General features: G+C 37.5%; 3 protein-coding genes and 3 non-coding genes across 7 annotated transcripts in view; all 6 read left to right on the top strand.

Annotated features, from left to right (window-relative positions):
- Nucleotides 1–34,025: 34,025 nt before the first annotated feature.
- LOC143610872 (protein CHUP1, chloroplastic-like) lies at nucleotides 34,026–37,464 on the top strand. Its single transcript, XM_077085231.1, has 4 exons — nucleotides 34,026–34,564; nucleotides 34,643–34,722; nucleotides 35,470–36,138; nucleotides 36,739–37,464. The coding sequence occupies exons 1-4, from the start codon at nucleotides 34,420–34,422 to the stop codon at nucleotides 37,462–37,464; spliced, it is 1,620 nt and encodes a 539-aa protein (XP_076941346.1). The 5' UTR covers nucleotides 34,026–34,419.
- Nucleotides 37,465–38,952: 1,488 nt separating this feature from the next.
- Nucleotides 38,953–41,973, top strand: LOC143610873 (polyadenylate-binding protein 2-like). The gene is made up of 7 exons (XM_077085232.1): nucleotides 38,953–39,248; nucleotides 39,843–40,155; nucleotides 40,253–40,500; nucleotides 40,580–40,858; nucleotides 40,941–41,176; nucleotides 41,258–41,353; nucleotides 41,769–41,973. Exons 1-7 carry the CDS (start codon nucleotides 39,032–39,034, stop codon nucleotides 41,913–41,915), a joined length of 1,536 nt encoding a protein of 511 aa, XP_076941347.1. The 5' UTR covers nucleotides 38,953–39,031; the 3' UTR covers nucleotides 41,916–41,973.
- A 2,526-nt stretch (nucleotides 41,974–44,499) lies between these two features.
- Nucleotides 44,500–44,592, top strand: LOC143610880 (small nucleolar RNA snoR27). Its single transcript, XR_013149667.1, has one exon. It is a non-coding gene; the product is annotated as a small nucleolar RNA snoR27 (small nucleolar RNA).
- An 8-nt stretch (nucleotides 44,593–44,600) lies between these two features.
- LOC143610877 (small nucleolar RNA snoR27) lies at nucleotides 44,601–44,689 on the top strand. The gene has a single exon (XR_013149665.1). It is a non-coding gene; the product is annotated as a small nucleolar RNA snoR27 (small nucleolar RNA).
- Nucleotides 44,690–44,719: 30 nt separating this feature from the next.
- Nucleotides 44,720–44,808, top strand: LOC143610879 (small nucleolar RNA snoR26). The gene has a single exon (XR_013149666.1). It is a non-coding gene; the product is annotated as a small nucleolar RNA snoR26 (small nucleolar RNA).
- Nucleotides 44,809–65,574: 20,766 nt separating this feature from the next.
- LOC143610875 (protein PAF1 homolog) overlaps nucleotides 65,575–72,089 on the top strand; it is a 7,063-nt gene continuing 548 nt past the window's right edge. The window contains exons 1-12 of one of the 2 annotated variants that reach the window (XM_077085235.1): nucleotides 65,575–65,803; nucleotides 66,144–66,994; nucleotides 67,123–67,191; nucleotides 68,370–68,477; nucleotides 68,599–68,782; nucleotides 69,384–69,457; nucleotides 69,554–69,673; nucleotides 70,243–70,348; nucleotides 70,563–70,649; nucleotides 71,030–71,098; nucleotides 71,175–71,246; nucleotides 71,367–71,507. In XM_077085235.1, the coding sequence (XP_076941350.1) occupies nucleotides 66,147–66,994; nucleotides 67,123–67,191; nucleotides 68,370–68,477; nucleotides 68,599–68,782; nucleotides 69,384–69,457; nucleotides 69,554–69,673; nucleotides 70,243–70,348; nucleotides 70,563–70,649; nucleotides 71,030–71,098; nucleotides 71,175–71,246; nucleotides 71,367–71,507 (1,878 nt within the window). In that variant the 5' untranslated portion in view covers nucleotides 65,575–65,803; nucleotides 66,144–66,146. Of the gene's footprint in view, nucleotides 66,995–67,122; nucleotides 67,192–68,369; nucleotides 68,478–68,598; nucleotides 68,783–69,383; nucleotides 69,458–69,553; nucleotides 69,674–70,242; nucleotides 70,349–70,562; nucleotides 70,650–71,029; nucleotides 71,099–71,174; nucleotides 71,247–71,366; nucleotides 71,508–72,089 lie in introns of both variants that reach the window. The other variant, XM_077085234.1, reaches the window with a different exon arrangement.

A 72,089-nucleotide genomic window follows, 5' to 3' on the forward strand; every position in this document is an offset into this window, starting at 1 on the left:
TATAGGGGAGGGTTATTCTAAAAATAAGTATTTTTCTAGGAAGACTAGGAATAAATCACAACCATTAGATCATGTTAATCAATGGTTGAAATTTAAAATTGCCAATAACCGGCATAGTTTCCTAGAATTACTCTTTCACCACTATAACCGACATAGAATCCTAAAATTGTTCTTTCACCATAGGTTGTAGTGTCACATGTCAAAAATCTATTGATTCTTATCATTCTTAAGAAACTTTTTATTTTTATTTGAACTCTTTTCTCTCTCTCTCTCTCTCTCTCTCTCTCTCTATATATATATATATATATATATATATATATAGAGAGAGAGAGAGAGAGAGATAACGAGTATCATTATAGAACTTTTCAAGTATTTAAAAACTTGAATAAACTCCAAGTAACTAGCATTTTTTATTAAAAATTTTGTATGTTAATATTATTTGTGTATAGTTTTATCACTTTTTATATCTATATTTATGACTACAGTTATAAAAATTAGTTTTTACACATATCTAATTTTTTTTACATATATGTAAATTTGTTATTACATAAGTTTGACACATATGTAAACTTGTGAGTTATATATATAATCAAAACTTTTATATATAGAATATGATAAAACTATTCTCAAATGATGTTAATATATGAAAAAATATTTAAAAAGTGTTTGGTTGTTAGGAGTCATAGAAGTTATTAACATTTTTGGATTTATGAAAGGATTACGGGTTGTGAACATATCCAACAAGAAGTTACAAAATATTCTAGAAATATTTACAACATATTGCAATACGAGATTGTTGAAACAGAAATACAAAATACGTACTTATGATTTTTATAACTTTAATTTTTATATATAAGTTGAAATTTGTATATCCGTGAACATATATTCGTCGACGACAATTTTTTATATTTTTATACTTACATGCGTGTATACTATATACACTAATATATTGAGATGACAATTAAACCCAAGTTTGATGGGAACACCATAAATTTTAAGCATTTGGGACTGATGATACGCATCTCATTAGGGTATGAGATGGTTTGGATAATTGGGACTGATGATACGCATCTCATTAGGGTATGAGATGGTTTGGAGTTTGCGATTCAAAAGGGGATAGCGGCGCAGCTTGTTGCTCGATTACCCATTATCCAGATGTAGTTCGGTTTGTGTTATATATAAAAGGATCAACATTATCTCATTAAAAAAATTGTAATATACCTGATTACCCCCACCCCATTACCGATAACATAGTATACTTTAAAAATTATTATTAAACTTTTTGGTGTAGTTGTTTTATTTATCTTATTTTATTATTATTACTATTATTATTATTATTATTATTATTATTGTTTATCTTTTTGAAAAATTGAATGTATCAAACTTAAACATTACTTATTTATCAAAACTTATTTATAGCAGTTATTGTTTTTTTAGTTGATTAGTTATTAGAGACATTTATGATAATAATATTTTGTAATTGATTAATTGTTACCTAGCTAATATAATTCATTAGTTATATTTTGTCAAATCTGATAAATACTCAATAGATTTTAGGTTGGGTGTACCAACATATATTTTTAATAAACTAACGGGTATACCTGAAACCCATGAGTTTGCTCAATACCGAACGGATAATTAGCTTACAAATACCCAACATATTTAGGACGAGTTTGGATGGACTATGATAAGTGAGTATGGGCTTGAGAATACCTAAACATGTCCCAAAATCAACCCATTACCGTCCCTACTAGCACATACAAAAAAACCAATAAATAAAAATAAATGATTTAGTGGCTTGGGCTATATTAAAATTGGGTAAAAAAAACCCATCACCTTAATGGCTAGTGTGTGCAAATATAAGTTGTATCTTTATTATAATTTTCTCATCTATAAGAGATTCCTATTTAATAGAAGTACTAAACTCTTCAACATATTATCGCACAATGGTGAGGCTTGTGGCTCATTTATTGGTGTTTTGTTTAATCTTTCTTGTTTTGTTGGTTCCTCATCGGTGTAAGTTCGCTAATCTATTTCTAGTTTCCGAGTAAAAATAAAATTTTGGATATTTCTTTAGTCTTATACTCATTCGAGTTACAAATAATCATCATCATCATCATCGTACTCAGTATATCCCACCAATAGCAATGCTATGGTAGGGTCTGAGGAGGGTAAGATGTAGACAGCCTTACCACTATCCCATAGGGATAGAGAGGCTGCTTCCGGTGAGACCCCCAACTCGATAGTAGTTTTGAATCAAGCCTTGGACATAAGACACATAACACTAAATCATCGGGACACCGGCTGATTGGTGCATGTGCCCTTGTCTTTCGGCTATCAACGCCACCACATGAGAGTTACAAATAATTTATAGTTGACGAAGTTAAACATATATATTTATTTTTATATGCATGCATATATCTTTAGGTTTCCTCTATTTATTTTCTCTGTACGATTTAATTGTTTTATATACTTTTTGTAATCAATTGGCTTCTAATAAATCAACAAAATATCATGTCATACTGGGAAATAAAATTTTTAAAAATCTCATCCTATTTGAATGAGAGAAGAGAGTAGTACAAAAAAATATTGTTGCACCTCCAAATTTTATAGAGAAGATAGTGCTATCAACAAATATGTATTTTATGAAATATTACTTTTCAAAATATTTATCAACTAATTCATCAATTTGCACCTTATAAATATATTCAAATTTAGTGGAGCAATATTTGTTTTCTTTTTCATATATTACCTAATACTCTATATATTTAAAGTCATGTTTTTAATAACAACCTTAATCAGCATCTACATTTTTGGATTTATAGGTGAAAATGATGAAGTTAGGAACATCATATCTTTTGACGCACCACCACCATAAAAATGTTCACCTGTACGTTGTGTTAAATCAAATAATGGATATGACTATTGTTGTTGTAATGATCACAGTGATGACGGGAAGTGGTGCATGAAGGATGACAAAATGTGTGAAAAGAGATGTAATAAATATTATAAACCTAATTGATAGTATTGTGGTATAATTATATTATCAAGAAAGTTATATACAAAATATATATATATATATAAAATGCAGTTTAGTTCATCTTACGTTGTAATTAAAAAGGACATATATGTTTTTATAATATTTAATACATTATAATACTGTGCACAGTTATTCATTTTTTTTCCTAAATGAAATCCTTTATTAACCACATACTGCAATATTGCATCTGTGCATCACATGGGCTAAATTGTATTACATTCAGGAAAGTAACATTTCTGATAGAACTAGAATAGTTAATGAAACTTGCATTACTTTAAAACCAGTAAAAAACTTGCTTTTCATTTCATAAAGTTCTTATTTTATACTTAAAGTTCTTATTTTACACACTCTTACTCCTGCATCGATTCGCCATTCCGTGTTTTCCGATTTCAATTCTCTTCTAAATCAATTATCATTCATAATAATAATAATAATTTACTACTACTTTATTATTCCGATCCTATTTCCTCATTTTAGGTGTTATTAATTAACAATTGCACTCAGTTTTCAATTCTAGTACTTCTCTACACATATAAATTGAAGATTCAAAGGCCGATTATTGATTGATTGATTTGAGTAGTTTCGGATCTGTTAATTCTCGTGGCTGATTGAATTATTGTTATCATAAACTTGGCTGCAAAAAATTATCTTTTTTGGTGGTTAATACGTGTTGCACGCCAGGTGTTAGACGAAATTACGACTTACGTTCGGATAAGTTAAAGATTGTTTACTTGCATTTGGGTGCTTAAGGGGGTATTTTGAGTTGGAGTTCTACCCAATTTGCTTTATTTTGGAGTTATACCTTCCTCCTCTTATGCCTTAGCGGTTGTTGTGGGGTGCTAGATGGGAGTGAGCAACCCGTAGTTGCTCCCCTCCTTCGAGTGTGAGGGGTTTGGTGTTTGATTCTTGCTCTAACTCATCTCGAGTCGGGGTCTTTAGGGGTCCGTTGTCTTTTGTGATTTGTTTATTTTCTGTTCTCGTGTGTACATGGCTACCATAAAAAGAATTCGGAACGTAAATACAGGAGGGCTTGGTCCTAGCTCCACTAACGGTTTAAGGCCATGCCCCTTTAAGCATTTCCACGAGTGTAAGGATGGTAGACCTGGGTCCTCGGGGTTTTTCCGCCTACTTGAGCACATGCAAAGTACCCATTTCAAAACGGATACTCGGAAGAACCTTTTAAAAGATGCTATCTCCAAGGATTTGACCCTTTTTATAGATGTTGGGGAAGCCCTTCGGGCGGGGGATAAATGGTTATGTGGGAGGTGCATGACGTTGCATGCCCTTAGCAGGGGGTGCAAGCATGCTGATGGTGTCTATTCTTTTTCTGTGGATTCTGGAGATGCTGGAGAATTCATCGTTGGGATCCAGAAACCTATATCGTGTGTCTGTGGATAGGGACCCTGGTCCATCTGTAGGAGTGGTTGGGGATGTATCCCTTTTGGAACGGGTTTTCTCCTTTCCCATTCAAACGGTTAAGAGCATCCCCCAAGTTGTCGTTTGGCGTTTACTCAGACTTTGGCATGCGCTTTACGCAAGGTAGTGGATTCACTAGGCTCGATTGAGAATTGGGTCAAATTACTGTTGTTGCCGCGCTATACTTTAAGGGTGGTGAAACCTTCCACTAGGCAGGAACGCAGGTCAGGGAATCGAAAGTCTTTGCAATGTAGTAGCATTTAGCAAGCACTTGCGGTGTGGAAAGATGGATCTGGTTTTGCTGACTTGGTTCTTTCTCTCTTTGATAACGTGGGGGGAAGCACTTTTTCTAAAGGGGAGGTGGGAGGGGATGAGGGTTCTGAAAACAGCCTCAATATTAAACAATGTCTCAGGAAAGTCAGGGATGGTCATTTCACAGCTGTAGTCAAGGTATTATGCTCAAGTGGGGTTGCCCCTCTCGGAGATTCAACCATGAAAGCCCTCATTGATAAACACCCAGTGGTGCTGCCTCCGTCCTTGCCTTCTAGCTCTATCGCCCTGCCTACTCTCTCTGTGGATGGGGACTGTGTGCTTAGATGTATCCGATCATTTCCTAAAGGGACCTCGTGCGGGAGAGACAGGATGCGGGCGCAACACTTGTTGGACGCTCTTAGTGGTGAGGGATCAGTGACTTCCACGGGTCTGCTCTCAGCCATCATTGAAGTCGTCAACTTATGGCTAGGGGGTCTGTGACCCAAGGTGCTCGCTGAGTTTATTGCTTCGGCCCCCCTTACCCCTTTATTAAAGCCGGATAATAGAATTCGGCCCATTGCTGTGGGGGCTATCTGGCGTAGGTTGGTTTCTAAAGTGGCTATGAAGATGGTTGGGAAGGAAATGACTCAGTATTTAGGGGACTTTCAGTTTGGGGTAGGGACCCCTAATGGGGCAGAGGCGGTGCTTCACAGCGCGAACCGGTTTCTTAACTCCTTTAACGCGGACGGTTCTTTAGCTATGCTTACCGTGGACTTCTCCAACGCCTTCAATATGGTCGACCGCACAACCCTTCTCCGGGAGGTTCATCATCATTGCCCGTCTATCTATCTATGGGCCCAGTTCCTTTATGCCCAGCCGGCTAGGTTGTACGTTGGTGATGACTGTATAGGGGCTACTGCTGGGGTTCAGCAGGGAGACCCCCTTGGGCCCCTCCTCTTTGCCTTAGCATTACACCCTCTTGTTCTCCTGGTACAAAATGACTGTAATCTCCCATTTCATGCTTGGTACTTGGATGATGGGACTATTATTGGTGGTGCCAACGAAGTCGCTAAAGCCCTAGACATTATCAGCTCGGAATGGCCATCATTGGGGTTCAACTTAATATTAAGAAAACCGAGGTTTTTTGGCCAGCGTGTAATGGAGTGAAAGTTAAAGATGGGCTTTTCCCTAGTGGGATTGGTAGACAAGAGAGAGGGGTAAAGCTCCTTGGAGGGGCTGTTAGTCAAGATCCCTACTTTATTAAGGAGTTGGCGAGGCGGAGAGCATCTCGTGCGGTTGATCTTATGAAACTCTTACCTTGCCTTAGGGATCCCCAGATCGAACTCCTCCTGCTTAGGTCTTGCATGGGGGTTGCTAAGTTGCTTTTTGGGTTACGAACATGCCACCCCCATATGATGGATGATGCGGTATCCTGTTTTGATAAGGGGCTTCGAGAAGCCATCGAAGACATAGTTGTATGTGGAGGCTCGTTCTTTGGTGATCTTCAGTGGCGACTTGCATCTTTACCGATGCGCTTGGGGGGGTTTAGGCCTTCTTTCGGCTCATGATGTTGGGGTTTACGCTTTTGTAGCGTCAAGGGCTCAGTCTTGGAAGCTACAGAATCACATCTTAAGGAATAGCGGAGTTGTCGACCTGGACTCAGACAACGTGCAGGCCATGGAATGCCTAAATGGCGCTCTCCCAGACTTTGACATTGGCGGTTTATCTAATAAGGACACCGCCCCAACAAAGCCTCAAAAAATTTTGGCGAATGCCCTTTTTGGCAAAATCGCTCAGAGCCTGGAAGAAGTTTTTGGATTGTCCCCCCGACAGAAGGCGGTTATTGAATGCTTACAAGATCCTCATGCCCAAGATTTTCTGACCGTTATCCCGATTGATGGCTTGGGCCAAAGCATGTCTGCGATCGAGTATATGTCCATTCTTAAGTACCGTTTGATGGTCCCAATGTACCCAGAAGACGAAACATGTCCGATCTGCCGTAAGGCTTGCATGGATAAATTCGGAGAGCATGCGGTTCATTGCAAGGAGATGCCTGGGTCCAAATACCGATATGATTGGGTGTGGGACGTTCTTTGGGACATCTTAGGGCGAGCTGGGATATCAGCTAAAAAGGAAGCCCCCGTAAACTTCCTTACAGACCCCACGGAAGGGAGATCCACTCTACGACCGGCAGATTTGCTCGTCTTTGGTTGGGCCGGGGGAAAACACGCTTGTGTTGACCTCACAGGGGTATCTCCTTTAGCTGGTTTGAGGGATAATGGGTTTGTAGCTGGGCAAGCAATGAAAAGGGCTGAAACGAAGAAGGTGGAGAAACATGCTAAAGCCTGCGAAGAGAACCAACATGTTTTTGTCCCTTTGGCTTTTGATACCTTTGGCTCCTTGGCACCGGAAGCTATCCGTTTCCTAACCTGGGTCCAACGGGTTGTGCATAGCAATGTGTCGACTCCAAAGGGGCAGGGGTATATCTTTAGCATGTTAGGTTTTGCAATTCAGAAAGGGGTGGCAGCGCAGCTTGTTGTCCGCCTACCTGCTATGTTGATGTAATATCTATGTTTCTTAATAAAATTCACTTGAATTTCATAAAAAAAATTGAAATATCATTTATATCACTTTTTGATTGCATGAATATACACACACGTCACACGACACAAACACAATTTTTTCAAGACTTTACCTAAGTTACTTATGTATTAATAAGTAAGCTAAACCACCATCGGGACATCCAATGTATTTATCAATACACCTTACATTTATACTAGTGGTTGGCTAGCTCTCAGTGACGAGTTCAGGGTTCATAAGAGTTAAATCTAACAACAACGTCTAACTCAACTCGCCTTAAACACCGATTATATTTGGGTATTATTAATACTATTATTTAAATAATGATAATTATTAGAGGTTGCATTAGATAATGTAGTGAATTAGATATGTATATGCATTATTTCATAATGTATGCTAATTATTAGTGGTTACATAAAACAATGTTACCCTTAAAAATTATTATTAAATAGGTGTTGTACTATATGAATAGAACGTTATAAAACTCTTAAAAATAAAAAAAAATTCTTAACATGTCCCTTCCAAATGTAGTGTTGGATCAAATGTGAATACTTCAACACTTTCAAACTAACAAACTGTTCTAACCATGTAAGGATTAGATACACATTGATTGAATTTATTCTTTTATGAATTAATCGATATAGTTTACGATATAGTTTATGTGACATAATTAAACTAAAAACAAGCTAAGAACTCATATGGGAAAACATCCTTCTTATTGAATCAAAAGATTACCATTAGTGTTGTAAAAGTTGGATTCCAAGGTCTTGGAATCGGTGATTACTCGGTCCTCGGACCTTCACCTTGGTGACCTTTCCAACTCGCCACAGTCAAACTCGGTCAAGACTTGTCATACTCGGTGCTACTCAGCCCTACTCGGCCAACATCAATTTTGACTTTTTTTTGTAAAAACTGTTAAAAACAAGCTAAAAACCCATATTCTATCGCAAACATGACGAATTGTTTTCTTTTAAGCATGTATCATTTTGAGTTATGTTTATTTTTAACAAGAATTATGTTTATTTTAACGTGAATTATGCTTGTTTAGACGTATATATAATATCCAACAATTAATTTTTGTTATACTTATCATGTTCGAGTACTCCCCTATGAGAACTCCCTCCAAGGGGGTCGGTCGCCTAACGACTTTTGCAACATTGATTACAATACACATTTCTCCCCCTCAACCTTAGCACATCAATTCTTCCTATTGTACAAATTTGTACTTTTATCATAGAGAATTATGTGTCTAAGTGTTGATGAACAAGATACTCTCTAGTTCATCTTATATATGTGATGATGAGCTAATGACTGAAAGAGACATGTAATATATTATAATAAGAAACTGATAAATTACAAATAAGATAACTAAACTATTGATATCTTTAGAACAACTGATGATGTCCATCGGTTGTTTGTCTTTAGTCTTTTGATCTCTGAGCATATCAGTTCATTTTCTTAGTAGTTGTTTCTTTACTTCTTTTAAGTTGTTTGCATATATGTTATTTCATATCAGTTCTTTGAGGGCAATTCTTTATTCCTTATAGTTTACAGTGGAAAACAACTTATTTTCATGATAAGTTGTTTGGTCTAACAATCTCCCTAGACTGATGATGCCAAAACCATTTATGTTAAGTTCCACTGATTAATGTCTTGACAATCTTTTATCAGACATATCTCTGAATTGCTTCTCAAAGTTGATTCATAGGGTGTCATCTTCTTCCATTTGCAAAGGAAGGCCTATCAACATTTTAAAATATTCAACTAAAGCATTATAACTTTGGTCCACCATTTTCCTACTCTAGAATAATAGATAACTAATATTTCTGATGACTCCATCTAATTATTCTTGGTTTTGGTAGATATGGTTGAAGTTGTGCTGAAGGAGGTGTTGTTTGAATATTTTGAGTTGCAACATGTTTGATATCATAACCAAAGTTTCGTTTTTTGCTTCTCAAGCTAATAGTTCTTCAGCATGAAGATGTTATTCTTCAGTCATCTTCCTTGTCAAACATGAACTTATATCACTGCCCTAGAACTTGCACTTGTAGTGACCAAAGTAGTACTTTGTGTCTTTTATCCTTGTTTCTTTGGCAGTTTTATTTGAGACAAAGGAGTTGATCAATATACTTTCTAGGATTAGATTTTGTGAGCTTTACTATCCCTAAGCTTGTTAACGGTTCATTGAGCAATCACTTTTCTTGTGTAGAGCCCTTCATTGCTTAAGTCTATCTTTGTCACACCTCGCAAAGTCAAAAATGCAGGCGCACGATATTATGGATGATCTTAGCTATGGATTAAAGCACCAGTTTTAAATGATACACTTCATATTGATTAGTTCCCTGAAAACATACTTTCAAATTGTTTTTCTTTCGACCTAGTAGCTCCTTTATGTGGCCTTTGCTGAGAAGATAACTGATTTATTTTCTGAAGGACATACAGTCCTCTGTTATGTGCAATGTTCTCAAGACCGGACGAGATGGTCGAACCAGAGTTTGGCGAGGCTAACGGTCCGGTTAAGCATAGTTAGCTTGCTTTTGTAAAACCGATCGTTCAAGATCGGTTTGTAATATTTTGGGGTTTTCGTATATTTATTCGTTTTTTTTACCCGATTCGGAAATGTAATTCGGATATTTTGTATTAATAAAATCTTGTATTTATTAGTATTTAACCTTGTTTAATTCATTTGTATCATTGTAACTGTTGTGCTACACTTGATGGTTTATGCTTAATCTATTTGGGCTAACTTGTAATACTGAAATCAAATAGATTTCGGTGGGCTTTTGTATGGTTTTGGGCTTTAGGGCGTTTGGCATTATAAATACCCTGTAACTAGGTTATTATGTGTTGGTTGTTCGGAGAATAGTGTGAGACGAGAGAATTGTTTATCATTCAAATTGTAATCATTGTTAAGGGCTTAAGCACCCGTCGTTGAATATAATGTGTGTTTTGAAGTCATCTTGTGTGTTTATTGTGCTTTTTCGTATTTGTATTGAATCAATTCGTTGTTAGATTCCGCCTAACATCGGGTTTAAGTTATATCACACTGAATGATCCCTCATTGGGACTTACAATTGGTATAAGAGCCTATAGACCTATTCTAGGCTCAGTGTTGGTGATATCATTGATTCAGAATTTTGTTCTTGGTTAATGCTATTTGGAAATTTTCTGGGATTCAAGACCAGTGTGTTCTTCGTGTTCATCAGACGTAGTTGAGCCATTTTTGGGATATATTTGACTTGATCTTTGGTTTAAATTCAAATCCCTGAATTCTCGGGATTTGATTTGTTTACCAAGTTTATGAAGTCAAAGGTTTTATTGTTCTCGGCAACTTTTGAGTGTTCTCGGCATCTCTTGATCGTTATCAGGTGTCAACCAAGGATCTCGGCCATATTCCATAGTTCTCGCAGCCTTTGATCGTTCTCGGGCAACATAACAAGGGTTCTCGGCAATTATTATACGTTTTTGGCTAAGATGCATCATTCTCAGGTTTATTGGTGTGTTCTCGGCTACTGTGTTTTCTGTTCAGGTGTTCTCGGTCAAAATACAGGGTTACCGGCTCAGCTTCAGGGTTCTCGGGTCCATATGTTGGGTTTTCTATTATTGGGTTCTCGGGTCATAGATGAAATTGGGCCTTGTCTTCTTGGGCCTTAGTTATTAGACTGTTTACTTGGACTATAGTTTAGAATGGACCAATTAAGTAACACATCATCAAATGTTGATTTCCATCAAGAGTTGGATTCCATCATGGGAACTGCTACTTGTGTACCACTCCTACTGTCTCATGAGGGTTTGCTGAGTGGAAGTTCAGGTTCGAGAAGTATGTGAAGATGAAGGACGCAAAGATTTGGAGAAGCATTGTAAGGGTCCTCAACCTATCACTTATCAGAGAGAAAACAGTGATGCTTTGGAGATCCCGAGAAAGAGAAATTTTTAAGTATTTATTTCAATGATGAAGGGATTACAAGAATGTCCATTGTCATATGCCATCTCCGATGATCCTGAAGTTCATTATTCATGGATAGAGCTATTCTGGATCAAGTCAAGATCTAAGAAGGGTGGTACCAAGATCACTTTAGAGATTGATGGGCTGAAGGTGATAGTTACTGAGGAAGTTATTAGACAGGCCGTGGAGATAGAAGATAATGCAAATGACCCATGCACCACTTTTACAAAGGAACAGATTGCTGACTACTTGGAGGAAATAGGATATGATGTTAAGTGGTCAACTTCTAAAAAGAAGCATCTGCTTGTTCATTGGAAGCTTCTGTTTCCCATAGTAGCAAACTATTTGTCCTCTCAGAAAGGTGGATTTGACAAGCTCAACGCAGATTGGGTCGGGGTGATGTTATGTCTGACTAGGAAGATGAAGTACAATTACTCTCAACTGTTCTTCAAGTATATACAACAAAACGTACTTGACAAGAATCAAAGAATGATGCATCCCAGATTTATCCAGCTGATATTGGATCACCTGCTTCCCGACCACCCAAGCCTATGCATACTTATGTAGTTGATGAAGAGAAAAATGCAGTTGAATATGTTGAACTTTTCATGTTAAGGTGATCAGGCAATATGCTATGAATGTTATTCTTAAACCCTCTGGGAGGAGTTCTTACAAATACAAGGGTAAACAGCCTGGTGAGAAGTTTGGTCAATTTGAGGAGACTGAAACAGATAGTGAGGAGACAGAGATAGAAGAGGAAGGTGATGATGATGATGATGAAGGTCAGAATGAGGGTAATGATGAAGAAAAGGAAGAACATGATGAGCCTGTTGATGAGCCGGCTGATGGTTTGAGACAGAGCCGGAAGTAGATTGATAATGGAGGGCAAATCGAAAAAGAAATACGACAAGAAGAAGAGGAAAGCTTGTGAATCCTTAAAGAGATCTGCTGCTTCAATTGAGGAGGAGGAAGATGTAGAAGAGCCAGAGCGTCCAACTAAACGCTTGAAGAAGGTCAAGATTCCGCGAAGTCTTCTCCTTCAAAAGTACCTCATCTTAAGGTACGTTTTCCCTCGGTTTCAGCTATGATAAGTGAATCCTAATCCAAACAAACCACCACACCACAAACCACGACCATTCCCGACACACACATAGGATCACCAACCACATTAGCCAAAACCATAGAAGCCCTTAAGGCAAAACAAATAAAATTCACCAAAACCCAAACCCCAATCTCACCTAAAACCAAACTCACTTCACCACCCAAAGCCCCAACCAAAACCAAGCCTAGGACTGTCCTTAGGACTAAACCCAAACCCAAGAAACCATCACTTGTAGATGAACCCATCACCTTACCTGAATCCTCACCAACCCGCTTAGATGAACTTATGTCGTCAATGTTTGATGACATTACCTTAACCACCAAAGCCGAAACCTTAACCTCCCCTAGGACCACTGCACTCGTTACCTCACCAACTTACTTATTCACTTCACCAATTAGAGGCACATCAGTTTGGACCTCTACCTTCGCATCTTCAATCCAAACCCAAACCACCACATCCACCATAGAAACCACAACCACACCAACCAGCCTACCCTTAACCATAACCACATCATTCCCAACCTTAACCCTAACCCTACACATACCAACCACACCACACTCAACCATATCAACCACACCTCCTTTAACCCTTAGAAACCCTGTCATAGCTGCCACTCCCATCTCAAGTGGAAAATCGAAGAAGTTGCCAATATTCTGAGATCCTGTCCTCGATAGGATGAAGGCATTGGAGGAAGCGAATGAGAATCGTGCCAAGAGAGCGATCATGTTGATCAAGTTCCTCAAGGATCATCAAGCTATAAATCAAGAAGCCACTCGACAACGTGACACTCTGCTGATCAGTTGGCTATTTTACAAGAAAGACGTGATTTGGATCAAGCTCAAATTGCAAGTTAGAAAGATTGGATTGATCTGTTGTAGCAAAGAATCAACAACCAGAAAGAGTTGATTAACAAAAAAATCTTTGCAAAATGCTGATCAACCATTTGGGTTAGAAAAGCTTGAATCAAGAGTCACCAAGCTGGAGACTGATCTTCCCTCTTCCTCCACTTTTGCAAGCAACTTTATAAGGGAACTTGATTCAACCCTTGATGAAGTTTGGATTGACTTTGAGCGTCCGGTCTCAAGAATCAGTGGGTTGGAAGATGTGAGCAGGTTGTTGGGTGAAAGCGTGAAGTTGCGTGGGTTGATTCAGATGCTCGAACAGTAGATGGAGGAACAACGTGCTAAGCAAGGATGTGTGAAAAAATTTCCTTGGTTAACTGATACCTTACTATTATGGAGGTGATGCGGTTGACTGACGAGGACGTTGAAAGTTTGAGGATGCACCTGATGGATACTTTTAGAGGTTTTCTTCGTGTAGCTGAGCCAAGGGTCGAGCAAAAAAACCGACGCCGAACTGTGCTTGCTAATCTTGCCGCTGATGCCGAAAGGGTCAGAGCTCTAGGAAACATTTATGGTTTCCTCTACACGGGAGAACCAAGAAAGGATGCGGGTGAAGGAGGATCTGGTGCTAAGGCTGCTGATGATGAGCATGTTGTCGTTGTGGGAACTGTTGTGGGCACTGAGCCTGTAGTTACTACTGCCGCTACATCTGGGCATGTCAGTTCTATAAGTTCACAACTTGTTGAACACATCACTAGTGAACAAGTTAGTGCCATGTTTACCACTGCTTTAGTTGCATATATTCCATAACAAAATGTTGCACAAGGTGGTGGTGGAGATGATGGTGACGATGGTGACGACGATGAGTTTGATGATGAAAACGATGATGGTAATAATGATGATGATGATGAGGAAGATGATGATGAGAAGAAGGATGATGATGATGACCACGAGTATGATAGTTATGATGAACCTCGTGGTGGAACCGGTGGTAGTGGTGGTCATGGTAGTGGTAGTGGTGATGCCACTGGTAATAAGGCGAGTGAAGAAGAACCGCCAAAGGAGGCTGAGAAAACTCGTGAGACGGATGCTGCGGTGGAGGCTGAAATAGCCTCTTTACTTAATGTTTGCTCTTTTGCAGGTACCGACTCATCAGTCAAGAAAGCCGTGGAAGTTAATAATTATGATAGTGATGATGGCATCAACTATTCGCCTAACCCTGACACTTCGGTTAGAGAAAACGTTGAGATTGCCGTTGAAGAACCAGTTGTCGCTCCTGCTGCTAATCCTGCTCGAAGAAAGTCTAGAAAAGGTGTCAAGTACTACAGCGTGAGTAGGATGGGAAGATTGAGATGGAGATCGAAGTCGTACCATGATTTAGTTCCCATTATTTATGCAAAATGGCACAAAGATAGCAAAAGTTGGGTTATTCGGCGTGCGAATGGTGATCTAAGATATCTCACCTATGGAGATATGCATTCTTTGTCTGTTCTTGACATGAACAACTTTCGAAAGACCATAGCTCGAGATGACAAGAAGGACTCAGTGGAATCATGGTTCAAGAGGTTACTGAAGAGAGAGTGGAGGGAAGACTACCCGGCTCACCGTCAATTCGGGCAGATCTAACAAGTCAAAGGAAATCAATCCTTTCACCAACAAGCCGTCCAAAGGTCGAAGATACAATATGCCCGAAGATCATGGTGAGCCAATCTGTCACGGCATGCCCTTTGAAGACGACTTTCTCTTTGACTTCATCGCTTGGGTGTTCGACAACTTGCATGGTGAAGTCATCATTCACTGCAAGCGCACTCATGACCTGAGGTTCTTTGATGAACATGAACTTGTGGGTTTCGGACAAAGCGACTTAAAGAAGCTCGTGGAGTCGCCCCTCTGTACTGTAGAAGACTTTCATCGTGACAACACGGACGTGATCGTCGAAAAGTTCAACAAGTTTGTCAAACTTCTTGTTGAAGAGCAACCATTTGAAGATCCAGACGATGTCTTCGAATGTGAGTCCGAGTGCGAGTGGTGATCAAAGATAATAAATGTCACACCCCGACCAAAGGCGTAACTTGTCGGGGCGTAACTTATTGATTGGACAGTAGCTCAAAAGACCCTAATTAAAGCGACAATAATTATTTAATTTCATTAACGTTAAAACAAGTACACAAATTCAATATACAGAATAAATACATCATACTTTTTGGGTTTAAAATAAATATCCTAAGGTAAAACTAATATCTTCAATCTTGATCAATGTAAATTACTTGTACCTGTAGCATTTATAAAAATAGAGTTTGTCACCACGAATGTTGGTGAAAATACATAAGTTTTAGTTTTGTATATATGTATAGAGAAATCACAATTCATATGTAAATGATAAGTATTACAATTCATATTAAAATGTAAACAACTAAACAGATGTGGACACGTTCTTATTGATACGAAATCAAAGTACTTGGGTAAGTGTATGATCATACTAGATGAGGATGAGATACCAACCACCAAACATAAAATAAACAATTAGGCACATAGAGCATTATCATAGAGCATGCAATAATCACACATAAACATATATTGAATTGTGTTATAAATAGATAAATAAATAAAATGAGTAATTTAAATAAAGTATACACGCCACCCCCAAAATTTAAAAAATGAAAAAGGGGGATATGTAAACTCACCTTGGAGGTAAGGAAAGCGGTAACTAAAAGAGGGTAACAATTAACGTATACTAGCTAGTTCCACGAGGAGTCTTAACGGTAAGCCCTAGTATTAAGGGTATAATATTAAAATAAATAACCCAACAATGTAAACGAACATGAAGATGACCTGGTGGGTTCATAATGGATTTGGGGATCGATAACGTGTTGAATAATAATTTATATAAATTTTATATGAGTGTAATAAGAACGTAATCAGTTTAAATGTTATTACAAGTTACGTATTGCTTTTCAAACAACCAAAGTGCTAATTTAGTACTATAAAATTATATAAGCATATATTATATATTTAAAAGAAAAATTATTTTGATGGTCGGTTCAAGTAAAAATTATTATTATTATTATTATTTTATATAATAATATTTTAGGTTGGGTTGAGAAAATACATCTATTTATAAGCATAAGGTTAAATGTATACAGTTATATGTACACATATGTATGTATATAAGTATACACACACATAAGAAAAATCTTGAGAAATAAATTATTTTGAGATAAAGAAAATGGTGTCTGGTACGTTCAAACGAGTGAAATCATTATATAAAATTAGTTTGGATATATTAATAATTAACTAGACAATTGAAAATGATAAAAAAAACAAATAAAAGAAAAGTGCAAAGAGATCATTGGTTCATAAGTAAATGTCCTGCCTCTTCAATCACCAACACGTTTTGGGCTTAGTTGGCTGTGGAGCACATGAAAACTCCATGGTTAAGCGTGCTTAGGTGGAAGTAGTACTAGGATGGGTGACCACCTAGGAAGTCTCTACCTGGGCAACCAAAAGTAAAGCCGTGAGTTCCCAGATGGGCAACCCATCGGGGGGCAAAGCAGACAATATTGGTGGTACGAGAGGCCGGGTATCACAATAACACAAATACTAAAGACTAGAGGGAGATTGTAAGACCCATTTCTAGTATTAGTCTTTGGTATTTGTAACATGTATTTTGTTATGTGTTTCTATTGTATGTTTCGGCCCTAGGCCATATATACTTAAGCCCATTAGGCTATTTGGTAATGAATTATATGTGCATGAGAACACACACTATATAATGTGTGTGCATCTCATACACATAACAACCTTTTGCAAATACCTTATCTTAACCAACAATCTCTCTCTATCTCTCTCTCTCGCTCTTCCTCTCGGCTGCAATAAACCAACAAACAAGATCCGAGATCTCGGTCCTAACTAGTTGTTTCGGCCAGCTAGTGTAGATGTTGATCCAAGATAACTAGTAATAGTTAGTGTGTTGTTAGATCCGGTCAAGGGACCTACAAAACTAAATGAGACATTGTAAATTCATCTACAAAGACTCATAGGGTGTAGTGCCACTTCACTCGTAATTAAAGTACCTGTGATTAGGTGATATAATGTTATATTTTTCGCGGAAATCCTGTTGAATCACCTAGATTCTATATCGTAACCCTATATCATTTTTGTTCTTATGGGTATTGTCTTGGTAAGGCGTCTTAAAAATGGAAATTAGTATACCGATGTATTTGAGAAAGTAACCCTACCGTCAAGTATAGCTAATCCTCTGACATCTTCATCTGTGGTTTTGTAAAAGTATCCAATAATCGATTATACTTCGATTGGATTGTAAATATTAACTCGTTATGATATGGCGCTCTCGGAAATCCCGTCCTCAAAATCTTTCACCTATTGATAAGATACCTGATCATGTGATGACATGGGCTATCTATATTGAAAATGACACGTTGAGTTTATAATCGGTGCAAATAGTATGCCAACCTAATGGTGTTATCATATCGTAGTCGAATGAGGCACGCAGGCTAACTTAGGAAAGGACGTTGTGTTTAGTGTGAAATGTTTCGTGTATGATCATGACTAAAGATACTTTGATTTTGATGAATAGCTAATTCTTGATATTGTTTTCTAATCATATATCTATCCATGTCATATCCTTTAAATGATGGGTATGACAGTTTGTAACCCGACTTTTGTGTCATCTATTGCGAACACTTTTCTAATTCAATTGTATTCTTGGTGGCCAAATCATTGTTATATTTGATCTTAGAAAAGTGGTATAAAGTATGGTTAGGTGGAAAAACTTCTAGAAGCGAATATATGATTATGTGTCGGAAAGCACATGAATATATGAAGGCTTGGATAAATGCCTTAGAAAGAGTAATGTTTTTATGAAAAAATGTTTATGATAACAAGAATGATAAACCGAGCTACTAGTTAATGAAATCCTAGTGTTTCATGATATTGAAACTATATTAATGTTGAAAGACTTATTATAATTGTGAACGGTAGATTAAAATGATATCAAGAGAACAGAACGAGATTGGTCCAACAACATGTTATGCTAGTGTGTTCTAGTTAACTCAATATATGCTAGATAGAATAAGTGCGACTTGTCCCGTGATAACTCCCTGGTAAAACAGCCACAAGACCAAGATTATGGGAGGTAACAAATAAAGAGAAAGCTTGGAAATAAGCCTCGTCCTTGAAATAATCGACAAGCTTGGTAATTTAATACTTAAGGATAAGAACTTGGAACGTTAATGTGTCACTAATAAATTGTGCAGTGGCGAAGGTTCTCAAGGGCCCGGGGCGGCCCCGCCCCCCCTGTTTTTTTAGGCAGCAATTTAAATTTACCCGTTTTCGTCCGAAAATTTTTATACGTAGTGTAAATTTAGTCGTTTTCGGCCGAAATTTTTTATACGTAGTGTAAAATTTAGCTGTTTTCGGTCGAAATTTTTATATTTAGTGTAAAATTTAGCCGTTTCCGGTCGTAATTTTTAATACGTAGTGTAAATTTTAGCCGTTTTCGGGCGAAATTTTTTATACATAGTGTAAATTTAGCCGTTTTCGGGCGAAATTTTTATACGTAGTGTAAATTTTAACCGTTTTAGGGCGAAATTTTTTATACGTAATGTAAATTTAGCCGTTTTGGCCGAAAGTTTGAGCCCGTCAGCCTTTCTTTGTGAAATTTTTTATACATTTTGAGTCTGCCCCCCTCGATGTCTTAGTCCAAGCTTCGCTACTGAAATTGTGTATGTCTTATCTGGAACCATCACAACAACGGTTTCCCTAAACCGTATGATGACAAAAGACATGTGAAAACATTTTAAACAAATAACAAGAATGATTTACTAGAGTACTATACAACTAGACACTATTTGCATGTAAATTTTAGGGGGTGTTTGGTACAGAGAATGGAAATGGAGAGAAAATAGAAATGGAAATGGAATTGTAGAGAAAGAGAATTGGTATGGAGAATGAGAATCATTTCTCTTGTTTGGTACACGAGAAAATAAACAGAGAACTCTACCATACCCAACCCCACCTCCACCCAACCTGACACCACTCACCACCGCAGCCCCACCACCACCAGCACCACCACCACAGCACCACCACCACAGCCCCACCACCACCACCAGCCCCACCACCACAGCCCCACACCACCAGCACCACCACCACAGCCCTTTCTTCAACCACAGCCCACCACCACCGGCTGCCGCCACCAAACCCCCTTCTTCAACCACAGTACACAAGAAATTAAAAATATTCAAATTTTTGGAACATAAGATATAGAAAAAGGAGGCTCAGATCTGTCATCACTGCCTCTTTGGAGATTTTGTGGTGGTGGTTGTGGTGGCGATGATGATGATGATAATCAGAAGCCACCTGCAACCACCGCCGATTTCCACCACCACTGTCACCCACCTGCGACCACAATCACCCGACCATCTGAAAACCCTAACCTACCACGAACCACCACTTGAAACCCTAATCTCCGTTCACCCGTACCACCTGCAACCTACAACCGGTTACCATCTCTGTGTTCACCACTGCGAACGGCGGAGACGGGGTGGTGGTTGCAGACTTGGAGACGAGGTGGCGGTTGCAGACTTGGAGACGAGGTGGCGGCCGGAGACGGGGTGGTGGCCGGAGACGAGGTGGTGACATGCTATGAGGAGGCTGCTGAGAAATGGATTTCTCTTTGTTTTAAAGAGAAATGGAATTCTCTAGTTTTAGAGAAATAGAAAGAGAAATAGAAATGAAAAGTGGAAAACAAACAAAAGAAATATTTCTAATTCCATTTCTCCCCAATCAAATCCCTCTACCAAACACCCCCTTAGGGTTGGCATGCATGGTAGGAGTTGACTACCAAGAATCCCTAGGAATACTAGCAATAAAATGGATATGCACACCCTCCCAAACCCAAAAACGAGCTGCAACCTTACCTTTCCTGGAACCTTGAACCGTCACTATCTAGCAAGAGAAAGAGAGAGCATGGAGCCAAATTATGACACTAGCATGTGTGTGCGAAAATAGGCCCCTTACACTTCATTTGGACACCCCAAGGACCTGCATTATACCTCTTCTAACCTGGACAAGTCGCTATCAAGCTTGTGAGAAGCAAACAAACACAAAGTCACACACACATACATGATTTGTGAGCTGCCAAGAATCACACATGATCACCTGCATTTTCGACCCTTGGATCAGTTTTAGATCCACCAATAAAGTGCAAGTACATGGATCAAGGGTCCCTTTATATAGAAGCCCTTACACCCTTCACAATACACACCAATCTAACACCAAAGTTCATGTTTATTAGTTCAGCTTCTGTCCAGAAAATTAGCCTATATGAAACGATCATATCTCCCTATATACTGCTCCAAATTTCAGATCTACCACTTGGATATGAAGCTCTTACGTATTTCTTAAAACCTCCAACTGGAATCACTCAATTTGGATGAGGTTTAGGCCACAGAACCATCTGTGAGGAAGAACTGCACAGATCCGGAGCTGCACGTCTATCTTCTGTTCATCTCTATGTTTGAGGTATCAAATGAGCTCCAAATCACTTGATTCTTTTTCCTAAGTTCTTGGAATTAATTTTAGCATATCATATCCAAATTTCATAGACATTGAAGCCTGTTTGTACCCCGAACATGGCCCTCATATGATACACCTTTCTTCACATACGTAGCCTCTTCATTTCGGTGAGCAAGAAAGGATTGAGCCAGGAGAAAGAAGAAGGAATAGCTAGGAGGTGCTGAAGAATGGCTCATCATCCACACACCTTAAACCTCCTTTTGTAAGCTAACTCTAACCAAAACACTTTAGTGTAAATTAAACTTTAGCCAAGAAAGATTAAGGTTATGAAGTCTTAGCTAAATCTGGTTTATATAACCTTTATAAATGAAGTAATGATCCTTAAAGTTTTATGAGGTTTAAAAATAATCTTCAAGATACTAGAAAATAATTATGCTATAACCTAATGAAGCCATAAAATACTAAACTAAGATACTAGATGAAGCTCTTGAAAAGATTAAAGAATGTGTGAAGAAAACACTAATTTTAAGTTATGAAATTATGTGATAACAAAAGAAGTTTGTTAAATAAACTACTATGGCTTCAAATATTAGCATGTATATTGATTGTATAACTTAGGTTATGATGGAGACAAGTATCTTGGGGTTAATTTTGAAAGGATTTACTTAAAGTATGGAAATAGAGTTTTTACCGTGTGAGCTTATGATAGTAAATAAAAGACCACATTTGATTTGTTCATATCTTATAGATATCAAGAAATGTACATAGTTCATAAAAGAGAGGAATAATCCAAGAGATATTTGATAAAAGTGAATAGTAAGGAATTACAAAGAAAACACAATTACTGTCAAAACCTAACTATAACGATTAAAATGACATGAAATGATAAAAGAAAGGTACGGTCCATGAAATCTTATACAAGGTCCCAAATAATGTAGGATCCAAGTAGACTGTGCACCTTGTTAGCCTTGAGGAATATTCGGAATCGAAAGAACCATGAGGTGAGTTTGTAGCCCCTTTTTCCTCTTATTACTTTTGTTGTTTTCAGGGAAGAAACATGCTTAATATAGTTATAAATTGTTTTACTAAAACATGACTACTATTTGAATGATCTTACTGTACCTGTTTATTGAGGTGAAATGGTTTTACTGAAATATATACTCATACATATATTTAAAGCTTTGTTTGGAATTATGTAAGGCCCCGTTACCGGTGCCCTACTTTGGACGTTGGATTTACTCATAAATACGGTTCTAAATATCAGAGTTAATTAAAACATTCGCGGAATATAAAAAAACTTTCATAAACATTACAATCAAATCCATAACTTTGTCTTTATCGAACATATTGTATTTCAAATAAAAAACATTAATTAAAAACGTCTTAGTTATTCGGATGCCAGACTCTTATTCTTCTGCCATGTGCCCCCCGCTCAAGCCAGCTGTCTCATTCTACTCACCTGCGTGCATACTAAAAGTCAGCTACGCTGAGTGAGTTATAGTTAATCATACCACATAGAACACATTCATAACTACATATTTTCGTACATATTCCATACTTTCATACTTGCATAACCATACCTTACGTTTTAAAGAGCATTACGCCCATAACCTTCGCATATTGTAACACCCTTGGCAAACACAACATTGTGCCACTCTTAGGCTATCCCACATCGGCCGTGGACAAGAGAGATCCTTGGTTCATAAGTAATGTCCTGCCTCTTAACATCACCAACACGTTTTGGGCTTAATTGGCTGTGGAGCACATGAAAACTCCGCGGTTAAGCGTGCTTAAGTGGAAGTAGTACTAGGATGGGTGACCACCTAGGAAGTCTCTACCTGGGCAACCAAAAACAAAGCCGTGAGTTCCCAGATGGGCAACCCATACAAATCGGACAATATTGGTGGCACGAGAGGCCGGGGTGTTACAGGTGGTATCAAAGCCACTCTTGTGCCATTCGGGATGATGGGACATGCCTCATCGAGGACGATAAGTCCAAAGGGGGGTTGTTTGTAACACCCTTGGCAAACACAACATCGTCCCACTCTTAGGCTATCCCACATTGGCTATGGACAAGAGAGATCCTTGGTTCATAAGTATTGTTCTGCCTCTTAACATCACCAACGCGTTTTGGGCTTAGTTGGCTGTGGAGCACATGAAAACTCCACGGTTAAGTGTGCTTAAGTGGAAGTAGTACTAGGATGGGTGACCACCTAGGAAGTCTCTACCTGGGCAACCAAAAACAAAGCTGTGAGTTCCCGGATGGGCAACCCATCGGGGGCAAAGCGGACAATATTTGTGGCACGAGAGGCCGGGTTTTACACATATATTATTAGGGTATGCAACCCTTTAACCTTCGCATATATTATTAGGGTATGCAACCCTTTAACCTTACCTTACCTTACCTTTCATTATCATCTCCATTATCACATTCATACATTTAATATCATACTTATCATAGTCGTACATACTACCTTATTCACATACACATATCATACATACTATACTACACTTGCCTTAACAATACGTGCAATACCCGAAGGTCGTTCACGTACTATCAAACATACATTCATAACTACCACATTCGTCATTAAGACATACACTTACCATTTAAGGTAAGTGTATTAACATTCACATCGAGTATGCACACAGCCCCGAAAACATAACAAGGAAATTGTGCTAGAAACTCACCTGGATCCTGTTTCTTTCTCCGTTAATAGTTAATCATTTCTTTAGTTGAGCCCAGCTAACTGTATATGAGTTACACGTATCAATACTTGTCCTAGATAACTTTTACTTAGATTTTATTCTTAAATCCTAGAAGGTTTGGATTTATGGTTTTCATTTATTTTAAATATTTGTCTTTCCTTGTTAACCTTTCCGCCATGCCCTTACATTTGAACCATCCAGGTAATCCAAGTAATCGGGCATTAATGTAATCGAACCTTGTATTTATAAGCGGACATATATGTAAGCGAACTTAACTTAAGCGAACTTAGAATCTGGAGAATTTCACAATCAGCGATCTTGTATAGTGAAGTTAACAGAAACGAACTTAACAGCAGCGAACTTATACAGCGAACCTAGTATTAAGCAAACCTAGAATTAAGCAAACTTATGTACGCGTGAACTTATATACGGGCGAACTTATCTAGCGAAGTTATCAGCAGCATCGACAGGATTGCTTTTTAACCCATAAACATCTCTGTTTCAACATGTGAACCTTTGATATGATGTTAATCAATCCCGTAAACATTTCCCATGGTCATTTTCGGATAAGACTCGGCTCGAAAACGCATAAAGTTTAGACCTTTAAGCTTAAAATGTTCAATGCAAGCCGGCGTACATAGCCATAGGTTTGTTAAGTTTGTTTCTAACGTCAAGTTTGCTACTTTACATTTTGCCTAGACCCGATTTACTTTATGTTTCAATTTCAAGGCTAACCGTTCATAAAAACGTAAACTTTAAAGGTAAAAGACATACCTTTACGTGTTTCGAGGTTACGGTTTAGCTTGGTTATGAACTTTAGGTCTTGTATCTGCCTTGTATTACGAGGATCTATCAAGAATCGACGCTTGTTTGGCTTGGATCTCACCCTTCTCTCTCGGCCATATATATATGGTGATATGTGTGTGTTTTTGAGTGTGTAGAGATTATGGAATATGGAAATGAAAGTTAGGGTTTTAGGATGGTTTAAGGGGGTATTTATATCCCTTAAAGCCCATGGACCTAAGGCCCATTACTCTTTAATCCTTTTTAATTATCCAAGTCCATCATTCTTCTTTATTTAATACCAATTAATTATTTAGCACACGACAATTTAACGCAACTCTCTTTATTTAATATTAGAATATTTAGGATGTTACAAATTATAAGTATTATATATGTTTTTGGGAAAGAAAACTACTTAAGTAATAGAATTGAAGTTATGTGAAGGATATGCTCAATGTCGGATGTTATGCTTGAAATGAATGACGAATGAATGATTGCATAAGTTAGAATTATCACTTAAGTCCCCTTATCTAACCTTTAACTCCTGTTGATATGAGTTGGTGTCAATTGGGATAGTACTATCGGGGATGTCCACCCCATTCACGGTTGGTAGCGCCAACTACGTATATGTGAATGCTTATTGTTATTTTGGGTTTGTGTACTAACGTTCCGCGATAAAAGGTTAGAGCTAACGGGCCTGGAAATGCGTTGGCGGAGGCAGAGACGAATCGGCTAGGTTTCAAGCTTATGCTAGATTTAAAGAAGTGATTTATTGCATATTAACATGACATATGATGAGCAGAGGATCCATACATAATATGAAATGATACTTTATCGGATTTTGAATCTATATTAATGATGTTTTAAAATGGAATATTGATTAAGTATTTGAAAGCTACGTCATTGGTATTTTAAGTTGAAGTTATAATTATAGACATGGGAATATCAGTATCAAGTATGTTATGAAATGAATTCGTGAACAAAGACATGGGAATGTCGATTCCACTTATGTTATGAAATGAAAGTATGATTATAGACATGTAAATGTCAATATCAAGTATGTTTTTAAATGAATTTGTGAACATGACATGGGAATGTCAATTTCACGTATATATGTTTTGAAATGAAATTATGAATATAGACATGAGAATGTCAATGTCATGTTTTGAAAAGAAATGGTGAACCTTGACATGGAAATGCCAATGTCACTTGTATTTATGAAATGGGCTTGTAAACCATGAATGGTGAAACTGAAGTTATTCTTGGTATAATAACATATACGTTTTTAGAATAATTATGATTGCTAACGTACACATTTTGTTATGAAATTATCTTATGAAAGAATGAAATTAGTTGTATAAAATCTACTTTACATGGAAATGCAAATGTTTTTACTAAAGATATTTTTGTGATAACTTAAACCTGCGAGTTCACCAAATATTTTTAGTTGACGTTTTCAAGCATGTTTTTCAGGATACGCAAATAGACGACTGCTTGCTAGGATTATATGAGGAAGGCTTAGAATTAATACTTAGTCTCTTGGTTGAGCATATTGTAATAGTACTATACTTTGTAAGAATTGTAAGTTTATAATGCACATTTGGCATTCTCTTATAAACAATGTGTTTATGATGAATCAATATATTGTACATTCCGCGTTTCCGCCTTGGCGGGGTGTTACAATAATGTTGATAATCTTATTGTCCTTAATATGTAATCTCCCACCTAAGGAGTTTAACCTTTTATTTTTCCTTTATCTATTTATAGCTCTACCTGTGTATTTTCTTTCAATTTTAATAAGTATGTAATCCTAATATTTATCTTATTTGTGTTTAGTAATAAAATGACAAACATCGCAAAACTTGAATTTCCAGCTCTTAAATGTCACACCCCAACCTACGACGGAAATGTCGAGGCGTGAGCTGATTGCTCGCAGCTCTCAAGGCACTATCATGCAATATTAAAGTGATAATATCTATTATTCCAGTTCAAATAATCCAACAATTTCAAATAACCAAAGTACATAAATCCATAATTAAACAAGTAAAACAAAATCCAAAATTTAATTCTTGTATAATCTTCTCTAGTATGCAACCCTTAGTTTCTTCAAACAAATCTTGATAATCATATCATACGGTGACCTGCATATGCGTTAAAAATACAATAATTTTGTCAACACAATAAGTATAGAAAAGTGCAAATTGTATCAAGTGAGATAAGCAATTCAACCAAATGAGCAAGTATATAAGTTGTCGGTAATCACGATGTCAGATGAACAGGACGATGGCTAAATAAGTTGTCGGTAAGCATGATGCCAGATGAACTAGACGATGGCTACTACGACGGTATAACCAAATAAGCAAGTACTACTACGACGATATAACCAAATAAACAAGTAAGCATATAACACGTTAGGCATAAATTGGTATACACACATGATTAACAGTTGCAATTGAGTATTAAATAATAGTAAAATAGTTAGAACCCATATGTCCCCAAAACAGTAAAAATGAGTTGGGGGGGAGGGGTTGAGATACTCATCTGATAAAGTAGAACAAGTGAAGATGAAACGGTGATAGAAAATAAGGGGTTGAGATACTCATCTGATAAAGTAGAACAAGTGAAGATGAAACGGTGATAGAAAATAAGTTAAATGAGACCGAGCTTCTCGGGATGCGTTGACAAGGTTCCCTAGTTGTTAATGATAATAAAATTAATTATAACGAAATAATAATATGACGGATCTTAGTGTTTCGATGCGATTTGAATTATGCTTGGGATTATAATGTTATTGATCGAACGGTTGAATCTATTGTTAGAATCATTAATCTTATTAGTTAAAAAATCGCCTCCTATTATTCTTGATAAAATATATAATTAAATACTTAAATAATTTTAAACAGTTAAAATATTAGGCATGCTTATAATAATGACATCTAAATAAAAAAATTACTATATATACAAATAAAATAAAATAAAATAATTTGATTGAATATAACTCGAGGTATACTTATAATTATTCGACTAAATAAACTACGAATATATGAATAATTAAACTATTAAGTGTAAATAATTAAATATTATATGTAGTAACATATAAATAAATATTTTGTTTGAATCTTTTAACGACAATCTAATAAATATGTTTATTACATTGATCATATTTTTTGTTTTAAGAATAAATAATACATATATATATACACACACACACGTATCTAATAAATATACGAAGTTTGTAAAAACGCTTAACGACGAGTGAACGTGAACTAAAAGTGTCGGTTAAATAAAATATCATTTACTTTATGTTAAACATTAATTATAATAACCATTTAAAACATTAAAACTCTTTAAAAAAATAAATAACAAAACCACGTCCAGGGGGCTCGAACTTGCGCCCCTAGCCGATTCACTAGGACTGAACAAACACACACCACCAGTTGATCTGTGGTTTTTATTGGTTAAGATATGAAAACAAATATCCAAATACAGAAACTGCAATAACCCATATAAGCTATGAGCCCTAATTCTGCAATTGCTCAAATCGTTTGTTGTTAGATTAATTAGTGTTAGGGTTAATGTTACACTGATTAAGACGATCATATTTCATTAAATAATTACCTCAATTGATGTCGTAACGATGATGAACGACGAGCAAGAACTGACGGCCCAAAATAACGAACGATTCGATCTATGCAACAAATTGTAATGTAATTTAACTTAGGGTTATGATCCGAGATGTCCAAGAGATTGTGTATGCCAGTTTAATTGTGTTATTATGATGTATAAATTGCAATTCAAGAAAACTCTTATGTCGGTTTGATTAATATTGTTAATACGTATCTTATTGATCTAGTTTTCCCAATTCGTTACGTCGGTGTGTCCGTTTAGGCATCAAAGGTGATTCAAAATGATCAATTACATATATAACGCGATGATTAAGGTTCAAGAAAGTAACGGGTTGATCAATACGGTTACGGGTTTGGGTCAAAAACTAGATTTGGGTTTTAAATATGATATTATAATATTTGTTTAATGTTGCATATAGGTCCCTGAAGTTATTATGTGGATACAAAAAGTGTTTAAGTTATAGTTTTGGGTGAAAAATGTATATACATCAAAGTTAAAAGAATATAAATAATATATATATATTTAAGTAATGTTATATTATATTGATAAATTTCCGAAAACGAAAACGGGTCGAATATTAGGTATAAATAAATTAAACAAAAACCCGAGTTGTTACATTAAACGTCATCTCAAATCAATGGGTGTTTTGGAAACGATAACGGAGGGGAAATAATTGTGAAGAACAAGACAAGGCAAAAGCCGATGTCTTCCTCCACAAACACATTGACGAGATGTTACAATTTGAGTATTCAAATTGTGAGGATCCATACGCTTTGTGGGAAGATTTAAAAAGCATATTTGATCATCAAAGGGAAGTTCTACTTCCCACTTCTAGAGATAAATGGAACAATCTCAGGTTCCAAGATTTCAAAAAAAGTAAATGAGTACACCTCTGCTTTGTTCAGAATATGTTCAACACTCCGATTTTGTGGGCAAATTGTTAACGAAGAAGATATGTTGGAGAAAACTTTCTTCACATTTCATGCATCAAATATGAATTTGCAACATCAATATAGGTTTCTAAAATTTAAAAGATATTCTTATCTAAGTTCTTTTCTCCTCGTAGCAGAAAAGAATAACAAGCTTTTAATGAAAAATCATCAATCTCGTCCTACCGGATACTAGCAATCCCATAAACAAATATTGCTACTAATAATAACACTAAAGAAAAAAGATGGGTACGAGGCCGTGGTCGTGGCCATTTTGATAAAAGTTATTATAATGGTCGAAATCGTCCATTCAAAGGTAATAATAATTACCGAGGTAATTTTCATGATCGTGGACATGGTCGTGGTCGTGGTCATGATCGAAATCAAAGAATCACCAATTACCACTCTCCACAAAATAACAATTCCAACCAACTCAATAAATGAAATGAAGTTCGTAGGTCCGAAAACAATGGCACTTCCTATTTTAGATGTGGAAGTGCAAACCACTGGTCAAAGGCTTGTCGCACAGCTCCACGTCTATGTGGACTATACCAAGCCTCTCTCAAAAGAAAAGAGAAAGAAGTGAACCATGTGGATAACTTTGATGATCTCAATGTTGAGTTGAACATTTCAGACTTTGATGTTGAACTCTGAAAGAAATGTTGTTTGACGAAAATAATTATATGCAACAATTAAGTGTGTTTCTTATTATCTTTAGCTATGTATCTTCCTTCATGTACTTAAATAAAGTTCTAATTAAAATATCATAATGTCTTCTCTATACTTATTATTTTTCTTAATATTTTCAAGATCTAAAATGAAAATCAGAGCATAAAATCAAACAAATGAAGAAGATATGTGTATAGCGGATAGTGGAGCCACACATACTATACTTAGATCTAAAAAATATTTTTATGAACTGAAACCAACAAAAGGGATCATTAACACAATATCAGTTCCTACAAATTTGATAGAAAAAGTGAGAAAAGCTAATTTAGCATTACCAAATGGTGCAAAGCTCAAAATAGAAAAATTCTTTATTTTCCCCAAAATCAACAAGAAATTTATTAAGTTTCAAAAACATATACTATAATGGATATGATACTCAGACAATGATTGTTAGTGATGCAAAATATTTGCATATCATAAGCAAAGATCAGATATTAGAGAAACTGTCAATGCTCCATTCTGGTTAACATTATACATATATAAATGTGTCTCAAGCACATATGGCAGTCAAAGAAAATTGTTGTGATTCTGGTATCATAAACTTATGGCATGACAGATTAGGCAATCCAGGATCCACAATGATGAAAATGATCATTAAAATACACATGGGCATACATTGACAGATCAAAAGATCCACAAAATAGATAAAATGCCTCAATGTACATATTGTTCTCTTGGCAAATTAATTACAACGCCTTCGCCAGTAAATGTTGATAAAGAATCACCAATGTTTCTTGAAAGAATTCAAGGTGACATATGTGGACCAGTTCATCCACCATGTTGACCATTTAGATACTTCATGGTCTTAATAGACGCGTCCAGCAGATGGTCTTATGTCTCTTTATTATTGTCTCATAATGTCACTTTTGCAAAATTTCTTGCTCAAATTATCAAATTACGTGCACATTTTTCCGATTATACCATTAAAAGAGTAAGGCTTAATAATGCAGGAGAATTTACATTGCATGCTTTTGATGATTATTGCATGTCTGTGGGGATTGTTGTTGAACACCATGTTTTTCACGTACATACACAAAATGGTTTCGCCGAGTCGTTGATCAAACGCCTACAACTAATAGCTAGACCATTAATAATGAGGACAAAACTCCATGTTTCTATTTGGGGTCATGCGATTATGCATGTTGGATCATTAATTCGTGTGAGACCAAGTGCAAATCATAAATACTCTCCCACGCAACTTGTTTCCGATAATGAGCCAAACATCTCCCACCTTAGAATTTTGGGTGTGTTGTGTATGTTCCTATGGCACCACAACAACGAACAAAAATGGGTCCTCAAAGAAGGTTCGGAATATGTGTTGGATATGAAACGTCTTCCATCATAAGATATCTTGAACCTTAAACATGTGATGTATTTACAGAACGTTTTGTTGATTGCCATTTTAACGAGACAATATTCCCAGCATTAGGGGGAGAAATGAAAATTCAAGAAAGATATATAACATGGTGTGTGCTGTCATTTTTACACCTAGACCCGAGGTTAAAACAAAGTGAGACAGAGGTTCAAAAAATAATACATCTACAAGAAATTGCCAATCAGTTACCTGATGCATTTTCTGATATAAATAGGGTCACTAAATCTCATAAACCAGCTTTTAATGCTCCCCTGTTATGGATGCAATAAACTTTAGATATTTAATCAGCTTATCAGTCTCTAAAAATTTAGAGATGCGTCTTATGGATGTTGTCACAGCTTAATTGTATAGATCACTAGACAGTGACATCTATATGAAAATTCCCGAAGGATTTAAACTCCCTGAAGCATTAAGCTCAAAGCCTAAGGAAATGTATTCCATCAAGTTACAAAGATCCTTGTATGGACTAAAACAATCTGAAATGATGTGGTACAATCTTGAGTGATTATTTGATAAGCAAATGATACACAAATAATCTTATTTGTTCATGTGTCTTCATTAAGAAGACATCAGGATATATGATTATAGCTGTGTATGTTGATGATCTAAATTTAATTGGGACACAAAAATAAATTAATTAAGCAATTTCTCTTTTAAAGAAAGAATTTGAAATGAAAGACCTTGGAAAAACCAAATATTGTTTTGGTTTGAAGAGTGAGCATATGCATAATGATCACTCAATGTTGACAATGATCCATTTCGCCCTTGCGAAGATAATGAAGAGATTCTTGGTCCAGAAGTACCATACCTCAATGCAATTGGAGCACTTATGTATCTTACTAACTGTACAAAACCTGACATTTCTTTTACAGTTAATTTATTGGCAAGATTCAGTTCATCCTCTACTAAAAGACATTGGAATGGCAGTAAACATATTTTTCGGTATTTAAAATGAACTGTTGATTTAGGTTTATTTTATCCTAACGATTCAAAAGAATGATTAGTTGGTTATGCAGATGCAGGTTATTTATCAGATCCTCATAAGGCAAGATCTCAAACCGGGTACATAAGAATGGTGAAACTGCAAATTCATGGCGCTCTTAGAAACAAACACTTGTTGCAACATCCTCAAATCATGTTGAAGTCATTGCGCTACATGAAGCTTCTAGAGAATATGCTTGGTTAAGATCTATGACACAACTCATAGTAACTTCTTGTGGAATAGAGAAAGATGGAAGTCCAACTAGAAATCTATGAAGACAATGCAGGTTGTGTCTCACAGATGAAAGAATGGTATATTAAAAATGATCGAACAAAACATATACCTTCAAGATTCTTTTCATATACTCAAGACCTTACTAAAGATAAACAAGTTGAAATAAGATATGTCCAATCTAGCAACAATTTTCACAAAGGCACTCCCTACAAGGACTTTCAGGAAACATGTTCATGATATTGGCATGCGATATGTACGTACAATGTAATGACATGCAACTTAAGGGGGGGGGGCTATATACTACACTCTTTTTCCCTTAGCTAAAGTTTTTTCCACTGGGTTTTATTTAGCAAGGTTTTTAATGAGGCGGTACTTTAAGGCCCCGAAGTTTGAAAAGTGTCATCCAAGGGGGAGTGTTGTGAAATATCCATGGATTATTGGATGAGCAATTTTCAAAGTCTATGATGAAATTTTACTAACCTAGTTGTCTTCCAAATTAGTGAAGTTTGTCTACCAAATAGTATTGTAGTTGTAGTATAAATACTACCTCCATAGTAATAAGAAAAATGCACTATTTAAAAAAACTCAAGAGTTATATATATTTCTTACTACTTCTCTCTTTATAATTACCTCTAAATTAAGTTACTTTTATAATCGACTATAACAACCTAACAACCACATGTACAATCAAACCCTTTAACTAATAACTAGTACAATCAGACCCTCCAACTATAGAATATTGACATAATAGTCCTTATTCTAATAACTCTTTATTATGTAACAAGCTAATATGCCGATTCAACTGGTGAGCGTCGTAACACGTTGGCATGTTTGAAGGCGGTTAGTCCATAACTAGGCTGCCAACATTCACGCAAAAGTTTTTAAGACGATTTGGTCTGGTTTTTAAATATGTTTGTCTCAACATCAACATCAACGTTCACAAAAAAAAACATGTAGTTTAGAAATAGAAGTATGCAATAGTTGGCCCACTTTTAATCAAAGTCTTCAATAGTTCACAAATATATTCATTTAAAAGTTAGAACTATGGAGCACCTCATAGCTCACCAACTTTTAATCAAAATTCAAACTCAAGACTACATTTTCACAGCAACAATCAAAAAGAAAAGCGTAAAGTGATGATGTGATAGAACTATAGAAGCAATTGAATAAACCTCACGGTACATCAAATTTTTAAACAACAAACAAATTCCAGACAAAACAATTTATAAAACTTTATATACGTATGAGAAGACATCATATCATTAAACCAATAGGTCTTGAATATATGAAATATCTGGTTAACTCTTCTAATAATAATCATTATTATGTTTATTATTATAGGGGAAGGTTCATGTGCATTTTAATATTAATATGAGAACGTAGGAAATAATAATAATTTATAAAAAAATAAGAACGTAAGAAACAATACCAATCTACGTACAATGATTTTTAATAACAAAGAAAAAAACCTAAAAATTACAACAAAATAATCAAAATCAAGAACAACATAAAAACAGCAAATACCAACAAGTACTTATAACAGCAAAAGAAAAAATCTAATAACAACAACAAAATATAAATCAGCAAATACTTATAACGTCTCATAATCGAAAACTAGCAAATACGAACAAAATTTAACAACAAACCCCTATAAAAATAAACCTAATAATAACAACAAATTGATTTCCATTGTTTTCATGTTAAGAATAAAATGTATTACGATCATGTTTCTATTATTATAAACTTTTTAGATATTAGATACATCTCAAAAGAATCCTTACAAATCCAAATGTGAATCACATTATATTATTTCTTTCATTATTTATCCGTCAACAAATAATAAAATGGTCCCAACGAAAGGAAAAAAAAAACTTTTTGATGAAAAAACATTAACATAAAAGAACGTGTTTAATAAAAAAGCAAGACATAAGACAAAAACACTTGACACCTTAATCGAATATACAAAGCTAAAAGGCATCAAAGATTAACACGCAATTATCAAAACCCACAAAACCACTTCAATTCAATTCCATTCAGAATCAATTCTCCACGCGTAACTTACTCCTCTGTTCCTTTCGAACCGACGTCGTTTTCAGGCAAAAAGAATCACGGGTTTCCTTAATCTGTTGGTATTCAGTAGATGCAGAAGAAGAAGAAGACGAAAAATTAAGCTGTGATTTTGCTCTGGTTTGTTCTAAAGATGTAAAATTGATTTGGGTTTCAGTTTGATTTGAATTTGAAGTTGAAACGACGTCGTTTGCGTAAATTAAGGGTTTTTTTTATTATGCTCTGTTTTTTGAAGAATTAAAGGGTTTGAATTTGAATTTGAATTTGAAAATGGGGAGTGGGAAGAAAGACATGAACCCGGTGATATTGAAAATTGGGCTTGCTTTAGCCTTTTCTCTTGGTGGGATGCTTTGTACTTTTATAAACAAAAAGATCAAACCTTCGCATTCTCCGTCTGATCCATCAAATTCTGCAGGTTTGCGTTTGAATTTGAACTTTCTTTGTTTAAAAAGTATGATTATTTTATGTGTTTGATGAATATATGTTTGTGTAGATTGCGATAATGATGGGATTTCATGGAGGAGTTCGAATAGTGAGCATCGTACTTTTGATCCTTTGGCAACTGATAAACATGTAAGATTTTTTTAGATTATTGATTGGTTTTATGTTAATTGCCTCGTCTAGCCGTATCTAATTTACTGATTTTGAGTGTTTGGAGGTGAAGTTAAACTATTTATTGTGATTTGGAGTCAAGATAGATTTTAGTGTTTGGATAAAAGTGATTGCGGTGTGTGTTGAGTGTTCAGATGAAGAAAGTTAATTATTTTAGGGTGATGTAAGCCGTTTTGAGATTTGTTTGTTCGAAACTTATTATTCTTGGTGGATTTGTTATTAAGTTTACTCTTAATTGGAATTAACGTTTGTAATGAGTACCTGAGATTGCTTTGATTCAAAATTACTGGTGTACCCTTAGACTGAAATTAGCCAGTTTCAGTAAGTCCATAATGCTAACACACCCTTTTAAGCAAGAAAATAAAGCTTTAATCTAAGTTTAGCGATGTTTAAACCTGTCATTTAATATTATTCTAAATCATGTATATACTATGTTTATTTGATGAACTTTGAATTAGATCCAAATTTTGGCTTTCGAGGTCAAAAATTTTAATTATCAACCTTAATTGGATATAGTTACATTACATCAACATTTTTGAAGAAAATCTGCAGGATTTTTTTCAATTTGTTTATAAAATATCGGGGGCCATAAGTCATTCACCTTCGATACATGAGTAACGTGACAAATCCCGACATTAATTTTGATCTCAAGAATAATAACTTTGACCCCGCATTTCACAACACTGTTTTGTATGTTTCCTATTGCAGAATCCCTTATCTGTTCAAGATTCTTTTCTTCTGCCGGAATTTAACGACCTCTTGAAAGAATTCGATTCGACCACCACAAAAACAAATCCCGATCTCCCAATATCAGACACAAACTCCCCACCAAAAGTCAACCCAATGGTCAAGACCGACAGCCAAGAGCAGGAAATCAAGAATCTAGAAAACATGGTCAAACTGCTCAAGGAACGTGAGCGGAATCTAGAAGCTCAATTACTCGAATATTATGGTCTTAAAGAACAACAAGCTGCAGTCACTGAGCTTCAAAACCGTCTTAAATTAAACACCATGGAAGCTAAGGTTTTTGCTTTGAAAATCGAGTCGTTAGAGGCGGATAATAAGATATTAGCATCACAAGTGGTGGATTATAACAAAGCTTTAATGGATCTTGAAGCTGCACGCACTAAAATTAATGTTCTTAAGCAGAAACTAAGATCAGAAGCTGCACAGAACAAAGAACGGATTTTGGATCTTGAACAACGGGTTGAAAAGATGCAGGAAGATGAATTAAAACTTTGTAAATTGAAGGATTTGGAAGATGAAGTCTGTGAATTGAGAAAGTCAAACCATGATTTGCAGGTTGAAAAATCTGAGTTGACTCAAAGATTGGAGCGTGTTCAGATTCTTGCTACATCGGTGTTAGAAGATCAAGAAGTAAGATATTCGTTCATTTTTATTTGCATCAGTTTGAACCGACTGCAATTGAAAAATAATAAAAGAATGGTATTAAAAATCAAACTTTTTGTTGATTTTTAGTGTAAATGAGCCGAGTTGGCTCATTTCGAGCTCAAGCTTGAAAGTGTCTAAATCTCTGCTCATTTAGTTATTTCTTTATATACATATATCATTCATTACCTTTGTATATATATATGAATGTAATCTTCTATATATAACCTAATATATATTATTTAGTTTTTTTAATCATAATTGTACGTATAATAACATCAAGATGTAATAATATATTTGTTATATTTATATAATTAATAGGCCTGAGACCCTAGTCAGCTCGATAGGTAAAGCATTGGTTCGAGCTCGTTTAAGCGTGGATCGGTCCGATGGTTTTGATTGTTTCAATTTTTAAATATTTTTAAAATCATTGGTTTTTTCAAACCGTTATCACAAACCCCGGCTTGCTTCAATTTGACTTTGCGATCGGTTTGAACATCAAATTCTCGTTTTCAACTTTTGGTTCTTATACAATTAACTGTTATTATTGTTATTAGTAGTATTTTATTAATATTATTTTTCTTGCAGACGGAAAAGCTTAAAAAAGAGAGTGAGCAGTTAAAAAAACAAAATGAAGAATTAACCAAGGAAATCGAGCAACTTCAAGCCGACAGATGCAGCGACGTGGAAGAACTCGTGTACATGAGATGGGTTAATGCGTGTTTAAGATACGAACTTAGAAACTATCAGCCTGGACCGAGCAAAACAATGGCCCGAGATCTCAGCAAATCATTGAGCCCAAGATCTGAAGAAAAGGCCAAAAAACTAATCCTCAAATACGCTAATCAAGAACCCGATTCCGATCAATGGTCAATGGGTTCCAGTGAACTTGATGAACCTTTTACTGATCATTCATCGTCCCGTAAAACCAATAATAAATTTTTCGGGAAGCTCGTGAAGTTTATAAGAGGAAAAGACAAAAATACCCCCGACCACCACCACCGCCATCACAGCCAGTGTAGTCATAGTAGGAACTCATCATTTGAAGATATGAATTCATATAGTGATTATTATTCGTCTAAATACTCGATGGATTCCCGAATATCGGTTCATAGGCATAGTGATTTTGGAATGCATAACCGGATTGATTCTATTGATGAAGGCGATGACATTAATGATGGTTTTTCGGGTTCTTTTTCATCATCGGATGGTCAAAGATCCGAGCTCATGAAATATGCAGAAGTTTTGAAGGACTCGAATTTGAAACCATCGACCAGATATCGTGGAAGGTCAAAGTCATTTAGTTCGTTTTGACTATGATTGGTTATATGTTCTGTATATGTTAAGTAAGAATGTTATTTATAACTTATTAGAAACCACAAACTCGTTACAGTTCGAGTTTGGATACTGCTTTAAACGGTCAACGATCACTTAGCATCTCGTTTGTATAACTACATAATAGTGTGGGGCCAAGTAATAATATCTAACCTAAATTAAGGGTGTTAAATGTATTGAGTTGGCATGTTGAATTGTTGAGCCTAAACATGAGTTGTATATTTACTTCTACAATAGAAGTTAGCCCTAATGCAGACACGCTTAAAACACAGTAACCTAAACACGCACATTTTAACCCTACAAATATAAAAAGAAGTCAAACACGCGTTGACAGATTTAATCAAGTTGTAAATGTAAATGTATTACACTACTTGAAGATTAGTAATAAATGTGTCAAACATGTTGTAAACGGGTTGGTTTGTCGTTTCGTTTAATCTAATGAGTTGAATAGGTTAACCAAGCACAACTCATTGTAACCTTGTAAAGCATTACACATTGTAATTAAGTGAATTAACTAATGAGTAGTTTATTAAAACATTACACATTGTAATCTTATATTTAAAAAAATAAATCAAACATGTTGGTGTGTTAACAAGTTGTAATCAATTTGTATTTGTATTAATCAAGTTTAAGAGTGGTAATAAATATGTTTGACGTGTTATAAACGGGTCAACGGGTCGTCTTGTTTAATTAGGTGAGTTGAATAGGTTAACCAACCGACAACCCGTTTAGATATACATACCAATCCAAACCCAATTTGTTTAATGACTTACATAAAACAACCAAAAAGGTATTGTTTTGTTGACAGCATTGCCCATTAACCAAATTACTTTATAACTTTTATTTAAAAAATGTTTCTTTAATAATAATAATAATAATAATAATAATAAAATCTATTTTAGTTTTATAATAACCCTGTTGATCCTTAAATTTTTCGCCCTGATTGCGGTGCGTGCATATAATGTATATATGTGTGAACCCTCGGGTGGGCGAAAGTGAAATTGCACTAATTTTGACGTTATTTTACTAATTTCATGAAAATAACGTTAAAAGCAGCGGAAGGTTAATCAGGCATCATGTGGTGGCGTTGATAGCCGAAAGACAAGTGTGCATGCACCAATCGGCGGTGCCCCGATGGTTGAGTGTTATGTGTCGTATGTCCAAGGCTTGATGCAAAACTACTATTGAGCTGGGGTCTCACCGGAAGCAGCCTCTCTATTCCTAAAGGGTAGAGGTAAGACTGTCTACATCTTACCCTTCTCAGACCTACCATAGCTTTGCTATTGATGGGATATACTGAGTACGAGGATGATGATGATAATAAATAAGAGAAAGAAATATGGTAGAGAAAAGGCGGGAAATGGGTTTGTTTAAACAAAAACGGTTAATAACATAACAGACTCAACAAACTCTCTCGCTCTATATACAAATACAATCTTCATACTTGATCCGCCATTGATACACAAACTGAGCTTCAAATCTTCCAATAATAATAATAATAATAATAATCTTTCTCAATTTGCCTTCATCCATCCATCAATCAATCATGCCAATGAATACTGCATCTCCATTACCACCACCGCCTCTGTCAATCCACCGCTCCGCCCTGTACGTCGGTGACCTTGACCCGTACACCACGGAGAACGATCTCCTTCTACTCTTCTCCATGATCGGACCGGTGCGATCTGTTCGTGTTTGCAGAGACCGTCTCTCCTTTAAATCCCTCGGTTATGCTTACGTCAATTTCTTACTTCCTTCTCACGGTAATCAATTATTGCTTTCATTCATTAGGGTTTCATCGTTATTTATTTGTTTAATTGAGCCAATTCGTCAGTGAAGTTATGATTTGACTGATTTAGGGTTTCTTTCATTGTTTGTTTGATTGAATCAATTTCAAGTGATTTAACTGATTTGATTATTGCTTTAATTAATTAGGGTTTTTCGTTATTTGTTTGATTAATTATTATGAATTAACTGATTTGATTGAATCAGTTTTACCCGTGAAGTTATGATTTGTCTGAATTAGGGCTTTTATTAGTGGTTTGTTTGATTGAATCAATATCAAGTGAAATTATGATTTGGGTAATTAGGTTTCTTTTGTTAATTGTTTGATTGAATCAATTTAAGTCTGTGAAATTATGATTTGATTAATCAGTTTTCTTTCGTTAATTGTTTAATTGAATCAATTTCATCTGTGAAATTATGATTTGATTGATTTAGGGATTTTTTATTTGATTGAATCAATTTTAAGTGAAATTATGATTTGGGTAATTAGGTTTCTTTCGTTAATTGTTTGATGGAATCAATTTCGTTTGTGAATTTATGATTTGACTGAAAGTTTGACCTAATTTGAACAGCCGCTGTGGCAATGTCGAGTTTGAATCATACTGAATTGAGGGGAAAACCGATGAGAATCATGTGGTGTCAACGAGATCCGCTAACGAGAAGAACTGGAATGGCGAATTTGTTTGTCAAGAATCTGGATCCATTAGTTACTGATACGAAACTAGAAGAGGTTTTTGGGGAATTTGGGAAGATTCTTTCGTGTAAGATTGCTAAAGATGTTAATGGAAAGAGCAAGGGTTTTGGCTTCGTGCAATTTGAATCAGAAGAGTCCGCTAATAACGCACTCGAAACTCTAGATGGAACTGCTCTCAATGACAAAATCATGTAAGTTTGTTAATTATTCAACCTCATATATTATCAGTTCGTTCATAAATTCGTGATTTATGGTTTAGTAACATTTTAAACATGGTTTTTTGTTTAGATATGTGGCCAAGTTTATGAAGAAAAACGAGAGGAAGGAGCCCAAATTTACAAACGTGTATGTGAAGAATCTTGATTTGGATTTTACTGAGTTTCTGTTGAAAGAGAAGTTTTCTGAATATGGGAATGTTACAAGTGCTGTGATCATGAAGAATGCTGATGGGAAATCAAAAGGTTTCGGGTTTGTCAATTTTGAGACACCGGACAGTGCCAAGAAGGCCATTGAAGCTCTAAACGGTGCAGTAATCGGTAAACACAACATCATAAGTTCATAACTTGTTCATAAGTTTATAGGGTTTTGAGTGATTGAATTTGTGTATGTAAACAGGTTCTAAGGAGTGGTTTGTTGGAAAGGCTATGAAGAAAGCAGAAAGAGAAGGGTTCTTGAAGCTTTCTCGTCAAAATGACAAAATACACTTGTCAAATCTTTTTGTCAAGAATCTTGCTACATCTGTTAATGAAAAGTTTCTTGAAGACGCTTTTGGTGAATTTGGGAAAGTGGTTTTAACCAAAGTTGTTCGTTATAACACTGGGATTAGCAAGGGGTTTGGATTTGTGGGTTTCTCTAATGCAGATGAAGCAAAGAAAGCTTGTGACTCCCTTAATGGTGATTATTCATTAATCTTTAATCCAATTTTTTTTTTTATTTCTGACATAAAATTGATTATGGCTTCATTAAATTCATGTAGGGAAACTTTATCATGGAAAGCACATGAATGTAAGTGTTGCAATGAGTAAAGAAGAATGTGCACAGAAATTACAAGCTCGTTTCGTATCAGCAAAGATTATTGGTCACAACCCGTATTTCAGTCCGTATTATGGTATGCAGTCATATGGTAAAACATCCATCTATGATCCATACTGGCAGCCAAACATTTATAGAAGGGTGCAAGTTTTCCCGAATTTTAAACAAGAGAGTCATCAGGTATGCAAAATTGTAAACCGTTTGTTTCTGTTAGCTGTTTTTTAAGTTTCTATGACTGAAATACACTTAAAATGTGATTAGGAACAGGTTAACTCAGGCTATTACAAGGATCAGAAGCCATTTAAGAACTTTAAAGCATATTTCTCAGAAGGTTCGTTAGCCAAGGAGGCTCACCAGGTGTGTACATAAGTGCCATATTTATGCTATGTAAAAAATTTAGGTTATGAATTAATGTACTATTGTAGTTTTTAAAATATTTTATGAAGTTGGTTGTTCAAGTTTTGCAAAATGGACAAAAAGAACCAATTTTGACCTGGGCAACATGTTGAAAGTTGACCAAAGTCTGTTCCAAATGTATACAAGTGTCAAAATCTTTACTTAAGGATTTAGATTGTTTTTGTAATCTGAATTGACACGTTTGCTTATATAACTTTTTAACATATACCTGCCCGTTTTTAGACTTTCAGCATACACTAAGAAATATATAAGTAATGCATAGCTTGATTTGTGAAACTTGCTTAACACGTGCACTAAAATGGCCCGTTTTAACTGTAACCCAATTTTACCTGTTATCGTTATTGTGTCGTTGCAGAATCTAAGTGGCTTTAAGAGTTCTAGAGTGTTGTGGGGAATGAAAAGGCCAAAAGAACAGGGGTCAAGAAGGGCATGTTTGAAAGTTAAGAATGAAGTTGGAGCAAATGAAGGTGTGTTTGGATTACAAGAGAATTGGAGCTACTGATTTGACAAGTAATGGCAGTCATGGATACAAGTACAGTAGTGATAAATACTTTGTTTGTGTAAAGTCTTTGTAAATGTGTGTGATATACAACTTGTGATGAAAACTCAAAATGTATAGACCATAAGAGGATGGGTCAAAATTTGGCCTGTTGTCTTAATGGGAAATAATAAATGTTTAGTTCTTGTGTGCTTTTTTTGTTTTATGTCTGAAGATTTTACTATGAGTATGCAACATACTTGTACCCTTTTACTGTCACTTAAGGAAAATGTTACATGGAATTCCATGAAAGTACAAATGGAAGTGTAGCATATGCTCTAAAAATATGTACAATCAGATTTTCAATACAAACACAATTTTGAATAAAAGAACTGTGAAAATTATGTGAAGGATTCTATTTAGGGGACAATATGTCCATTCTCATAATCAAGTTCAAAGTTTTATAAGGCAAGGTCCACGACTTTATATAATTTCCGAAATGTTCATGATTTATAAGGCAAGGTCATCCCTTATTTGTTGTCAGACTACTTTATTTCTTGACCACTTAAAACATAACATATGTCACTAATATTCAAATTTGCACCCTACGATAGAGACAACAATATACATGTATAAAAAGAGTTAAGAGAGAGAATGAGGGGTGTCGTTTGTGTATACGAGGGAGGAAGATGAAGCAGATTTTCCGACCATATATAGCATCGTCGGCGCCGGAGTTGCTAAAAAGTGAGAGAGAATAGTAAAGTAAAAGAAGAGAGATGCGGTAAAAGAACAAACATCGAGGAATACAACAATCGGTCGTCCTAAGACCGTCCGTAGACCGTAGTGGGGTGTTTCCCACCTCAAAACTCTCCCAAAACTCTATGACCCCCCCCCCCCCAAGTTTTGGCATGAAGAATTATCCACAAAATGCCTCCCCCGCATCGCTTCCGCCAATCAAATTTTTTTGTCCCATATTTATTTCTTTTATTTATATTAAAAAACTAGAAAATAATTAAAATATAATGATTGTATGAGATTTATCACTACATTTTTTTGCAAAACTCTTCATTGTCGACTAGAATGCCACGTGTCGCACAATGGCCGTATGTGGAGAGTTTTGACTACACATAGTCTAAGATCTAGCAGTTTACTATCGTCTCCAGCAATGCAAGTTCAAAATATGAATAAAAAGGTTGGCTGACATGGGGTCCGACGGGTACAAAATATAAAGTTGGGGCGATGGTGTTTTGGGTGGACGTTGTTGGGATTTTCTTTGTTCTTCGGCATTTCTTAGATGTGGCACCATCGGAAAAAATGGCATAGTTGACTTTATTTAAAAACCGCCGGAACACATGTAGTTCCGACAGATATACGGTGGTAGACCGTCGGGATAACAATAACGTTTGGTTCTGATGGAAACACGGTCGCTGACCGGCAATTCCGACGGGAACATATATAGCTCAACAGCGTCGCCTCCTCGCTCAATCGGATCCGCCATTAACAGGGGCATATGTTGCTTGTTCGTTGGCTGAGAAAAACGTCAGCTGCCGGAAAATAAAAACAGGACAGCCGGTATTATCATGGACAATCCGGGAAGTTTTTTGGGCCATGGACATTTCTTTGATTTGCCACTTAACTAAAGAATGGATAATATGAGGATTTTCCCTTCTATTTATGTTACTAAAAATTAGTAATTTCTCTCTCTTTCTTTGTAATTCTACTTTTAATTATGTTTCATGTAGTAAGAACCTTGAACCAATGGTAATATTGTTTTAATGTAACCTGTAGGCCGTGGGTTGAGTCATGGAAACAACCCTGTGCACTCGGTTTTCCATCATGCATTAGCCAAAAATCAATTAGGGTGTGAATGGGTCAAGTCACTCGTAAACTACTCAAAGTTGACTCATTAAAAGCCCGAATCGAGTCAATGAGATTGATCATGAGTAGGGTTGTTCAAATTGGTCACTGCTCGCTCGGATTATGCACTTTGTGAATGAGCCGAGCACAAATGAGTCAAGCAACTAGGTTCGGTTTGTAAGCGACTTGAGTGCGAGCAAAGCTACGCTCAACCGAATTAATAATATACGCACAATTAATTGTTAAAGTTCTAAAAATCCAAAACCCTGGTTCCATAATCAAATCAATTCTTTTTTTGATAAAAATAAAATTCCAAAAGCCATTAACGACTTCGCAATTCCTGTCCTTAATTCCCAGATTTATATCTTGTTACACAAAGCAATTTTATATGTTATAAACCGATCCGACTTCAAGCATTAGTTTGTAAATTCAAGCCGAGTTCAAGTAGGCCCTCGGTTCCAGTTCGACTTATAAACAACCATAAATAAGCCCAAGCCCGTAGATAATGTATGCAATTATTTATTAATTAAACAACAAAAGCCCAGTTTTGCGGCCCATCTTGTCCTATTAAATCTGTAGAATTAGGGTTCATGATTCATCTATCATTCATCATATACTGCTGTTGCCGCTATAAGTATACAGCTTCTTGTTTCAAATCATTCATTGTATGCTTAACATCCATGTCATGTTGTTTTCACAAATTCTGTAATTATTTTTAGTTTTGAAAGCTTTGCTTAATTTGAATATAAATTGTGGATCGATGATGTATATGAAGAAACTGCGTTATCTATCTGTAAATTCCTCAAAAGGAACTGATGATAAAATAGTCTTCCTGAGATCCAATTCATAAGTAAATGTTTGATGATGGTTTATATATTACTGCGTTATCTATCTGTAAATTCCTAATGAGGAATTGAAGATAATTTATGCTTCCTGAGATTGTTGTTTTAAATAGTGAAATAGTTGAAATTAGAGCATCGATGATGATATACTTGACTTTGTTATCCTTGCACTTTGATTCTTAAATGAAGAAAATCATGGGGAAAGTAACTCTGACCTCTCTAATTCTTCTTCACTTCTTCAACATTTCACATTATTTGAAAACTGTTTATTCTTTGATCAATTGTTTATTTTGTTATCTCATAACTGGATTGTTTTTTATTTTGGTTTAAGCTATAATGTTATTAATTTTAGTCAGAACATTTGTTCAAAGGAGGAAAAATTACTGCAATGCTACAAGTTTAATGTGGAAATGGTGTAACAATCATATATAGTTAAGAGTAGTACTTATGACTTATGAGCTATACAAACAATATCATTAATACAGTTTTTAAGACCTAGAACTTATGACTTATTAGCTTTGGCCGTCTTGTAGAGTATCAATTAGAGAAAATGCATTCTGAAATCTAATGGGAGAAAGTGGTGAATATGTCAACTGTCTATTGTTATTTTTGAGCAAGACGGATGGGGAAATGGAACTAACACTCTGTCTGTTCCCGAACCCGAGTTTCATGTGAAAGGAAATGAAATTAAACATTTTATGTGTTCTTAAGATAAATGAAAAAGAAAAGAAAGTTGCATTTTTACTAGTATATCCTTTATAAAGAGTTAAATAAAAAACATCCAACATACCAAAAAAAATTATGTTTAACCATCTGCATCTTTTAATTTCATTAATGATGTATATTAATAATACAAGTTAAATCTGTTTGCTTTAAAGTGCAATAGTATATTATTTGTTTAATTAGCTTTCATTTTATAATTAATGACATTCTTTTTGAAGGGCTTAGGGGACCCGGGACACTGCGTGAGGGACACCCATCATGCGTGATGGGTTCACCCCATACCGCCGCCGGTCCTTTGTCAAGCTTGAGGAGGGTGTCTTGATTGTCATCACGCAAGTGATGGTTATTTTCCAAGAAAATAGGACCGTTGGGAGAAATTGTTAACTATCCAAAGAACTCCTATCACACACCACCACCACTATCAAATTCCATCAAAATGTGATGGATTTGGGGTTGGTGATGTGGCACCATTTGATTGGGTGGGGTGTGTGATGAGAAATTGCATCACATCCACCACCCCTCCCCCCTTATAAGGCCAAACACCGTGTAATAAACTGAAACCAAACTGTTAGTAATGGTTTGGTTTTATTTTTCAATGGTTCGCTTTTGGTTTTCGATTATCAAAAACTGTTAAAAGTGGACTGAAAACACCTCGCTCGCCGCTACTACGGGAATCGCTTTTGCTTTCTTTTCCTCTGGCTACTAAGATGTTTCAGTTCGCCAGGTTGTCTTTTGACTGCTCATGGATTCAGCAGCAGTTTGAAAGGTTAACCTATTCGGGAATCTCCGGATCTATGCTTATTTTCAACTCCTCGAAGCATTTCGTCGCTTACTACACCCTTCCTCGTCTCTGGGTGCCTAGGTATCCATCGTAAGCCTTTCCTCGTTTGAACCTCGCCCTTCATTTTAAGGCTATGCCATCCTAAGGTGCTGCTAAATGGATGGATCTTATCAACGTCCATGAATGATATAATCATAGATCAAACCGCCGAATCGGAAAATTTGGGTGCTATCATATAGCCTTGTATCGGCTAAGTTCACGAGTTGGAGATAAGCGGACTCGAACCGCTGACATCCGCCGTAGGGTAAACCACCGCCTTTCAGGTCTCCCGATACGCTCTTAAGGCACTTGAACCTGCTTGGATCACATCTAGACAAATAGAAGCAGGTCGACGAGCAATGACACGAAATGCACGTCGCGGTGGAAAAATATGGGTCCGTATATTTCTAGATAAACCAGCTACAGTATGGCCCGCAAAAACACGTATGGGTTCAGGTAAAGGCTCTCCCGAATATTGGGTAGCTGTTGTTAAACCAGGTCGAATCCTTTATGAAATGGGTGGAGTAACAGAAAATATAGCCAAAAGGGCTATTTCAATAGCACCGTCTAAAATGCCTATACGAGCTCAAATCATCATTTCGGGATAAAAAAGAAATAGGCCTTAAAAATAGTGGGTGCAGGTTTCTTTTTTTGAACAAATAATATTTCTTTTTTTCTTCGAACTTTTTAAAGCATGTGGTTTAATTCGATGCAAAGTGAGGAACCTTACCAGGGCTTGACATGCCGCGAATCCTCTTGAAAGAGAGGGGTGCCTTCGGGAACACGGACACAGGTGGTGCATGGCTGTCGTCAGCTCGTGCCGTAAGGTGTTGGGTTAAGTCCCGCAACGAGCGTAACCCTCGTGTTTAGTTGCCATCATTGAGTTTGGAACCCTGAACAGACTGCCGATGATAAGCCGAAGGAAGGTGAGGATGATGTCAAGTCCCTTATTATGTATACTAAAAATACCATTTTGTCTAATATATGAACAGGCTAATATATGAACAAATAACATGCATAGCCTCTTATTTTTTTAGTTATGCTTGTGTCTATTAAAACTAAACCTGAATCTAGGGGTTAGCAAAATTCATTTAGCTGCTGAACTAACAGACTATTCTAACACTCGTATTAGAACTAAAAAGCCAAACGAGAGGTTTTATGTGTTTCAAATATGGCCCGGAGCCCGTAAATGGAAGAGATATTATACAAAACGAGTATGTATGTTTCTTGGAAACTGGAGTCGTGAAAGTAATAAAATCAAACCAGTAACCCGAACCTTGAAAGACGGTCTGGTTAATGTGATTAACGGGGTTGGCGGGTAAATAGCCAAAGTGAAATAAATCACTGAACAATGGAATTATCAATATTAAAAAGAATATGTATATAAATAAAATTCAACTTGCTGCCCATTTCCAAAGTGAAATAAATCACTGAACAATGAAGAGGTAGGTCCCAGCAGAGCCCAGTTGGACCCGCAAGACTCACCTTGAACAGGGACGTCTGCGCAGAAACCAACTGGATCCGCAGGACCAACCATGCTCAGAGACGTGACGTCCTTACGCGCAGTACGCAAGCTGTTCCCGCAGGAAATGCCTCCCAATGGTGAAGGACTCCGCCTGCCCCCGTAGCCTCGGATACAAGCCATTAGGGAAGGCCACCCGCGCAGCAAGGCTACACGCACAAGGCACTTAGCTCTCGATCATTCAGTGTCACCTGAAGGAATGAGCAAAGCCGGGAACAATCCCGCACAGTGGCGGGAGGGGGAATACTCCCGCCCAAATAAGCCAGTCCGTACAATACAGGAAGATCTTCTGTACTGTACCTGACGAGGTATGGGCAAAAGATCTGACTAAAGATACGACAGCTTATTGACAACAGTATGGCGAGCAGCATGCTCCTGCACTGTACGTCACTATTAGCCGCTGCCTACTCACCAACTCTTGTCATACCACGTGCGTAGCCGGCAGTTGGTGGAAAAGGAATAGTATACAGCAGGCCTGGTCGCTATCAGCCGCTACCTACCCACCAACTACAAGCAGGGCATGTGCGTAGGCTACTGTTGGTGGAACAGGAATACTGTTGCAGCCGGCCACACCTCCTTGGAAACCTACCTTCGGCTATAAATACCACAAATGGTATGACCATCTCATCTTATCTTGTATCATCATATTATACCTGATATTTGCTCTAGCAATCTCTTAATATACATTTATATTTAAAGAGCAATCTAGTCTGATTCTCACGCCGGAGGGTGGTCACAAGGAGGAACCCCCCCCCCCCTTCTCAGTGACAAGCTCACGGTGTCTGTTTTGCAGGTTATCAGAAGAACCATCTTCTCTGGGTCTAACCCCTCGTGGGAAACATCTATCTAACCCCCAGGTTACTCATAATCTGTCGTGGGTCCGGTTAGTGTTTCTTCATTGGCGCCATCCGTGCATAAAGCTAGAACATTTTTCTCCAGTTTTTTCAAACTTCTACAAAGATGGTTAGAGAAATTCCGGTAACCACAACCCCAGCTACTGGGGGGAATATCGGCAACACAGTTTTTACAAACACTACCCCGGTTACCCAAGCCGGGGCAAGTGAAGTAAATTTTACGAACACTACCCCAGTTACTCAAGCGGGGGCAAGTGCAGTAAATGATCGCCTACTGGGATCCACCGATACCCAGTTTGAGAAACGAAGACTCCCCCGCCAAACTCTCGATGAAGTTAAGGCATGGGCGGAGGCACGACAAAAGGAATTCCAGGCTGAGTTGGACGAACGCTTGCGTTCCGTACAACAGGCCGACGAATTCGAATACTTGGATGACTCGGAGGAATCCGACTCCGACGCGAACCCTCGCCATAGGGCAAAAGGGAAGCATAAGGAAACGGAATCCCAACCGAAAAGACATTTTGGACAAGCCTTCAAAACAAAAAGCACAGGTGGAAGTCCACGAGACTTCTCCAAAACGTTCAGACCAAACATTGCAAATGCGGGAACGTCCAAATTTGCAAGGGACATTGCGGAAGCAATCGCCCCAAAGAGTGCCAAACAAATGTCAAGCATAGGCACATATGATGGTATATCTGACCCTGATGATCATTTGAACAGATTCATAGCGGGGGCAACCGTCAGTAGTTGGACGGAACCTACGTGGTGTTACATGTTCCAAATGACACTGGTTGGGGCTGCTAGAGCGTGATTCGATCGTCTACCGGTCAACCACATCTACGACTGGGCAGACTTCCAACAGAAGTTTAGCCAGCACTTCAGCCAGCAAAGAAAGTATACAGAGGAGCAATGGACAATCCTCAAATGCGTTCGAGAGACAGATGAATCTTTGCTGGACTTCATCACTCGCTTCAACTCGAAGAAGCTTAGTCTGGGTAACATTAGCGAAGATCTTGTTCGCGCTGCTTTCATACAGGGCGCGAACGACCCAGAGCTCATCCGCACCTTAACAGGTAAAGATGGCATGCCATCCACATGGGATGCCATCATGACAGTAGCTAAACGCTTTGCGGAAACGGAGAAGCAACTGGGTAGAGATCTCCCACAGAGCACAAACCTCTACACCCAGAAAACAAGATAGGACAACGTTCTCACCGCCCGATTAAACAAAAAGCGGAAGCTAGGCATTTGGCAGTCAAGGGTAAACTTTGACACCTCATCCGGCTTGCAGCATCGGTTGGGCAAAAGGGATAACGTACAGTCCAACAAGAACTCCAGATGGACGCCGCTCACCAAAAGCGTCACCGAGATATTCGCCACCGAGGAGCTCCCATGGCCAAAGCCTCAAATAATCCGACATCGTCACAATGCTGATCGGAGCAAGTACTGTGACTTTCACAGGACAAAAGGCCACACCACCGAAGAATGCATATACGTGAAGGACATGGTCGAAGCATTCGTCAGAGATGGGACGCTCGCGCACCTCGTGGCGCAATGAACGCTGAGCAGGCTGATGCGTGTAGAACCCCAGCTGGGGGAAACACGAATAAAATTCCAGCTTCAAGGAGACTACATGCTGCGTAAAGAACGAGATCCCGAACCAGGTGCGTATCGGCTCGATGGCACTCCCATCCCAACAACATGGAAGGGAGCTCGTTTACACAGTTTGCATGTAAATCAATTCCAAATTTGTAAAGAAAACGCCAAGAGCCACTTCTAATGGAAATGATTCTCCTTAAAACATTGACGCTGACGATTTTACATTTACATTTTTATGAACTATCAACACTAATATGCCGGTTTTCACCGCATAATTACGTGAAAAGTCGTTGCATGGGGAAGGCGGCAAAACCCGCATAAACCCAAAAAACGACAAACCTTCACGCAGGTCAGTTGAAGGGGAAAAGTTCAGTTATCCCATTAAATGAAAGTGTTGGTCTATCCGCATGAATCATGAGAGGAAACTGAACACTAACCTATCCACAACCGTGCGTCGAACGGTTAATTTATTAAACACTAATATGCCGGTTTTCACCGCATAATTACGTGAAAAGTCGTTGCATGGGGAAGGCGGCAAAACCCGCATAAACCCAAAAAACGACAAACCTTCACGCAGGTCAGTTGAAGGGGAAAAGTTCGGTTATCCCATTAAATGAAAGTGCTGGTCTATCTGCATGAATCATGAGAGGAAACTGAACACTAACCTATCAACAACCGTGCGTCGAACGGTTAATTTATTAAACACTAATATGCCGGTTTTCACCGCATAATTACGTGAAAAGTCGTTGCATGGGGAAGGCGGCAAAACCCGCATAAACCCAAAAAACGACAAACCTTCACGCAGGTCAGTTGAAGGGGAAAAGTTCAGTTATCCCATTAAATGAAAGTGCTGGTCTATCCGCATGAATCATGAGAGGAAACTGAACACTAACCTATCAACAACCGTGTGTCGAACGGTTAATTTATTAAACACTAATATGCCGGTTTTCACCGCATAATTACGTGAAAAGTCGTTGCATGGGGAAGGCGGCAAAACCCGCGTAAACCCAAAAAACGACAAACCTTCACGCAGGTCAGTTGAAGGGGAAAAGTTCAGTTATCCCATTAAATGAAAGTGCTGGTCTATCCGCATGAATCATGAGAGGAAACTGAACACTAACCTATTGACAACCGCGCGTCGAACGGTTCAAAAGAAAATTTCTAACAAAAGGATGAAGAAAACCTACACGCAGGTCAGATATAGGTAAAGTTTAACCATCCTAAGTGCAAGTGACGGTCCTACCCGCACAATCACTAAGGAGGAAGCAAAACTTCACACCAATTATCTGCCACGTTCAAAGGTTAACTTATCCTAAACACTTAGAAATTTCATAAAAAGAGGAGGAAAACCTACACGCAGGTTAGACGCAGGTAAAGTTTAGCCATCCTACTAAGTGCAAGTGACGGTCCTATCCGCACAATCACGAAAGAGGAAGCAAAACTTCACACCTATTATCTACCACGTTCAAAGGTTAACTTATTCTAAAAACTTGGAAAATTGCTAATTTAAACGAAAGTATGCAAATCATATAACGTTTATAAAGCAAGGAATCCAATAAAAGAAACGGTCTTACCCGCACAAAGATTTATATTTCATAAATATTCGTTACAAGAATGGCCGGGTAACTACCCGCCTACAAGGAAATAAATCTATACAAGAAAAATCTGTCCTAGCAATGGGAAGGGATCTTCAGGATCAGGCTTCAGGGCCACTTCAACTTGGACCAGCCCCATCAGTAGAGCGTGGCAGTTCAAGGAAAGCTTTGAGGATAGCTAGCCCGTCATCAGCAGCAGCAACTTCATTCACCTTCTCCACCACCGGATGCGGGAAGGCGGCGTATTGATTTACTGCTTGGTCGTATACAGCTTCGGTATCTACATCGAATAAAGGGAAGTTGGAAGGCGGGATGCCTTTCTCAACGAACCCTAGACCGAGCAGGAAGCCGGCCTTTTCCCCATCCTCGTGAGAAGCGTTGAGGGCTGCGCTCATAGCATCGTCGTAAGATGTCTCTGAGAAGACCCGATGCACAACCTACATAAGAAAATATACAAGTGTCAAACCTTTTCTATTTACAAAGAAAAGCGTAAAGACATGAAAACATACCTGAGACAACGCTTCTCGAAGAAGCCATTCCTTGGCAGCCAGAGCTTCTTGGAGGGCAGCTTGAGCTTCGTTACGGGCGCGTTCGGCTTCACTCTTGTTGAGGTTGGCAAGCAACACCTCTTTAGCCGCAGCCTCTTCGACGCCCTTTAGCTTACGCTCGGTATGGTCAAGCACCCCCCTCTGGTCCAGGATTTCTTGAAGCTTCTTAGCATCCTCCATCGCCAAGGCATCATGAGCCTGCTGGAGAGCCTCTAATTTGGCTTTAAGTTCTTCATTCTCCACGCGTAGAGGCTCAGCAACAGCTTCAGCCTTGGTGGCCCTCTCGGTTGCGTTCCTCGCAGTTTCCTTAGCCAGCCGAAGCTGTTCATTAACAGCTTGGGCAGCCTTGGAACGGGCCTCGAGTCGAGCCTGAACTTCAACCTCGAGGGCCTTGAAGGCCTTCTCCTTCTCCGCAGCCGCTGCGGAAAGTTTTTGGTTCTCCTCCCGGATAGCCCGCGCCTGAGCTACTTCTTTAGCGCGAGCTGCTTTTAACTTGTCGTTTTCACGACAAAGCAGCTCGACGCGCGGCTGCATCCGGGCCAGGAGAACCCGAAGCTCATTGCTTAGCCTACCCTCCTGGTAGCTAGCCATGGCTTCCCCCAACGCACCACTGGGAGCAACGTGACGAGCCCATTCCACGCACTCCACAGGGGTGCGAAGGGTTGTTCCTCGGCGTATGTTCCATCGTGGAACATACACTTCATTGGAATCCGACACTGCAGAAAACAAAAAGCAGTTAGGAAAAGATGATAAAAAATATATAAGTGAAAAAGGGCCAAAGGAGCCCTACGCACCTGTAGGGTCTATAACAGGCCGATAGCCGCCGAACCCATCACCTGAACCCAAAGGAAATCCATCCAAGAGGTCAGGCAGATGGGAAGGTGGCAAAGATTGGCGAGAACCCCCATGCGTACCTGATGGACCGGCCGTCGTTGCCGGTGGCGGGGGCATGGTAGCAGCCGCCGCAGTCGTTGCCGCAGAATCCGCAGCAATAGTAACCGCCGGCTCGGTGAAGGATGCTGTAAAAATCGCACTCACGGCCGGCGGTGACGTCATCTCGGCTGGAACAGTCGGCTCAAAGGAGTGAGCAACTGAACCAGCGGGCGCAGGCGTAGCCGCCTGGGTCGTCGCCTCAGGTAGGCTAAACGGGCCTACCGTCATTGGCGGAGAGGTACTCCTCTGCGCTCCACCCTGGAATGCGTCAACATCCACGCCTGCGTAAAGATGATAAGTGTTAAAAGGATATTAAGCTATGAAGATAAAAGCTAAAGGAAGTTGTACTTACGGGTTTTCTTGAGCCTGAAAGTACGGACGGGCGGGGATGAACCCGATGGAGCCGGCCTCTTCACGCCGGTCACCGTCGTCATCCTGGGCTCTTCGGTGACAGTTGTCACAGCCTCCGGAATGTTGGTCTTGTCACCACCGGGATTCCCCGCCACCTCTTCGCTCTCGGTCTCCGAATCGGACCGAGGCGCCGGATCGGCAGTGGAGGCCACCTTCTCTTTACCCTTCCCGCCGGCAGCCTTCTTCTTCTGCACCAACGGAGGACCATCTGCGGATTCCTCATCAGAACATACGATTAGAGGAATTCCAGCAGAGGTTTCAACATTGAGGGGACGAGGGTTGAAGAGCGCCTTACCTGGCCGCCTGGCGCTCAGGATCTCATGGCCTAGCGGATAGACCTCCACGAACCGATCCGCAGTTTGTTCGAGGATGGGCAACTCGTTCTCGTCCAGAGCGCGAGTACCCATCCGTGCGGGACCGTCAGCCTCCCGCGGGTTAAGGAGCGACTGCAGGTCGTTCCCCTCTGAAATAAACAGGGAAAAAGTTAGAAGAAATTTAAAATCAACAAAAGGAAAGAAAGCATACCGTAAGGAACAGAGTTCGAACCGTATTCGAGGACGATCGGAACCTTTTGCGCGTCCGCCGCCTTCCAGACCCGGCTCATCCCCAACATGACCATCCCGGACTCCGCAAACCGGTAAACCGGAGATTGGATCCGAGATATCCTCGAAAACCATTCCGCCTCCTGGTAGTTGGAGGCGTGAAGGCTTGGGAGAGCTTGCCCATTCTTAAACTTCATGGCAAGGGGAATGGCGCGAGCGGAGATAAAGAAGAACTCCCGCTTCCACGCACGAAGACTGCGCTCGGTCGCGCAAATCTTCAAACCCTTGATACGGGTTGTCAGGGTATACCACCCCTGGATGCACCTCCAAGTGTAGAAGGTCATCAGGCGGTCAACATGGGGCTCGATGCCCAAAATCCGGCACACCCACTCGAAGTGGCGAATCTTGGCGATCGCCATGGGGTGCAACTCGGTCAAATGAACACCGTGCCTCTCAAGGACACGGTAAACAAACTTTGTCAATGGGAACCTAAGATTCCCATAGACAAAGAATGCTGCATAAACCCCGATCTTGCCTCTGGGGGCATCGTACACGGTCTGATGGGGTTTAGGAAACTCGGGCTCGAGAGGATCGAGCATGAACTTCCTGACAACATACCGGTACAGATCGCCGGGCAGAGCACACTGGCACTCGCCAGCAGTACTCTTGTCATCGGCTGTAGACTCGACATCACGTGAAGACATCTTGCAGAAAGAAGAAAACGATTTCGGGAAAATGCTTGCCTGAAAAGGTGAGTATTCGCCGGAAATCGCTAAGAAGATGAAGAGAAAGGTGAAAGTGTGGATTACAAAGAGCCCTCTCCCCCTTTATATACTAATCGCAATTAATGCGATGAATTTAATGCGGAGGAGAGAGAAATCGAAGGTGCAATGAAACTATGACACGTGGCAAAAAGCAAGCTGGCAACAGCTGTTGACAGGACGCGTACCATTAATTTCGCGGCCACGCGCCCGAAAAATCACGCCCACTCGCCTGAAAAAGCGTCTGGAATGACCATGTACTGTCACGTCACCATAACTTCATGCACGTCCTGACACCGTCAGAAGAAACCGTCGCACGACGTTTCAGAGGTTTGGACTGTTCTTATCTTTCCACCAACCTTTCGAATTTCAAAATTCAAAATTTAAAAATATTAAAAAGTAAGCGGGAAAATACCCCTAACCTTGGCAAGCAAGTAACCGTAAGACGGATGCGGGTACAGTGTAAAGACAAAACCCTTCACATACCTAGCACCCGCAGGGAATTGAAGCCAAATAAACCTTGGCGAATAAGTAACTGTAAGACGGATGAGGGTACAGTGTTAAGGCAAAACCCTTCACATACCTAGCACCCGCAGGGAATTGAAGCCAAATATTCCTCGGCAACCAACTATAAGACGGGTGCGGGTACAGTGTAAAGGCAAAACCCTTCACATACCTAGCACCCGCAGGGAATTGACGCCAGGAATACCTTGGAAGTAAAGTAACCGTAAGACGAGCGCTGGTACAGTGTTAAGGCAAAACCCTTCACATACCTAGCGCTCCGCTGGGAATTGAAACCAAGAAGGATCTTCTGGGCAATGCTTGCGGAAACGGAAATAACATCCCCGCATAGTGGGAACGTCGAGAACTACGTTGTTTGAAGCTCCAGGATGGAATTGGTGGTTTTAACATAATTGATCACTATGTTTAAAACTACCAAAACCTCATGGAGAATCCACACAAGTGGGACTCAACGCTCCTGACTTGCGAGGAGGTTACAGACCTACCCGCATCATACCCAAAGACCAAGCAGGAAACTCGGGAATTTCTGCAAGTGACAAGGACTTCCGCGGGAAGAATCCCCATGGAAAACCTTAATAAACCCTTTTCAAAAACCCTTTGCTCAAGTCCAAAAGTTCACCTCACTTTATTAAACACGCATGAGAAGAACATTGGACTGGGGGGACTTGAAGAGGTAGGTCCCAGCAGAGCCCAGTTGGACCCGCAAGACTCACCTTGAACAGGGACGTCTGCGCAGAAACCAACTGGATCCGCAGGACCAACCATGCTCAGAGACGTGACGTCCTTACGCGCAGTACGCAAGCTGTTCCCGCAGGAAATGCCTCCCAATGGTGAAGGACTCCGCCTGCCCCCGTAGCCTCGGATACAAGCCATTAGGGAAGGCCACCCGCGCAGCAAGGCTACACGCACAAGGCACTTAGCTCTCGATCATTCAGTGTCACCTGAAGGAATGAGCAAAGCCGGGAACAATCCCGCACAGTGGCGGGAGGGGGAATACTCCCGCCCAAATAAGCCAGTCCGTACAATACAGGAAGATCTTCTGTACTGTACCTGACGAGGTATGGGCAAAAGATCTGACTAAAGATACGACAGCTTATTGACAACAGTATGGCGAGCAGCATGCTCCTGCACTGTACGTCACTATTAGCCGCTGCCTACTCACCAACTCTTGTCATACCACGTGCGTAGCCGGCAGTTGGTGGAAAAGGAATAGTATACAGCAGGCCTGGTCGCTATCAGCCGCTACCTACCCACCAACTACCAGCAGGGCATGTGCGTAGGCTACTGTTGGTGGAACAGGAATACTGTTGCAGCCGGCCACACCTCCTTGGAAACCTACCTTCGGCTATAAATACCACAAATGGTATGACCATCTCATCTTATCTTGTATCATCATATTATACCTGATATTTGCTCTAGAAATCTCTTAATATACATTTATATTTAAAGAGCAATCTAGTCTGATTCTCACGCCGGAGGGTGGTCACAAGGAGGAACCCCCCCCCCCCCTTCTCAGTGACAAGCTCACGGTGTCTGTTTTGCAGGTTATCAGAAGAACCATCTTCTCTGGGTCTAACCCCTCGTGGGAAACATCTATCTAACCCCCCAGGTTACTCATAATCTGTCATGGGTCCGGTTAGTGTTTCTTCAGTGAAATAAATCACTGAACAATGGAATTATCAATATTAAAAAGAATATGTATATAAATAAAATTCAACTTGCTGCCCATTTCCAAAAAAAAACATTTAACTAGCATTTCTTTCTATTACTTCAAATTCCAATTGCGTACTTACTAATTCAAGTTAAACCATATTAATTCTTTAATAATTGATTTTTACAAACCTAATCGGATAAGATGTATAGTAAAAACAAAGTGTTGGAACTAGAATTAATGAATACCAGATTAAAGGAGAACTCACAGATTTGGTGATGATTGAATGGACAACGCTTCATCAGAGTACGGTGATGATCGAGACGAAGATATGATTGATAGGAGGTGATTCCAGGTGTGGCGATGCCTGATGGATGTCTGGTGACTGCAGAGAAAAGATGATTGAAGGTGGGTTGAAGACAAGGTCAATTGAGGGTAAAACTGGAAAACTTGATGTTTATGTTTTTTTTCTCACCAATTCCTTCCGATTCGGAAGGAAATGCATTTACACTGAAAACATTTTCCTTTCCTTTCTTGTCAAACACTTTCTCTCCGTTCAAAATCTCTGCAACACCCATTTTCCTCATTTCCCTTTCAAACCCTTTCTTTTTCCTCCATTACTACAGCGTAAATGACAATGTTTGGAGACTCTTAACACCAAGGTCAATGAATGTTGTGTTAAAACACAACTAATGTAATATACAAAAAATCGAAACAATAAAATAATAAAAAAATAACCGTTGAATGTTTTGGGGTCAATTATTAGATGTGTTAATATCTCGTTAACCAGTTGGAACGTTACTAATAAAAATAAATAAAATAGTCAGACATTTTAGATAATGATAAAAATAAGTTTAGGGGTTAGTTAAATTAAATAATAACAAAAAGGTTTGTTTTATAAATAGCAAATCAATTTTGGACCGAAGTAGGAGGACCATTTTCGTCATTATGCCAGAACTTGAATTGTAAACCACATGCTGCATCTTCCTCAACGAGTTTTTCTTTTGGGATAAATATTTTATAATTTGAATTATTAAATCTAATCCTATTAACAATTTGAGGTGCAAGATTCGTTTAACTATATATTCTTATCACAAACCCTACCTTGTGTTGATCCATATCGCATCCCCCATTACCACCTCCCTGCAACTCGTCGTCGGAAAACGGCGACCTCCGCTGCTTGTTGTCGTGATCGTAGTCAACCACCTTGAGTTGCCGACTACGCTGTATTTACTCACCACCGCCGCCCTTCAACTCGTCCCCGAAGAACTGCAACTTCGCCGCTTCTTTGCCTGTCACCCTTAATTCAGACTCAGTCGCAGACCAGCAATTTCTTCGCGTTCGTTAGTACTGTTTTGTTATCCGATTGGTTCCGACTATCGGTTCAGGTTAGTAGATGAAACCATTCTCTGTTTCGGTAAACAATTCTTTGAATTCGTACTTGTTTTGATGCCGGTAACTTTGACAGCCACCACCACGCGTCGTTCGACACCCGCGCTAATCCGCTCTGTTCATTCGAGTATTAAGATAAAGATTTATTATTCCGTCAGCGTCTAAGCTATATATAGATCCGGTACGATTGATTGATTTCAGCGACTAACACGTTAAATATTCGAAGATTTTGTTAACAAATAACATAATCATGCAACGATTTCAGTAGAACAGGAGGTTGATTCGAGACACATAAAATTGTTAATGTTACATGGGTCTTGGTTTTAATGCATGTGCATGTGCATGTGCATGTGCATGTGCATGTACAGATTGATAAATTAATTATAATATATCTATAGTAATACTAAAGCAAGTAAAAGAGTTTTGTTACTTCTAACAATTATTTAAGTTATTATATTGTAAACATGTCTCTTTATTTAATGAATGAGTAATCTATATGGACGACGCTTATAATTTTCAAAATAAACAGCTAACAATTTATCGATGAATTATAAAAGAGAGTTGTCGAGGAAATCAACCCAAGTAAATTTAAGTTCTTAAATGTAATTTTCAACCTATTAATAAATGTAGGGGTTAGTGCGACTTAATCTGACTCCAATTTACTTGTTAGCTCATCGACTACTAAGGTACGGATTTCGTGTTTCTCTTCTTTTAGTTTTATATTGTTTTCACCGTTCTCATAGTGTACGGATTCTGTTTCTTGTTACTTCGTAGTACGGTTTCTGTTTTTGTTACTCTTAGTATTAATTATAGTCCGTTACTTTGTAGTACGGTTTCGGGCTTCTTTCACTCGTAGTATTAATTATATTCCATTACTTGGTAGTACGGTTTCTGTTTCCGTTTGATCTTGGTATTGACTCTTTTCCGTTACTTCGTAGTACGGATTTTCGTTACCGTCATTTATATTTTGAGTTCAGTTGTTTTATATAATATATAGCATGCAATAGATTATTTATTTGTACTCTTTATTGCATGTTCCAGTTTTAAATATGTTTAGTTATATGCTTTTAGCTTTTGTACTCTGTCACCCGAGCATGTCTGAAATGTCGTATGGGCGTCAACGTCATGCACTTATCGTGACAGTGCGTAATAAAACTTCACGGCATCTCTAGCTTGTGCTTTCGTAGCACTTTGGCCCCTAGAGGCGTATAGATCGATCTTAGCTCTGAGTTTGCGTATGTTGTGTGGAGATGGAATAATGGGTGTACGCCACGCTCACCGTCTCATAGGTGCATGGACTAGCTAGCTGTGTACCGGTCTGTTCTGTTTTGGCTCGTGGGTGCTTCCGTTTCACGTGACTTTGAGTTGTTGATATGTGTAGTCACGTGGTTTGATGTGTGTATATATTATAATATGTTTCTGATATGCTTCCGTATGCGTTTAATTATGTTCTGGACAAGTGTCGGATCATACCTCTGAATTTTATTAAGCTTATGTTTCGGTAAAAGGTTGTTTTCGAGTTTGAATTGAAGTCTGTATATTTATTTTCTTACGTCTGTCCTTACCTATACTATTGTTCTTTTCGTTACTGGGCAATTTTTGGTTCAGCCGTATTTTCTTGTTTTGTTTTCTTATTTTGTTTTCAGGTAATCCGGGACTCTGGGAAATTAGTGATGAGAGAGAATAATGAAATTCATGCTTTTTAAAGACTATTCATTTTTCGGTTATTTGAGTAATTATAATCTGACTTAGGCTTATTCGAATTTTGTTATGATATCTGTAATAGTGACACGTCGGCCCGTTCCGGGTTGAGGTGTTACAACTAAGAACCAACAATGTGTGTGTGTGTGGGGGGGGGGGGTGTTTGGCACCTTGTGGAGACTTTTGACTAGTTGGAATGATTTAGAGTTTAATCATAAATGGGAAGCCGAGCAATGTTGTTAGGATGGTTGACTCAATTAATTTGGAGTAAATTTTATGGTTAAAATCGAGATCTAATTGTATTTCCCTTGCATATTTGCATGGGAAATGTTGTATGATTTTTGATGTTGTAGTCATGTTGTAAGTGTTTCTTGTATTGTATTGTTTCCCATGATTTGAGAATGTTATGCGCATGCTCAAAGAAATGTACATGTCTCATTAGATGTCCCTGCATTAAGTTTATAAGTTAGAGAAAACACTTTAATGATTATGTAAGATAGGAAATTTAGAGGAAGATGAAGAAGAGGTGTAACGTTTAGTTTCGTTACGTTGTTCATGGTGATCCAACAACTTAGAGAAGCAATATTGAAAAAACACAAGACATGAGAAATATGTGTTAGATGTTCTAAGCAAATTTCATATCGCAGAATGTATTTGTTTGAGCAACTAGTATGTAAATCTACCAAGAGTGTTTTTCTTTTTAAAGAAGGATGATCTGCCCTAGTGGTCAAATCTCATGCTTTCAATTTTGCCAACTAGGATAGCTTATGTGAATTATAATTGTAAATGCTCGTGTTAAAGATGTTCAATGTACGGAATTTTGTTCATAAAATATTCTTCAATATCTTTCAATCAAGTTACTTCTAAGCCCATATATATGTTTAATTTGTTTAGTTTAATTTAAGACAAATTATTTAAAATTGTTATAATGTCATGCACTAGCTTATGTTAAAAAATAGATAGCCTAAAAAGAAATGAAACTATTTTGGTTTTATATTAACTTATTTATCTAATTAAATTTAAAGCGGAATAAATAAAAAGTTGAAAAGTATGAACCCTCTTTTAATCAGGCCTTAGATTTTTATTCGCTTTAAGCCACCAAAATGTCGCCGCTAGCTTTGAGCACTTGATGATGCCATTTGAACAGTATTTTTTTTTAACATTTTTGAGGTTTTAAAAGCTCAATACGTAATATAATATAATACACCCAATATCTATTTATACTAGTGATATTGGGTGTGTGGGATGGGGTAAAATGGTCTAAAACCTTTCCCTTTGGCTTGTAAGAGAGATATGTAATCCGTTCGACCAAGGTGTTCACTGATTTAATGCAGGGATTCTTGAATCCTCACTTTGTGCGTAATAACATGACCTTTATGCTCCATCAAAGACTATTCACAAATATACATGTTTTCTTTTCAGAATATATTGATTCCCCCTAACAATTTACAATTGCCAGAATTACAGAAATTATCCTTTATATTTACACCAAATTTCAGTGGTTATCATTTATCTTTAAAAGTAACATAATTGTACTTTACGTTTCCAAATGTTACACCGTTTGTCCTTTGGCCCTAACTCAGTTAGTATTTCTCGTTAACTCAGGTCACATACTTTGCACATGAGGGCAAATTGGTGTTTTTACTTTTTTATAATTTTAATAAATAATTTAAAAAACTTAATATCTAACTATCTATATAATTGTATACCATAAAATCATAGGTGTCGCTCTCAGGTTGTTCCTCCCATTCTGTAGAGCCACCAGATTGCTTGATTTATAAATGGAGCCTTTTCATGCATTTGACCCGAATTCACGGGTATGGGTCTTACCAAACCCGGATAGTCTTTAAATGGGTTATAACATCTCATTTATTTGTAAAACTATTTCATAATCAAACAATAATTTTTACAGGTCATGGGTCTCACCAAACCCAGATAACCCTTAAACGAGTTATAACATTTCATTTATTTGTAAAATAACCCCTTAATCATCAAAGAATAATTTTCACGGGTTATGGGTCTTACCAAACTCTAATAGCCCTCAAATGGGTTATAGGATCTCATTTATTGATAAACACTTTCATCATCAAACTCTAATTTAATTTATCTGCTTTAAATGTTCTCCGTTGATGGTCTATCATCTCCATCGTCGGTTAACTTCCGATACCCACCATTGTCAACTACATCAACGCCATTTTTTTCATTAAACAAATATTTGTATTCATGTTTGTACATTTAAAAACTCGTATTCGTTAAAAATCTGAAAAACCTAAACATCTCAACTGATAAAATCCAAACGTTAAAAAATATAATAACAAACTAATATATATGTATTAAATTAAAACAGAAGTACGTTAAAAAATATAAATCATCATAAAATAGCAAAACGATTAAAAATAAAAAATAAACTCCCGTAAAAACTAGTGTTATATAATATAATATAGATATATATATGATATGAACACACACTCTCTCTCTCACCCCTCTCTTTCCCTCTTATCATCTCTCCCCCGTCACTCTCTCTACCACCAGCCACCACAGCCCCCACTTGCCACCACCACAGCCCCCACTGACGCCATACCTTCACCGTCGTTCCCCATCTCAAAATCCAAACCCTACAATCACCGTAACAACCTGAAACCACCTACCAACTGCCACCGATGCATCCACCGTCGGTCGTCGCCATCTCACTCTCTCTCTCAGTTGACTCTCTCTTTCTCTTAGATCTACTCTCTATCCGATCTCCGACGGCAACAACAAAAATCCACCACCACAGATCTGGTGGCCAGCAAGAAGAACGGAATCGGGTCAAAACCCTAGTAATTTGGGGATTTAAAGTTGAAAGGGATCAGTGCAAAGCATCTTCTAACGAAATCGATGCTCCGGTGGTTGTATGGGGTGGGGAGGGTTCTGATTTGGTGGTGGCAGCAGGTGTGGAGGTTTGCCCTGTAGAGGAAGAAAACAGTGGGTGGGTTTCGGTGGCTGTGGTATCTCACCGGAGAAGACGGTGGTGGTGATGGGTTGGTGGTGGTGTATGAACAGAAGATATATATATATATATATATATATATATTCTTTTGTTTTTTAAATTGTTTTTTTAATAAGTGGGTAAAAAGACCAATTTGCCCTCATGGGCAAAGCATGTGACCTAAGTTAACAAGAAATACTAACTGAGTTAGGGCAGGACAAACGATGTAATATTTAGAAATGTAAAGTACAAATTATGTTACTTTTAAAGATAAAGGATAACCATTGAAATTTAGTGTAAACATAAAGAACAATTTCTTTAATTCTGTCTTTACATTTAACATTATTGACATAAATTTGTGAGGTTTCAAAATCATTTTGTTTACAATAACTTATGCAAGAAACATGTGGGTTAGCATCATTATCTTTGTACATAAATGACATCGACTTAATAATGTCTTTTAGAATATTCATAACAACGTATTAGTGAGTGGTAGTTCATGAGTTCGGTAAGTGTAGAGAATTAGAGATACATAAGGGGTGGTTTAATTTGATTCATAACAACGTATTAATGGGTGGTTTAATTTGATTTATGTGGAGTGAATAGGGTTGGTAACAAAGTCGACTTTGCTCGAATGCAAGACAAGATGAATGAGATACACACAAGAATATAGAGAAATAAACTCCAAACGAGTTGATAATCAATATGTATCACACCCATTTAATTGTTGTTCAGATCCTCTTGCTTAGGATCACAACAAAGGCTATGGGGATTTCACATTACAAATATCTTTGTGGAAATAAAACTAGAGCGAGTTTATTATTATGTTCATCAACCCTAGACTTTTATTCTTTATTGATTAAACAAATACATATTATTAGTCACCATAATCCTTCAAAATTACTATATATAGTAAAAGGTGTGGCGTGAATAGTAGTTTACAATGCATCATCAAAACATTAAAGTATAAGTTGTTAAGCTAGAGATGAGCTAAGTAATGATCCCGTGAATCCTGATCGCAATGTTTTTAAAAACTTGGTATTGGTATCGGTATCGAAAGTGCTTAGTCCGGTATCGATGCTGAAGACAAAAATTCGGTATATACCAGTACCATACTAGTACTGCAAACTTGGTAGAGTTGGTACCAAATTGCTAGAGATATCCATTTGCTTATCCCTATTATAAGATGCATTTTAATTATTTTATTATAAATGGATTAATGATTTAGCACTAAAGTACAAGCTATCTAGGGTTGCAAATGAGCCGAGCTGCTCGCGAGCTACTCGGGATCGGCTCGTTAAAAAGCTCGAACGAGCCGAGCTTAATCGAGCCCGAGGTCGAGCTCAAGCCTAAAAGTAAGCTCGTTTAATAAACGAGCCCGAGCCCGAGCTTCACCTATCGAGCTCGAGCCGGCTCGCGAGCCTAAACGAGCCTGCCATTTATATAATTTTTTAAATTATATATTTAATAATTATTAATTAATATATTTATTGTTAATATATATTTTTATAAAAAATAAATAAAAATAACTAAATAATATATATATATATATATATATATATATATATTTTATACATAAAATTATAATAGAAAATAATATATAAAAATAATTATATTATTTAAAAAATAACAAATAAATGGTAAACGAGCCGAGCCCGAGCCGAGCTCGAGCTTGAAAATCTACTCACGAACCGAGCTCGAGCTTTGGAAATAGAGCTCGAAACGAGCCGAGCTCGAGCCTGGTCGAGCTCGGGCTCGGCTCGGCTCGTTTGCACCCCTAAAGCTATCTAAGCTTTAGTGGAGTATTATTATTATACTGAAGATTAGTTGCTTAATTTTATGTCTAAATTATATTGAAAACCGAGTTATAACTAGTGTTATACATATATGTTATTAAATTCATCTCACGATTAAGATTTTTATGTTGTTTTTCTTTTATTTTGTTTTACTAATATAATATAATGCCTTACAAAATCTTGTATACACCGTTGTTGCATGTTTATGTTAGTCTATGTCATGATAAAAAGTTATTCAAAACCAAACAAGCGAAATATATTCAATCCTGTTTTCTCTTTATTAATTTGTTAATATAAAAATTCCAAATACAATGTTGGTTCAAAGTTCATAGAAAATTCATAGGCCGACAATTAATTTAAAAAATGGATTGTTCGTTTAAACTAATGATAAACTTCGAATGTTAAAAACACGAATCTAATTATGTTTTTATGTATATTTAGTTTTACTTGAATTTTCACTCGTCATATTTAAAACCAAATCGTAAAAAACGCACACACTCTTGATTATCTTTTTATACCCGATGCAAAGCACGAGCCTTAATCTTATCTTACTAGTTTATGAGTTCGGTTATATGCCCACATAATACTAATCAAATACTTATGTTAGTCATGTTTGTTTTTCTGATTATATAAATAATCAAATATACTTGAAGATTAGATTCATAAATTGAACGCCTCCATTCTCATTCTCCCCAACACCGTCATTCTCTCCGATCACTATTCCGGCCACTTTCAATACACACACACACACACACACTCTCTCTATATATATACACATATATCTATACACATTCGTCAATCCAACACATCTATATCTCGTCATTCACATCTCAAATCACCTTACGAGAGTCCGACACACGTAATTACCGCAACAGGTTGATTCCATCAGCTCCGTTATTATTATTATTATTATCTTTATGAATTCGTTTCATCAATTCGTTGTGGTTACGGCATTGTTTCGTGCTTATTAGGTTTTTAATCTGCTGAATTTGGAAAAAACGATCGGTTTGACGTGATTTTGAGTTCTAGGGTTTTGAATTTGGGGGTTTTTTGTTTTGGTGCCAGTTAGGAGTAATAATTGTATTGCTTTTGCCTAGAATACATCCAGGAGATTCAAAATTATAACTGTGAGTTGAATTGGATCAATTGATTACGATACAACTGGTTTTCTAGGGTTTAGTTTGAACAGTAGTAATATCTGTCAATATTCCGTAGGGCATGGCGTCGTACAGGCCATTCCCACCGCCGCCGCAGCCTCCGATGCCGAATCATAATTCACTTCCACCTCCACCGCTTGCTCCTCTGCCGCAGCCGAGAGGAAACCAATATGCTCAGAATTGGGGATATCCGAACCAGGGGTTTCCGCAAGGTGGTTACCCGATTCCACCGAATCAACAACAGCAGTTTACGTCGTATCCGCCTCCGCCACCACCTCCCGAGTCTGCGTATCCTCCACCGCCACCGCCTTCCCAGCCTGCACCACCGGGACAAATGTACTTTTCGTCTTCTCAGTTTTCCCAGTTACATACCCAGCCTGTACAACCACCTCCACCGCCACCTCCGCCTTCATCGCCACCAAGTTCTTCGGTCCTGCCGCCTCCACCACCTCCACCGGCGTCACCTCCTCCACCTCCTTCATCTGCCCCTGCGAGTAATCAAACCAAGGAAAGCAGACAAGATGGGCATAAAAGGCCTTCTACCGATGCAGAAAGTTCTAAATGGCATCATGTGGGTCCTTCTAGACAAAATTCCAAGCCTTCTAATTTACCTCCTGTGCCTGCAAGAAAGTCTAATGGTCCTCCGGGTAGAGTTGAGACTGTAGAAGAAAGGCGGTTGCGAAAAAAGAAAGAGATGGAGAAGCAAAAGCAAGAAGAGAAACATAGGCATCAGTTGAAGGAATCTCAAAGTAAAATTCTCCAAAAGACTCAAATTATGTCTTCAGGGAGCAAGCCACATGGTTCGGTTACTGGGTCCCATATGGGTGATAGGAGGGCTACATCATTCTTGAGTGGTGAAAGGATAGAAAATCGGTTGAAGAAGCCAACTACTTTTCTCTGCAAGCTGAAGTGAGTATGTCATGTTACCAAGTTATTATTTTTATCCTAATTGTGTGCTCTATATTATCTCTTATTATTTTAACTCTATTAGATTTATATGATTCTGAATGTTTTTCTCACATTTGTGCTCTTTGAAGATTTCGGGATGAGTTACCAGATACAACAGCTCAACCAAAGCTTCTGTCTATAAGGAGAGATAAAGATAGGTATGCATTCTTATTTTTGATATCTTTTTTGTCATTGTTAAGGGTTTTAGCCTTTAACGTAATACTTCACATATGTGTGCAAAACCATAAAACCTTGAACCATGTATCTGTACTGAATTATACCATCTGCTTGTGCTGGTTGCATCATTATATAAATACTGGAAAGTGATGTATTATTATTGGTTGTTTAACCTATTATTGGTTGCAATGCATCACTACTAACTAAATACATTATTAACTACACTGTGAATTGACAGAAGTACTTTTCTAACTCAACTTGGATTGAAGTCACTGAGTCACATCTCAAGTATTTGTTTATATATTTTAAATGACCTTTTACTACACTGCCATCAGCCTCATTGTTTTTATCCTTCATGAGGCTCTATAACTTTAAAGTTTTACCTATTACGATCCTTCATGGGTATCTATAAGTTCAATCCACCTTCATTATTGGATTATATATGTTGTAATGACCAAGTTCATTGCAGATTTTCTGTAACATTGATTTATAAGTATATTTTCACAATATTATTTTCTTCTCTTACCACGTTAGTGTGTGTGTAATAGAGGCATCATCAAATTATATCCGAGGTGGAAATTGGAAATATCATAATCTGTACATAAGATTGAAGATGATTGCTAATTCGCTTTTAACTACTATAGTTGATTAGAACATATAAATGACCAGGTTCATTCTTTGATTATATATTTTAAATGACCAAATTCATTACAGATTTGCTGTAACATTAATTTACAAATATTTCTATAATATAGTTTCTTCTCTTATCATGTCAGTGTGTGTGATAGAGGCATTATCAAAATATACTTGAGGTGGAAATATCATAATCCATACATACGATTTTGAAGATGATTATTAGTTCACTTTTTACTACAATATTTGATTATAATTATAAATGATCAGCTCATTGCAGCAGTATTAACTTATTAGTTGTTACTGCTACTCTAGTAAAATCATTTTTGTAAATATTATTTTCTTGTCTTGGAAAATCACTTACAGATATCACACCAGAGAAAGCCCCACTATGTTTGAACTATATATTAACAACTCATTAGATCTTATATGTAATTCACTACATTGCTCTTTATGTACTTTTTGGGTAAATGATAAACCCATGCTTAGTTCCACTTGTAACACTTTTTACAAATGATTTTTGCAGAGCTGCTAAATACGCAATCACTTCACTGGAAAAGGTTCATAAGCCCCAGTTGCATGTTGAGCCAGACCTTGGGATACCACTTGACCTACTCGATCTCAGTGTATACAAGTAATAGTTCACTCCACCATTGACCGTTGTTCCTTCTATTTATTAAATAAATGGGTTTTTATATGGTCTGCAGTTTATTTTCTAATAAATCTTATATTCATATTTTACCTTTCTAAATTAGTGCTCCCAAGGATGAAATACACCATATTGATCCGGAAGACCAGTTACTGTTGCAAGATGATGTTTGTTCGACTCCAATTAAAAAAGACGGGCTGAAAAGAAAGGAGCGCCCTACAGATAAAGGGATGTCTTGGTTGGTCAAAACACAATATATATCTCCTCTTAGCACAGATGCTACAAGACAGGTAAACTAATTATTATGTCTAAGTCTTGTTTACAAAGGGTCAGCTCGGGTTATTTTTTACTTTTCCAGTAATTATGTATGAGGCCAAGTGGCCAACTTATTCATTTTCTTTTTAATTCAGACCACCCAAGTAACTAACTACCTATCTATATGATTTTATATTATACCAATTTCGGTCAAAACAATGAAAAGACAACAGTTTTAACCTAGAACAGGTCACCTCATCAAAGTTTTTTTTGTTTCTTTTCTGTAACGGCGTTTCTTTCAAACAGCATGTATTTTTGGCTTGTTTCAATATATGGGTGGCCTTAATGAGAAAGTTGAGTGTTTGGGTGGTCTTAAGGATATATTTTAATTTCTTTAATCTCAAAATTGTAAAAAGGGTTAAAATATACAAGATTTAGCAAAAAAGGAAATGGATTGAGTGGGTCAAAAAGGTTGGAAGTCATTTGAAATGCTCTCAATTGCATAAATCTTCAAATCTTTGTTACAAAAAACTTAAGGGATTATTATTGTTAATAATGTAGCTCACTAGCTTGTTCAAACTGCAAATATGAGTTTGTTTATTTGATCTGGTAATAATACTTCAATGCAATTTGCAGTCATTGACTGAAAAACAAGCAAAAGATCTACGGGAAAAACGTGGGAACTCCTTATTGGACAACCTCAATAGTAGGTATATAATAACATAATATTCTTTCCCTTTTTTATACAAAAATTGCAGGCCCTTTTTCATTATATTCTCTACTTCTAATGCTTTTACTTTAATCAGGGAAAAGAAAATCAAGGACATCAAGGCGTCATTTGAGGCTTGCAAATCGCGTCCTGTTCATGCAACCAACAAAAAACTGCAACCTGTTGAGGTTTTGCCATTATTCCCAGATTTTGAACGGTATTTACTCTTCAATTTTTTTAATAATGCCTGACTTTTTATACTGTGATAAAAGTTTTAAACAAAAAACTGCAAGTTGACTTTTTTAATTAAGGCCTGCTAGATACCAAATCAGCATCAATGAAATTATAGAACTCTAAATACAAATCTTATCTAAAGTAAAACCTATCTAAATGTTAAAACCGTTGAATACGACATATCTAATATATAAATTACTGCTAATACGTATCCATAATTAATAATAGTAACAATAATTCAGAGTCTTTATCACTCTTCTCAAAAGGGTAGGTAATTAAAAACTTAGCCATAAGGCAAACATGTTGAAAATCATACAGAGATTTCATAAATCACTTTATTTAATGTATATATGGTTTCTTGTAATAATATATGTTCTTAAATCATATTTAAAACATTTATATGTGTGTGTGTGGACATCAGCTGTGTGCGGGTCAACCTACTTGCTGCCCTAGTATCCTTATTAAGAAATTATTTGTTTGATTTTGTTACTGACTCTGATCCACCATTTGGCTAAATTATAATCAACAAAAATTTGTATATGAAATTTGCAGGTGGGATGATCAGTTTGTTGTTGCAACCTTTGATGGCCCTCCTACTGTTGATTCAGAAAGCTACAATAAAATGGATAAATCTGTTAGAGACGCCCATGAATCTCAGGTACAGTCGTGTATATTTTGTGAAATATTACTTGTGTTTATTAGGCATACAAATCAAAATAAACTCCAGCGACCTATGTCCATGTTCAGCAAACACATTTGCCCTACATTATATGTAGTTTTGGACATTACAAGTATTCTGAAAGCTCTTCAATTCAATACAGTTGAACAGTTCAACTGTCGTCTTCACTTTTTAACTTTATTCTTCATTACAGGCTGTTATGAAAAGCTTTGTGGCAAACAGCTCCGACCCAGCTAAACCTGACAAGTTTTTGGCTTACATGGTTCCTTCTGTTGGCGAGGTAACATTCCCTTAAATTTGTTATTATAACGGGGCGTGAGAGTAGGCGTGGAACAAATTCGGGCCAACTAACAAGTTTTTTTTTTTAAATTGTTAAAATATTTTGTTAAATACGATTACATATACTGTACTATTACAATACCGGAGGCCTTTGCAAACTGAATACTTGCAAATTTTGGCTTGTATTTTAACTTAATATATTTAATTTACTTCGCATCTGACCCGTTAAAAAGAAAATAAGCAATCCAGATGGATTATTGTAATTGTATTAATATATTTTTTTCATAACTATTATTGTATCTGACCAGTTTACTTTTTCTGTCTTATCATTTGTAAATTGTAATTTATCTTATTTGCATGGGTTTACTAATATTTTTTCAGCTATCAAAGGATATTTATGATGAACATGAAGATATTTCCTACACGTGGGTTCGTGAATATCACTGGGATGTATGTTCTCGACTTTCAAATCTTGAATTTCAGGGTTATATGTGTGCGCATAATGACATTTCTTGTTTTAAAACAGGTACGCGGAGAGGATGCAGATGATCCCACAAATTTTCTTGTGGTATTTGGTGAATCAGAGGCTCGTTACATGGTAATATTAAATAAAAGGATATGAGTTGATTCACTACTTTAAAAGTGTATATTGCCATATGTTTTTCGTTATAACATTCTTTCTTGTATATAAATGTTGCTAATTTGGTTATTTAATCAGCCTCTGCCAACAAAGCTCATGCTTAGGAAAAAACGAGCCCGAGAAGGAAAAACAACCGATGAGGTTGAACATTTTCCGGTTCCTGCAAGTATCACAGTGAGACAAAGACCACGTGTGTCAATTGATACGAAGGAGACAGAGGTACTTACTTTTTTTTAAAATTTCTTTTAACTAGTTTTGAATAGTTATTCTTCAAAATATAGTTCTTCAAGCTTCGTGGTGATTAGGGTTGTTTAACCAGCTTCAACTAGAGTTCGGGCTCAAAGTTAAACACGCCAGCTCGACTTGGCTTGAAAACTTTTAATTAGTTGAAATTTGAGCTCCAAGTCTCGAACTTGGCTTTGATTAGGGTGTGCACGAAACCGAAATAACCGAACCGTAAACCGAATAACAAACAAAACCGGAATAACAGAACCTAATAAAAAGCGACAATTTGGTTTTTTTATTTTAAAAAAATTGATATTGGGTTGGTTTGATTTTTTCATTTTTTCAACCTGTGTAAATCAACAAACGGTGTAGCTCAAAAGTGTTAGGTCCAAATGTGTGATAATCAATTAATTATTAATTAACAGTCAAATGTAGGACCAAAGTTTCAGGCCCAGGTTCATTATTTTGGGTCATTTTTGGCTTTCAAGCCCAAATGGTAAAAACCGAAAAATATAAATTAAACCCATTGTAAAGCCGAAAAAACCAAAATCGAATGGTTGTCAGAACCTCAAAAAC

Source organism: Bidens hawaiensis, unplaced genomic scaffold, assembly GCF_021521415.1.
Source record: "Bidens hawaiensis isolate Kalapana, Puna unplaced genomic scaffold, B.hawaiensis_p1.1 tig00028591_1, whole genome shotgun sequence".
Lineage (NCBI taxonomy): Eukaryota > Viridiplantae > Streptophyta > Magnoliopsida > Asterales > Asteraceae > Bidens > Bidens hawaiensis.

Bases quoted from the DNA above. Each gene is read 5' to 3' on its own strand.
- LOC143610872 (XM_077085231.1), top strand. From the start codon at position 34,420: ATGGGGAGTGGGAAGAAAGACATGAACCCGGTGATATTGAAAATTGGG. The intron at 34,565-34,642 runs GTTTGCGTTTGA...ATGTTTGTGTAG, and splicing joins TGATCCATCAAATTCTGCAG to ATTGCGATAATGATGGGATT. The intron at 34,723-35,469 runs GTAAGATTTTTT...TTCCTATTGCAG, and splicing joins CTTTGGCAACTGATAAACAT to AATCCCTTATCTGTTCAAGA.
- LOC143610873 (XM_077085232.1), top strand. From the start codon at position 39,032: ATGCCAATGAATACTGCATCTCCATTACCACCACCGCCTCTGTCAATC. The intron at 41,177-41,257 runs GTATGCAAAATT...AAATGTGATTAG, and splicing joins TTAAACAAGAGAGTCATCAG to GAACAGGTTAACTCAGGCTA. The intron at 41,354-41,768 runs GTGTGTACATAA...GTGTCGTTGCAG, and splicing joins TAGCCAAGGAGGCTCACCAG to AATCTAAGTGGCTTTAAGAG.